The following is a 72,089-nucleotide window of genomic DNA, read 5'->3' as shown; positions in this document are numbered from 1 at the left end:
ACAAGATGTGATGACCACCATTTTTAATGCTATAGACAAATTCATGAAGGATAAGGCTGTCAATGGCTACTAGCCATGTTGCTTGTATATTACCTCCAGGATCAGAGGTGGCATGTCTCAGAATACATGTTGCTGGGGGGAGGGCTCTTACCTTCATGTCCTACTTATGCAGAAGTTCCCAGGCATCTCCAAGGAGGTCTGGGGAAAAGAAGCCTGCCTGAAACACTGGAGAGCTGCTGCTAGTCACTGTAGACAATGCTGTGCTAGATGGACCAATAGTCTGTCTCAGTATGGCAGCTTCTTATGTTGTGGGCCTTTTATTAGTTTCTGGCTGATTACTGTGGGATATGGAAGACTGGACTACAAAGCCCTTTAGTCTGATCCAGCATGGCTCTTCTTGTATTCTCATGTCTTCATTTCAAGTCTCATTTCTATCTTAAAATTATTATGGTTTTAATTACTATTAATATGCAAGGAGTACACTGGTTCCTGATGAAGGCTGGTGGCTCCATTATCAGTGAGGCAGTGAATCCTTTCAACAACCCATCCAAGGTGCTTTAAGCTTGAACAGCTCCTTGATAGTTCAGACTAAAACCTGGGGAGGATTCACTGCCCCATTGACATCAGAGCCACCAGCCTCCACTGTTGGTTCCTGTTCAACCTACACTTCATAATTAGACTTATATTTCCAGTATTCTGTCCTCCAAAGGAATCTGATTTTGAAGTGGCAATCCTGAAATTCTTACTGCCTGGATAAGTTGGCACTGGTGGTGGTGTGTGGGTTAATCAGAAGCATCACTATGCATCCTTTGACCTCTTGTTAAAGTGATTCTTCCCAAATCTGCCTACCCAAGATGACACTAGCAAGCTTTAGCATCATGATAGGACATGATCTCATACAACAGGGGTGGCTAAGCTGTGACTTTCCAGATGTTGTTGGATGCCAGCTCCCAACAGAACCATCCAGCATGGCCAATGGTCAGGACAGAAGGATGAGAGTTGTCATCCAGCAACAAACAGAGGGTCACACATTCCCCAAACATACCACAGAACTAGCACCGATGTACAAATGTTCCTTGGGTGACTGAGCCTAGGGCTTGTTACCTGATAAAGAGTTAGCAAAGTCCTATATGTGCAGGTTTTAGAATAACACATGAAAGCAAGCTCACATGTACAAATGTACATCTAGGCTGTGACTGAAAGCTCTACATGTTTTAAATGTTCACTCACATTCTGCTTGAGATCTGCTGGAGAGGCTCTGCTGGTAGTTCCAGGTTTAAGTGAAATCCAAGGGTCAGTTACCTGGGCGAGGGTCTTGTTAGCAATAGCACTCCATCTGGAAGTTAGGCTGGTGGCAACATTGTATAGCTTTAGGCACCAGGAGAAGGTGTGCCTCTTCATTTCAGGCCTTTAACAATTGCAATCTTGGCCTGTAGTCTGGGACACTGACAGATTACTGATGTGATCTGATATGTTAATATTTTGTTTTATGTACATACTTGCTGTAACCTCGCCTGAGGTCCTGCAATGAAGGGTAGGCTATACTTTTTTTAAAAAAATCTCATCAGTGTCAGGGTCCCTGGATACACTCTGGAACCACTGGACAAGGAAAATGATGATTTGAATAAATTTATATGCAAGTGGAGAGCTGCAAAAATTTGCTGTTTGTGTGTGTATGTATTCTGTGTCAATTCCCTGCTCACATCTTACATTGATTCAAATTCACCCCCTCATTCAAACTACTACAGTGAAGTAATCATCCAACTGCTGCTTTATTTATTTATTTAGTCATCCATCCATCCATCCATCCATCCATCCATCCATCCATCCATCCATCCATCCATCCATCCATCCATCCATCCATCCATCCATCCATCCATCCATCTCATTTATGTATTGCTTCCCATGAGAGATCCAAAAATGATTTACAATATAATAAAACATATATAAAACAGTTACATATGCAAAGACAGTTAAAATATATATATATATACAGAGAGAGAGAGAGAGAGAGAGAGAGAGAGATTTAAACCATAATAGGACGTACATAAAATCAACTCAGATCCAATACAGGTATAGTTTGGCACCTGTATGCACAACACCAGGGGTAGGGAAACTTTTTGGCTCTGTGGGCACACTCTGACAGGTGGACGGGGCAACCCACCAGTCAATCACATGGCTCCATTATGACATCACACAATTTACAGGTAAATCTCTTGCCCTTTGGGAGTCTCCCTGTGTTTTTTCTTTCTATTCCCAATGTCAGCGGTGGAAAGGAGCTGCACAGGGCAACTTCAAAGAGCAGCGCTGGGAGGGAAAAGCAGTCTTCATTGAATGGAAGGCATGCTCCTGCTGCCCATCAGCTGATGGGTGTTTGGGAGTGCACCTTGGTCCAGCAAAGGAACGATCAGGTACCCACTTTAAGCTTCCTATTGTTCCTTTGAAGCTCTGCCCTTACCTGCCTCAGACCTGGTGCTATGTATGACATCAGAGGTAGAATGGGTGGGTGGGGCTTCCCCAAAACGGCCTCGTGGGACAAATGGGGAGACCTGGTGGGCCAAGCCTGGCCTATGGGCCAGAGCTTCCCATCCCTGTCCTACTTAATACACTAAGAATATGAGACACCGTCCACTTGTACCTTGTGATCCTCAGGGCAGCTCTCCGCCTGTTAGCTTCCTTCCTGCTCTTTCCCCGCGCCTTCCATGGCTGCGCGGGCTTCATGCTCTTCCCCCGCGCGCCGCACCGCCGCCTTCCACGTGTTGTTAACGCAGGCAGGGCAGCTCTCCGCCATAGATTTATATCCCGCCCTTCCTCCCAGTAGGAGCCCATGTACATAATACTACATAGTAAATGTGTGTGAGAGAGAATAGAATAGAAATGTGGTATATTTTAACTGATGGATCTGTTAACTGTAGCTAATGTATTTTTACCTAGTTTAATATTTTATTGTGTTTTTAGGTACTGTGCATGATTGCCTTGTGAGCCGCCCTGAGCGCCTGCCCCATTGTGGGGTAAAAAGGCAGGATAGAAATATTTTACATAAATAAACAAGCTTTTGCACGATGAAGAATGAAGCAAAAGCAACTATGATTTGGATCCAACCCTTCCATTAACCCGTTGCATTATTTAATTTTTCTGCTTTGTTTTTTATGGAATGTATTTGTATTTTATTGTACGTCGCCCAGATTGGCAGGATAACCCCTGCCAGATGGGCATCTAACAAATTTAATAAAATAAATAAATAAATAAATTTAATAAATTTCTCGTGGTGTCACCCAGTGTGGCCCGCACCTGCCGCACCGCCCAAGTGATGCCCCTTCCCCCACCCCTGCAGAGGTTCTGAGTCCCAGTAAGTCTAAACCCCACCAGGTAGTGATCTGTCCATGACAACGGAACTACCGAGAGTTCCTCCACACCAGAATCACCATCATCCCATCCAGCACAGAAAACAAGGTCCAGAGTGTGGTCAGCAGCATGGGTAGGACCAGATAATACTTGGGACAGACCCATGGTTGTCATGGAGGCCATGAAATCCTGAGCCACTCCCAACAGAGTGGTCTCAGCATGGATGTCAAAGTCCCCTAGCACCACCAGCCGAGGGAACTCCAGCACCAACCCCGAGACCACCCCGGCTAGCTCAGGAAGGGAGACTGTTGAGCAGCGGGGTGGGTGGTACACCAACAGTATCCGTATTCTGTCCCAGCCACCCAACTTCAGATACACACACTTGAACCCTAAAGACTGCGGAACAGGGCACCTGGTCAGAGGGATAGCATCACGATAGACTACTACAACTCCACCTCCCCATCCCCCAGGTCTCGCCTGCTGGTGCACAGAGAAACCTGGTGGGCAGAGCTGCAAGAGATTAACCCCCCCAGCTTCATCCAACCAGGTCTCTGTAATGCAACCAGGTCGGTGTGTTCATCAAGTCCTGGATTGCTGTTGCTCTCTTTTCCTCTGATTGATAGTCTGTGCCTTTAACACAGGGTGGCCATTATGGTGAGCTCCAGATGCCATGGGCTCCATATTCTTGACCATTGACCATGCTGGCTGTGGCTGATGGGGGTTGGAGTCCAGGAGATTTGGAGCGCACCATGTCGACTACCTCTGCTTTAAGAGCTGCACCTGGAAATTTAATAAAATGCACCTTCTCCTATTACTGCATCTCCATGCCAGAGAAAGCAGCACCTCTGAATTTCTGCCTGTCGTGCAGCTATTCAAAGCACCAAACCTCTGTCAAGGAAAAGTTGGCCCCCAGACCCCCAGTTTCCATTCTCCATGTTTCAGGGAGTTTCTATAGGAAAAAGAAAAGGGCATCTCTCTCCCCCCCCCTTCCTTATACATTAAGAGGCGAGGTAAACAGTTTTGCCTCACCAAGCCTGGGTACCTTTGCTGCTCCGGGTTACATTTATGAGTTAAGACATGGCATGCTTCAAAGGGAACCATTCATTCAAGCAACAAGCTAAAGTGAAACCGCAGGCCAAGGGGGGAAGAGAGACGCTCTCCTCTTCTCCCACCACTCGTCTCCCCTACTTTTTACAGAAGTTAAAATCAGAAATCTTTCAGGAATACCCAGGACTCTTAGTGGGTTTCACCAACCTGCAGCAAATAACACATTTTCCTTGGCACAGAGGGGGCTTCAAACCTCTCTGTGCCTCTGTTCTTGTTTTTATATGGAAGTTGGAAAGATGCAGAAATTGGGGTTTTAAAAACCTCTGTGTGTGTAGTTATTTATTCTTTGCTTACTACATGAATGTCTCAAAGTGACTTACAATTATAAAAACACACAAGATTTAAAATACACCAAAAAGATAAAAGAACATTACTAAAAGTCCTCATCTTGCAATAACAAAAAGAACAAATCCCATTCCATTCCACCCTATTAAAATATGAACACCAATACAGGCTTGGGTATCCCCAATTAAGTGCAAATGCCTGGGTAAACATCTCTTGGCGGAGAGCATTCCACAGTCAGGGAGCCACCACTGAAAGGGCTTGTTCCCATGTTGCCACCCTCTGCATCTCCCTCCAAGGTGGCATACAAAGGTCTCAAATGAGGAATGTAGACGAACTTAGAGGCACCTTGTTATTTAATTCTATGTAAGCCACTTTTTAGCAGTTGGCTCCAGCTGGCAAGCTCTATGAAAAAAGCACAGGAGAGAATGCAAGCTTGAGATCAGGGCTACATTCACAGACATTTATTCCACTATTATTCCACTTTAAACAGTCATGGCTTCCCCCAAAGAATCCTGGGAAGTGTACTTTGTGAAGGGTGCTTTGTGTTGTGAGAAGACTCCTTTCCCCTCACAGAGCTACAATTCCCACAGTTCTCTGGGAAGGGGAAATGATGGTTAAACCACTACCGCAAATTGTAGCTCTGTAAGGAGAAGAGGTCTCCTAACAACTCTCAGCACACATTCACCCCTGCGCTAGCCGCGGAAGATCGAAGGGGCATAGGAGGTGAAAGGCACTCGCGAGAAAGAATCCCTCCTTTTTTTCAGGAGACGGCTGTAGACGATCAAAGCCCAGGGAAGTTGTTCAGAGACACACTGTTAACCACACAGAAATTTAATGACCAGAGTGGTTTCACAGTCATTCACTCTTCTTGGACTTTTCAGTCAGTGAGAGGAATAGCGTTTTTATAAACTTTTTCCTCATTCTTTTGGTGGACAATTGTATTTTTTGAAAGTAAACTTGTTTTAATTTTCAATTTTTTTTTTAAATGAGCATCCCTGTATTTCTTGTGTATGCTGCTTCTTTATACTGCAATAAGAACAGGAACGCATGTGTGATTAGGACTAATAATAAAAAAAACCACTTAGAAAAAACAACTTTTTATTTGTTAAGTTAAAATTCTGAAACTATGATCCTACTATTAAGTGAATTGATTCAAGTTTAGTTCTGGCCATGTTTCCCCACAGTTCAACTCCATATAGGATTTTGGGGAGTATTTTTGCTTTAAAAATTTTAATCAACGGGGGAATAAGTTGGCCTCCCCGTGTGAAAAAAAACTTTTTAGCTGAGCCTAGAGCTCGGGACCCGACTAGCGCCGCTGCCTTGATTTGTAAAGTCCATGATAATCTGTTGGATAAGTGTACACCCAGATATTTAAAGGTGGGAACTTGTTCAAGAGTGGCTCCATTTAAAGGCCATCTATTTTTAACTTTCATAAATTTCCCACAGATCATAACTTTTGATTTAGACTGGTTGATAGTAAGATTTTGGGCATCACAATACTCTTTCAATTTGCAAATCATGCGTGTCGTCCGCATACAGGAGGACATTGATCTTTTTGTCACCAATAGAAGGGGGGGGAAAGAAAAGGAGCCAGTAGACAGCCTTGTTTAACCCCCCTTAGGACTGGGACTTTTGTTGACAAGGAGCCCGTGATATTTTGGCGTACCTGGGCTACGTTGGCTTGGTGGAGAGCCCTAATCAGCCAGTGCAATCTTTTATCTATATTTGAATTGGCCAGTTTTTTCCATAGGAGCCCCCTATCCACCGAGTCAAAGGCCGCGCTGAAGTCAACAAAGGCTAGATATAAAGAAGGGTTTGCTTTAGATCGTGTTTTCTTCATGAGGTGGTATAGTGTGAAAACCTGATCGATTGTGTTTTTATTTGGTCTAAAGCCTGCCTGTTCTTCATGTATTATATGGTTGGACTGGTCCCAGTCTTTAAGCTTATTGAGGAGCAGACGACTATACAGCTTCCATGAAATGTCGAGTAAGGATATAGGGCGGTAGTTTGAAGGTATGGTGGGATCTCCTTTTTTAAAAATAGGAACTACAATGCTAGTTCGCCAGCCTTGTGGAATTCTGCCTGTGGTGTTTATATAAGTAAATAGGGCAGCAAGTAGAGGAGCCCACCAAGATGAATCTTGAATTAAGAAATCTGGAGGTATCATATCCTCCCCGGGGGCTTTCCCTGCTTTCAGGGAGGAGATAAGCTCTCTAACTTCGTCAGAAGTGATTGGTGGCCAAGGCGGAAGGCCGGTCAGCTCATTTGTTATCTCCATGGGACTTGGAGGGAGTGGACTACCGAAGATTGAACTAAAATGAGCCACCCAAATCTCTTGGGCAATTGGAGAAGAATATGTGAGAGGCGTTGGGTCAAAATTACCCTGCAAAAGTTTCCAGAATTCCGGCTCATTTTTATCACGGGCCGCTTTTTCTAGGGCTAACCAATTTGCCTGGTAAAAAGCTTGTTTTTTTATTTTTGAGTAGGGTTTTATAAGCCCTTCTCTGTGTTATTAATTGATAAAAAAATACCAGGATTATTATTGGCGTGGAATAATTTGATTAGCTTGATAAGGTGTTTCTTGAAAAACCTGCATTCTTTGTCGAACCAGGTTCTGGGGTGAAAGGAGGCTGGAAGTATCGTTAGGGCTATTATCTGTGGTCTAAGTTCAGTTATGATATCTTCATATATGTTAATGTTGTTCTGGAGATCTGATATTGCCGTCTGACGTAACAAGGGGAGGGGGCTTAATTGGAGGATGCTGTGGGCCCTTATCCCTATGTCTTGTGACCATTTACGGCGTTTAAGACCAATCAAAGGCTCATGACGGGAAATCTTTTTAGGAAGCGATGTACCAGTTTTTGGGACCTTAAGAGATAATTTTAGGGGCAGGTGATCGCTTTCTGGTCTTGGTAACACTTCCAGTTGCTTAACCCTGTTAATCAAAGTATGAGAACCCAGAAAATAGTCTACTAAGCCGGCCCCTGACCTTGCAAGATATGTGAAATTGCCTTTGGAGAGATCTAATGGAGATCCATTAAGGCAAAACAGCTGAAATTTTTGTAATAGTTGGCTAAGGGCTACTCCATATTTATTGACTATGTGGTCCTTTGCTGATCTAAATAGGAGAGGGAAACCCTCCAGTGATTCATTAAGATTTACATGTCCCTTGGGAAAGCTTGAGCCCAGCCTAGCGTTAAAATCGCCCCCAAGGAGAAACTCATAGGTTGGATATCTGAGTTGGAGTGTTTCCAGGAAGGATTCCAGCGCCCTCCAAGGAGAGACTGGCTGAAAAGAGTTGGACGGGGGGGATATAGGTATTGATGCAAATAATAGGCGGAACACCAGGAAGCTTCAACCCCAAGGCAAGAGAACAAGCCGGGGCCTCTATTTTAAGCTCACTCACTTGATCAGTGAGGTGCTTGGCAACCAAAATTGCCAAGCCGCCACAGCCTCGTCCTTTGGGTGCAGATTTAGTGGCGAGTTTTTGCCAAGATTTATACCCCCTAATCCCAGTAGGCTCGTCAGATATAATCCACGTTTCCTGAATAAAGATAATGTCAAAAGTTTGTAGGAACTGTATGAAGGCCGGATCTGCCATCTTTTTTTTGAGACAATTGCTGGGCCTCCCCCAGGGGACCCCGGCAGCCCACCTTAGAGCAGAATTGGGTCTACCTTCAATACAAGCACGCATAGATCTTGCTTTGCTAAGATTTTGGCTCCGTCTTAATGACATGGACGGTGCCTCTCTGGCCAAGCAGTGTTGGCAAGAGCAAATGCAGTCCGTTGGAGCTGCCACAGAGTGGATGTCCATTTTTTCCAAATACGACCTCTCCCCTGTTAAGCTAGTGGAGCTAAGTAACACCACTCTACGTAACTGGATCTTTAACCATGATGCAGCTCAGGATCGAGCATCCATTGAGTCGGCCGCCTTTTCTAGATGGTATCCTATTATTAAACTCAACCATTATATGTCAAATTATTTAGTAGCCATAGATAGACCCCTCATTAGAAGAGCCTTTACGGCTCTCCGTTTTCAAACCATGCCTACGGCCTATCTTGAGGGACGGTTTCGGGGTATTCCAGTAATCCAGCGCCAATGTATATATGGCTGTAAGGACATTGAAGGGATCGTTCACTACTTTCTTTACTGTCCACTTTTCGATGACCCTAGACAGAAATTTCTTTCTCCCATTTTAAATCTCTTAAGTCCTAGTTCTGACAGAGAAATGATATATGCGCTTCTATCCGATGATTCCAACTTTGTAACCATTGCGGCAGCAAATTTTGCAGTTGCAGCTTTCAAACTGAGAGAGTCCTTTGCCGGAATGACAAACGCCCAGCCAAGCTCCATATGATTCTTTAAGTCACGCTCTGTAAATTTTATATATCTTTTTACCTTGTATTTTATTCTTGTTTGTATCTTGCACATGGCCTATGGCTAACTCTGCAATAAAGTATCTACCTACCTACCTACTATTAAGTGATGGTTAAGAATTCATGCATAATCATTTGGAAAAGGAAGGCTACTTCTATACTTTCATCACGGTTCAGTTCCAAATTAAATTAGCAGTAAACAACACAACACTTCTTCAGCACATGCCGGCATCCCTCCATGGCATACATTTGGTTTCCGTGCAACTATTCCCATATAGCAACATTGCAAGCAACGCAATGTGATTTCTTCTGCAGTTTACCATGGAGAAAACAAACCCTAGGGGCTCTACTGTTGTGACTTTTGAACACATCTTGCACTGCTTGAAAAGTGTGGAGTGTCAGTAAGTGGCAGTATTAAGGGAGTGCTTAACTCAGAATCACATAATTCTGAACTTTGCAGTGGATTTAATTCAGCTATGGGACTTGGTGGTTCCCAAATGTGTAAAACTACGGAAAAAAACTTGTATATTACTGTGTCATCATCAGAGTCACTGGTGCCAGTGATGAAGGCCTGTGAAGAAGTGTACAAATCATAACGGTTCCATTTGGGAGTCTGCCTTTTTTTCCTGTCCTATGGCAAATTAAGGTCTGTTTGTTTTCCTACTTTGTTTGGTATTATAGCTGGATGACGGTTGTGAAAGCTGCTGTAGTGGCACACTTCTGCTGTTTTTTCTTTTCTTCCCCACCCTTCCACTTACACTGGCAATGCTTGCAGCGCTACTGTTTTGCTCCAGAAAAGAGGGAGTTAATGATTCAAGGTTGGACACAATGCAATTAACAGCAGGGACTATGCCAGTCATTGTTTCTAGGTACATGGTTCTCTCATGTTTTTTTCTGCACGTGCACTCATTGTGGCTAGGCTCTCATGAAACAGTTCATTATTTACTGTCATTAGTGACAGGAATGCCTCTTTCTCAGCTGCTGCCTCTCGCTCTTTCCTACAAGAGTACTCTGTTACCTTTTCCAATATTGACATTTGGAGTGTCTCTGAATGTGCTCCTTTTGGCTTCTTTCATCTCAGTTCTGCCAGACGAGCTGCTGGTGACAGGGTAGCTGTGGGGTTGTGCACTGCCGGGTCTGCCGAGTGTGCAAGATTATATGTTAGAGGAGTCATGTGAAATGATGGCATGCCTTGATCCATGGCATAAATCTGAGCATGCATAAATTGTCTTGCATTGCACAAGTCACTATCATGCCCAGTTCATACCATCCCCCCCAAAAAAAGACAACTTGCCGAAAGTTCCCCTTGGATCTTCAGCAGCCACATGTTCAGGAGCAGTCACATCCAGCTGCAAACCTTTTGGGGACATAGCAAGAAAAGAATGGATGTTATGAGACAACAAGGGATATTATGAAGATAAAATAGGGGCAACCCACACCTACGTGTGAATCACAAACGTCCCTCGAGGAAGGAAGAGTGGATACAAAATTGAACCATGTCAACGTACCATCTTGAACACACCCTGCCATTTCTCATGATAGTCATGCTCATTTTGAATTGTTTATGAACAGATCGAAGGACAAGTGTGCAACTTTTCTAACATATAGCTAACAGAAAAAACAGAACACCTGAATGTCTATTAAAAACATTGTAGCTATGCTTCCACACATTACTGCTCTAATACACCACTGACGGGGGAAATTGAAAGAAGGGTACAAGTCAGGGGGCTGACATCAGCTATCAAATCACTAGGCATCTGCCAAGATCCCAGTCCCAGTAAGGTTCCCACTGCTTCAACTCCTCTGCCTTGAAGTTGTGCCTTGTTAAACTGCGTTCTCCAAGCTTGCAAACATTGACAAGGGAAGGAGGAGCTTTGTCCCACCGTAACTTAGTCTGATGCTTGCCAGCCTTCTACTTCCCTGCCTTTTGATAAGGACCCTGTTTTGTCAGATGAGCCCCTGGAAATTCGCCCCCCCCCTCACCTCGCTCTCCACGGCGGAAAAAGCGAACAGGTCAGAGGGCGGGAGTACGAAGGAATGAGAGATTGTGCTCCAAGACTTCCCCTATATAAGTCTGCTGAGTTTGGAGGGGGGTGATGCGTCAACTCTCTTTTACGTTGCAGAGCAAGTGTAGTTAGGGAATTTCTAGTGAGTTATTGTAGGAATTCTATGAAGTGCACTGCTTTTAATTTTAATGTATCCATTACTCTAATAAAACAAGATTTACTTGCACCAACGTCTCAGCCTCTTGGATCCGACTCTGAACAGGACATTATGCTGGTGTGCGTGTGCATGTACACATGTGCCAGTCAAACCTTACCTACCAGCTGTCTTGCTCTCTCAACCTCCCCCCCCCATCTTGCGTGTTTAGTGCCATCTATTCAAATGAATTCTACTAATGGAGTTGCTGGTTGCGTACTGTGCATTTCAATTAAAAGGGATGCGTAATACTTTATAAAGCAACTTGCAGTTCGGCGGGGGGGGGAGACTACCTTCTGTGGGGAAAAATTGAGGAGGGGGGAAGAGAAGTCAAAATGTGTTGTTTTTTAACTGCAGCAAAAGGGGGGAAGAGACCTATCGCCTTTTAAAAAATTATAATGCAAAAGTATGCAAGCAGCTTTAGGAAAGATGCAATTAAAGAAAAAAAATAACAGGGGCTTATTTTCAATGCTTAGGTACCCTAAAAACGTCAGCAATGGGAAATGAAGGATTAGAGAGGAGAGGAAAAGAGCTATGGACGTTCTCATATTCCTAAGGAATATGAGAAGTCTTTTTAAATAGACAAGATTTAATGCATGAGCCAGAGCAAAATATTTAAGAATGCCTTTTTTCAGAACAACACAACAGTTCTGCTCTGCAACACACACACACAATTGTAGTTCCAACAGTCCCCATATTTGGGGTGGGATTAGCCTTCTTACCTGGCTGCAGTCCTGCACGCATTTACCTGGGAGTAAGTCCCACTGAACTCAATGGGACTTACTTCTGAGTAGACGTGCACTGAGATACACTGTCAGTTGTACTTCAAAGAAAACAAGTAAACTTGGAAATCCACTTGACAACATTTCCTTCCTTCCTAACCCTAGGCACTCTACCCATTAGTCATTTCTCCCAGGTTTAAAGAAAGCAAGCCCTGGTGAAAGCCGCCCCACTACCCTTCAATGACTTTGAGGCATGCGGGGTGGAGCTCTTACCCACCACTGGTCAGATTTTGCCCACGGAGGGGAGAAAAAGGAGGCGCCCTCACTCAGGAAATTGCCTAAGCCCCCCCCCCGCATGTGGGTCCTCGGGTGCGGGGAGGCGAATGGAAGCCCCACCTGGACTACCGCAGCTGAGCAACAGGGAATGGCGTGCTCCATAGACCCCCTTCGTCAAAAGGCGCTCCTCGGCGGCGGCGGCTTCTGCAAGGGGGCCGGGGCCTCTTCCTCCGTCCCTGCAAGCGAGGCTGCCCATGAGGGGGCCAGGCGAAGAAGAGGCAGTGCTTCGGCAAAGCTCTCGCTTGCACCTGCCCGCAGCCGCAGCCTCCTGCTGCAGAGCAAAACGGGAGATGCCTTGGGAAGAGAGACCGCAAACCCCGCGCGCAGGGGCGGCTCTTCTTGCCGGCCTCCGCGGCGTCCGCCTGCCTCGCTTCTTCCTGGTGCCTAGGGGCGGGGTGGCTCTGGGTGTCACCCCCCTCCATGGTGTCACCCGGGTGCGACCCGCACCCCCCGCACCCTGCTGGTGATGCCCCTGCAGGGAGGAGTGCAGCTAAATGCCTCCTCTTTTTGTTTGCAGTTGGGTTTTTTTAATCCCCTTTTTCTACTTGATGAGCTTTTTCCTTGACAGCATGTTTCTTCTTCCATGGCGCTGAAACCCCCATAAGTCGCAGAGGGTCCCCCAAGCATGCCCAGGTGACCAGCAGGGAGGAGTGTGTTAAATGCCCCCTCTTTTCGTTTGCATTTGGGTTTTTTTTATCCCGTTTCTACTTGATGAGCTTTTTCCCTGACAGCATGTTTCTTCTTCCATGGCGCTGAAACTCCCAGCCCCCCAAAAGTCACAGAGGGACCCCCAAGCATGCCCAGGCGACCACAGGGAGGGGTGCAGCTAAAGGCCCCCTCTTTTTGTTTGCGCTTGGTTTTTTTTAATCCCCTTTTTCTACTTGATGAGCTTTTTCCCTGACAGCATGTTTCTTCTTCCATGGCGCTGAAACTCCCAATCCCCGTAAGTCACAGAGGGACCCCCAAGCATGGCCAGGTGACCAGCAGGGAGGGGTGCAGCTAAAGGCCCCCTCTTTTTGTTTGCGGTTGGTTTTTTTTGCTGTTTGCTGTTTGGTTTTTTCAAAGTAGGACACCCAAGCAGCCATGGAATGAGGGTGGAGGGAGAAGCCTGCAATGGTGCAATGGTTTTTTTGCCTGGATGACACTAAACTAAGAGCAGAAAAGAGGAGAATAGCACCCCACAGTGTCTGCAGACTTTACCTGCAGGAGACAGGGAAACACCGCCCCTTCAATTAACATTTTAAATAGGGGGGCACGGCAAGAAAAAAACCAAATGCAGTTAATGCGAGCGCATGTGAACACCAAAAAAAAGAAAAAATCTGCAGCGAGGACAGACGTATATGAACCGTCCAAATCAATCCCGCTGCAAAAAGAAGCATTTAAAATGTGGATCCAGGGCCCCATGTAAACAGGGCTATAAGGTTTGTACGAGCATGATAGAATTTTTGCATAAGACCTCTGCATTGTATTTTTTTTTAAAGCTCAATATATGTACTCCAGTTACAGTCTCTGAGGTAATCCCTCACATGTACCAGGTGGAGAGAGTTCCTCCGTACCAAGTTGTTTAAAATTTGTATGTGCCACCCCCAAAATGTCACCACTGCCCACCAAAAGGCAAAAACGGCTAACCAGGTTTGGAACCAGCCACAACTGTGAATATATAACAGGTTATTTTTACTTATCAAATTTTCCACATTAAGGGAAAATCTGGATTAAATGGAAAGAAAAAGTACAGGCTGGCATTTTGATGCTGATGATGTGTGGATGCTGTGAAAAATCTGTGTGTGAGCAACACCAATTCTACAATAAATTCCCATCTGGAAGCACCCAAAATGGGAAAGAGAGAGAGAGATCATGGGCTGGCGTTTTGATGCCACTGCTGTCGTGTGCACACAGTGAAAACCATGTCATGCCGAAGCAAAACAAAAACCTATAAAAGCGCATACATATTCTAGAGAAATTGGTTCTTCTTTGTACTAAGATATGTAGGCATATCACTGTTGCCTGTGTAACAGCTGAATAACCATGCTCCTAATGCATTCTCTCTGCTAAAAGCAAGCAGAATAGCTATCCCTGTGGCTTGTTCACATGATTAAAAATATTTGGAAGCAGCACAGTATTAAAATCCCTGGAGCTATAATGGAAACCACATGCTCAATAAATATGTCCAGGGGCCCCAGTCTGCTTGGATCACTTTTCTTTCAAGAGAGAGAACCCTTTCTGAGGCAGGCTACTGACAGGATGGGATCTCATGTATGCATCTCCTGCTCATTTCCTAACCTATAAGACTGTGCCAGAAGACTCTTCCTTAGCCCCAGGCTACCCTGACATTGTGTTTGGGTTTTGCATATTTTCTAACTTTAAAAATCACATTTTGCATCAGTGGAAGAAAAGGAACTCACCCTGGCTGGTTTCTGACCGGATAAAGGACAAGATGCAGCCTCTCTTTGCAGCATAAAAGTGCAATTCCTAAAAGCAGGATCCAAATGCTTCACAATCAGGACATTTATTATTGGTATTTTAATTTGTCTGAAGACCAAATATTCATTCAGATTCAAAGGTCAAAATGTGATGCTTCATCATAACAAAACTTCAGCAACATAGACTGTACTGTTAAACACACTTACCAGGGAGTAAGCCCCGTGGAATACAGTGAGTATTCAATGCATAAATGTGCCTAGGATTGCACTGGTAATATATGAGCTAGCACCTTATTGAATACAGCCAAGAATAATATGTAGTCCATTTTGGAGCTTCCTTAATCCAAGGTTAACTTTAGCCTGGATCAAGGCTAATCTCAGGGTTTTGGGTAGATGAGAATGGCATATTTTGCCCCCAAATTTGCTCTTTAAATAATGCCCAAAATTAGCTCCCTGGGGCAAAGACTTCAGTTTCACTCATGATGAAGCCAGTCTTCCTCATCTTGGCTACAGAAATTGCTGCAGCTGTGAGCTATCAGCTCAAAGGTTAAATAGCTCATGTAAGCAGACAATTTGTGTGAATGGAGGGGAAAGAAAAATACATGACCAAATGTAACATGTGAAACTGAATCTGAGGCTGTTGAAAGATGATTACTCTGATGCTTTCCCGCTCTGCCTCACTGAATCAGCTCCCTCTTTTTCATGGGGGGTCAGAAGTGGATGAAGTGGGATGTGAAGGAATCCAAATGCTAGCAACGCTCAATGTGCACCAAAGCCAACTTGTTGCAACACACATCATTTTTAAAGGCTGGGAGCCATTTAAAAAAGATTCCTGCCCTCCTGGGAACATAGGAAACTGCCTTATACCAAGTTAGACCATGGGTCAATCTTGTTTAGTATTGTTAACACTGACAGGCAGCAGCTCTCCAGGGTTTCAGGCAGGGGCATTTCCCAGCCCTATGTGGGCATGCTGGGGATAGAACCTGGGATCTTTGTCATGTGCTCCACCACTGAGCTCTGGTCCTTCCCCTTCTTTCATCACATCTACCAAAGGCTGGCTTTTAGAACAGGTTGGGGAGGTAAACTGTCTCGTGATTCAAGTTATTTTTTGCTCTAACACAGAGATGCATCTAGCCCTCTGTGATATGTCTGTTACCGAGATTGCAAACATTACTCGTGGTGTGGCTGGATTGTAGTATGCCAGTTTAAAAACTGAGACTGAATTCTATTTCTAGATGTTCAGTCTTGTCTTCTTTATTTGAACCGTTTCAGTCAGTATCATCACCTAATATCTGGGTATCCAAGGATATCCTCAGAGCGGTCTTATATTTAAGCCAAGGGTGGGGACCATGGGCTGCAGTTTCCACCAGTAGTAGATTGGCAGTGTAGTGCTGCTTACCTGGCCTCCCATCACCGCTGCTGCTGTGGTGTGCCAGGAAGGTGAAGGGCAAGGCAGTAGCAAGGCTAGCGTGGTGCAAGTGCACAGTTTGCAAGGCACTTTGAGGGTACAGTTGCTCACCTCTCTAGCAATCTTGATGCCCCATCCATGTCTATTGTTGTCCTCAGTGAGATGTCCAGTGTAACGTCTGCCACAACTTCTTAGGATCAGTTTCAGTTGATGCGGCCTGATGACATGGACAAGGGGCTTGTGACGATGCAGCCAGCAACATGTTCTCTCCATCCTTGCCCTTCTTAGCTTATTAAAGCTTGCCAAGGGGGTATGACTGAGTGGATCCAGGGTATGGTCAATGCGCCTTTGCAGGAGGGAGTGGTCCCAGACACCCTGAGAGGCGGTGATCCAACCGCTCCTAAAAAAGCCCACCCTGGACCCATTGGTTTGTGATAACTACCGCCCAATCGTAAATAGCCCCTTTTTAGGGAAGGTGGTTGACAGGGTTGATGTGCAGCAATTGCAAGTACTCTTGGATGAAACAGATTACCTTGACCCATTCCAATCTGGGTTCAGGCCCGGTTATGGAACTGGATCGGCTTTGGTCGCCCTGATGAATAACCTTTATTGGGAGAAAGAGAAGGGGAGTGCGACCCTATTATTCTTACTTCATTTCTGAGCGGCTTTTGATACCATTGACCATGGCATCATTTTGAGCTGACTTGGTGAGATGGGTATTGGAGGCACTGTTTTACAGTGGTTATGATCCTATCTTCAGGGTTGGTTTCAGAAAATAGCATTTAGTGATTGTTTTTTGGCCCCCTGGCATTTCTGCTGTGGGATGCTACAGGGTACCACCTTGTCCCTAATGCTGTTTAATATTATATGAAGCCCTTGGAAGCAGTCATCAGGAGATTTTGGGCAAGGTGTCAGCAGAATGCTGATGATACCCAGCTCTATTTCTCTGTAACATCTGGATTGGGAGAGGCCATGCAAGCCCTGGACCAGTGTCTGGACTCAGTGGTGGGCTGGATGAGGGCCAGTAAACTGAGTCTGAATCCTAGTAAGATGGAAGTACTGTGGATAGATGATTCCAGAGTCCAGATATTTGGTCAATTGCCTGCTTTGGATGGGGTCATACTCCCACTGAAAAAGCTGGTGCATAGTCTGGGGGTGCTCCAGGATCCATCTTTTTCACTAGAAGCCCAGGTGACTTCAGTGGCTAGGAGTGCCTTTTATCAGTTTTGGCTGGTAAGACAGCAGAAGCTGTTTCTGGACCAGGGTAGCTGGACCACTGTGGTCTATTCACTGGTAACCTCCAGATTGGATTACTGTAATGCACTCTATGTGGGACTGCCCTTGAGGTTAGTCTGGAAGCTGCAGCTGGTGCAAAATGCAGTGGCACAACTGCTCACTGGGCCAGGATATCACTAGCTGGCCTTCTGCAGATGCCATCCTATCAGGAGGTCTGTTCCACACAACATAGGAAGCAGACCTTTAGTGTCGTGGCATCTACCATTTGGAATTCCCTTCCCTCATACTCATTAGGCAGGGGCTGTCTGTTGTTGGTTTTTTTTGGCACCTACTGACACCTACCTCTTTCAACAAGCCTTTTAGCTTGATATCGCAGTCTGCAATTGTACTGTAATTAGTTTTAAGATATTTTTAAAGACGTTTTGTTTTTAAGATGTTTTAAGGATGGTTTTAGAGTTCTGTCCCTTGTTTGCCACCCTGGGCTCCTTCTGGGAGGAAAGGCGGGATAGAAATTTAATAAATCAATAATAATAATCCAATGCTGAAGCTGATGTGTTTTCACTGTGTCAACCTTGCTACTGCCTTGCCTCTCACCAGGACACTACCAGCAATAGCGGTGACAGTTAAGCAGCACTGCCCCACCTGGCCAACCACTACTGTGACTTCCATCATCCCTGACCATTGGCCATGCTGGATGCGGGTCGATGGGAGTTAGAGTCTAACAGCAGCTGGAGAGCCACAGGCTCCCCACATCATCCTATTTAAGCACTCCCCTGTTAGAACAAGCCGCAAGGAATTCAGGTGAGTGAGAAGAATGGCAGAGGAGGCTTGGAAGACTGCAGGGCAGGCCCAAGACATTCAACTGCCCAAGGCAAAGAGCAGAATGGTCCATCTTACCCAACGCCATGTTCAGAAGCTGACTGGACTTACAGTTGAAACTACTCACCTACTAGTTAGAAAGCAACTACTGTGGACAACATTAAATCCAAGAAAGTGGGTATTGTGTATAAGGCACAAAGTGTCTAATCAGTCTTCAAAACAAACTTTATCTGCACATCATCAGAAAATAAGAGTGCTTGAGTTCTTAGAGCACTTGAAGTGGAATACTTGAAGTGAAAGAAAGAGAATGTGTGTGCATGTGTTAGAGTGTACATGCTTGTGTGTTGGGGAAAGATTCAGCTTCTTATTAAAGAAGATTGCTGGTAACAGTGCAGATGAACTTTTTTGGGCTTTTTGGATTCACTAATCAAATCAGAAACTGCTTCTCCTTTGATGCACACTCAAGTCAAATGCACACCCAAAGATAATTCTGGTTTATAATAATGAATACTTAAGCAACACTGTGTTTGCTAAATTTGCCCTGGCACTTTGATATCTTCTCATTAGTCTCTAGTGCTTTAGTTAAGCCAAGAGCCTAACAAACTGTGAACTGAAATACAGGATCAGAGAGAACACAAGAGTACACAATAGAGGGCTCCCATTCGCAAAAATAATTAGGGCTCTGGGGTAAGGGGCAAAATCCAACCCCATCTATTTTCCTAGTGTCACTCATTGCATGGGGCCTTACCCTGAGTATATGACATGAAACCCTGCGGATGTTTGCTCATGAGTAAGTACAATGGAACTCACTTCCACCTAAATAAGTACACTGTGCGAGAAGGGACTGCTGGATAGAAAGTAAATTTGGCAAAAGAAATCTCCCTTGCATGCTACATGTAAAAGATGCAGATAGTGAGCCAAACCAGGTTTCATTTTCTGAAGTTAATAAGCTATCTAAAAGGAATATATAGAAATTAAATTTTAAACTGGGCACCAATAGAAAGAACAGTAGACAGGGAACTGGGTTCAGATCCTAGCATGGACTCCTTGGGAAACTTTGGCTATCCAAATATCAACCCTGGGTCTGCAACCCCTACCCCCACACACACACAATGAAAGAAGCCTACTTTACAAAATTGTTGTGAAGATGAATAATGTGAATAATGTGATACTGTCAGTAAAGTGGTTTATACTGGTTCAGATACTATTAAAAAGAAGAAAGAATTTCTGAAAGCTCTATCCTCTGAACTTGATGGCTTTTAAACAGCATCTTTCAGTTCAACCATCAAATCAAATTCAGAGGATTCAAGAGGATCCGTGTTTTTGTGCCACAGCAGTGGTAGATCCGTGATTTTTCACAGTGTGGCCCATAGAGATGAACATAAACTGGAATTTGGTGGTTCTTTTGGAGGAGGGGGAGAATCTTCATGAGAATCTGTGCAGATTGTGACTTTTACCTTTCCCTCTTGTTTTGCTATAAGTGTCACTTGTGTACCTAACCTTACAGATGGGAAGATGAATAAGCAGGGAATACACATCTGTGCTACGTTCCTCAAAGACATCATCAGCCAATCTTCAGGGATGTTTGCATTGCGGCTTAGAGGAGCAGCCCGGTGTGGTCAAAAGGCAACAGGCGGAGGATCCCGAAAAACTGTGGCTCCCTTGCTTTCAGGCAGGTGAGCTAAATCAATCTTGAAAAATCTGTTAAGTGAAGTCATTTACGGTATTACACGGGGGAGAGGAAAAGCCCTTCTCTTCCATCATATGAAGCTCTGAGTCACAGAATATATATACTCCTGCCCACTGCTTCGGTCTTTGAACGACAGCTGTCAAAGATATGACTGATAGGAAGTATTTATTGCTTCGACTGCCTGCGGGACTTTTCAATAAAGCCTTTCGACGTGGCTTTATTCGAGCAGCCACTCCCTCGCGGAGGAAGCTTGACTCACCCTAAATAGGCCCTGCGTGCTCGTTGTGTTCTCTGCAGGGGGATAAAGATAGAGGCACTGCCCCTTTAAATAGTAAAGGGTGTTCTCTCTCAGGCCACCATGACATATCTGGGCGTCGGAACAGGGACTGAATAAACTGGACAAGCACGAGACCTGCGGTGGCAGTAAAACGTTTGGAATCAGCGAGGGCTCACCCCACCCGCAGCCACAGGAGGAGTTTGGAGACAGTTTTGCTTCTGATTGGGAGTGGGACCCAGCAACTGGAGTTTAATCCGCTTGGCTCTCGGTTTCTAGGGAATACCACTAAAGGAAAGCGCAAGCTCTTTGGCCTTGGTAAGTCCACCTTAAGGATAACAAATAGTAATAAATAATTAATGGCCAGATCTAGCAGGGATCAGGATTTGGGCAGCCTTACCTCTTATGAGGATCAGGGTGCCCAAGCTTCATGAAGAGCACCCCTTCAAGCAACGCTGCGGCTGTTTACTTAATTTGGATGGTCACTGACGCAAGACCCTACTGATGCTACATTTCCACCGCTTCGTTTACCGCGGGGGGAGGAGATGTGGGGTGGCGGGAGCGATAGAAGGGAGAGGTCTGCCGGGCAATCTTAAATGTGCAGGCCTGGGAATAACATGAATGTAAAGGGACTGGGATCCTTTCTTTCGGTCGGATTCCTGCGGGAGGGGCAAGTATAGATAAAGGAAATCGAAAGAGGAACGATTTCGTGTGATCGGCTGTGGGAAGCAGAAGTCGTTTTTTGGGGGTGCGTGGGGATAGCTGGATTGGTCCAGTTGGAGGCCACTGTATCTTGCACCAATCAACTGAGGGGGACAGCTGATTTTAAAAGACACCGGGTATCGCACGGACCATCCAAGAAATAGGATCAAGAGTACGTTAGAGGTCTCTTCTTTGAGTGACCAACGGAACACCGGGTGTGTGTCACGCATCGTATCCCACCCCACCCCAATAAGAGCACTGGAAATGGGCGCTTAGAGAAGAAGGCAGTAAATTTACTTTGAGGAAGCATGGATCACGTCGAATCGTTCGCGTCTAGTATCTACATTCCCTTGACTTCTTTCTCGGGAACACCAGAGCCACAGTATCCCTGCTTGTTTGTTGTCATGCGGGAGGCTGATTCTTCCCGAGCCCATTCACTGACATCAAGAGTTTTGCGTCTGCAGCCACTCGAGGACGACTGTGGGTGGAGATCGGAGGCACCATCGGGACATCCGCCTCGTCGCGACTCTCCCTTGCATTTCAGCAACAAGCATCACCTTTCCGTGACTGGAGGGGAGGGGAGGTCCCCCCCGGAGGAGCGGTGCTTGCACTGCCGGGCTACGATGTCTGCTAAGCTCCTCGCTTTTCCATGAAGCTGGGGGTGGGCGAGGAGGGGGGAGCCTATCCCGGGTGGAGTTTTTCGCGGCGCAAGATCCGAGGAGGCAGATGCTCCGTTAGCGCCGCGATCATCCCACCTCATCTGACTCTCCTCCCCTCCCTCTCGTCCGGAAAAGTATTTATAGACGGGGCACAGCCCGCCTGCCTTTTTTCCTTGCCCGCCTGTCTACGCCGGCATGCTAGATACGCCCCGCTTGGCACGCTGCCACAATTGGGGCGTTGTTCCTGCTTAAAGCCGAAACTTTTCGGGTCCCGCCCCCTATCGGGCTCACTCAGTCTTCGGACGGGGAGACACGCGGGCACCCTCTTTCGGCTCGCGTTATTATTTGGGGAGAACAAGGAGCGAGGTAGCGAGGGAGAGATCGCGCTTGTTGCAGAGCCGTGAGTAGCCCGCAGATCTTCTTGGTGCATGGGGGGGGGGGAGATTGCCATCCAAACGCCCTCTAAGGCATCTCTTCGAAGTGGGCTCCCCTGCCCCTACGGTCACCACATATTCTCTTTTTGGATACAACATCAGCGACAGTTTCTTACTCAGCTCTCACTCGCTGCCCCCCTCCGCAGGTCCGGAGCCAGCTGGGGAGTCGCTGCGTGTGACAGGGGACCGACCTAGGTTCAACTGAGCCCCAATTTGTAGGACTCTGTTGCATTAGCGGGGAGGGGGGGAATCGGCCGTCAGGCCTTCAGGCCGCGGAGGAAAGTCGGCTACTCCAAGCTGGGGCTGATATAATTAGAAACGGGTTGAAACATTTTAGCACGTAGATCTTTCCCCCTCCCCTTACTTTCCCCCGCCCGGGAAGAATTCCACTCCTCATAACAGTCGCTTGGCAGATTTCGAAGTGTGTGTGAAGGGGAGGGGGGAAGCGTGCATGGCAGTGTTATCTTTTTAAATAAAACTTTTCTCCCTGGATCTCTTCCACCTGGTTATAAAGATCCTTCTTGTTGTTTTCCCGCTGAATTTAAAATATCCGTGCCTCTAGCGACTCGGGATCTGCGGTACTTGATTGTGAGCCTGCCCTCCAAATTCCATCTATCTCATGGCTGACAGCCTAGGAATTTCTCCCTCCACCTCCCCCCAAAACCCCTTTTTGTGAATTCCATCCAGTGTCTGTATTTCTGTCCAGACGGTTTTGTCATTCTGTTTAGAAGTGGTGTTGAGAGCTGGTTATGCGAGCCTGTGGGGCTGGTGGTTTAATGGGCTCCAAATGTTGATTATTCAAGAGAGAATGGTGGCTTTGTGGCATAACGGTTTCCATTCCCCGCCTCCTAAACCCCCTGAGCCAGTGAAGGGCTGCTCCAAGCGGGTGACTGTTTTCCTACTTTATTTTAGACCTTTCTTTTTTTAAGTTGAAGTTATTTCTTAAGCACCTCTACAGAAAACATATTTAATGGTGGGTGGTTTTGTTTTGTTTTGTGTTTTGTCTGCTGGCTGTTTCCTCCCCCCAATGGAAATTCTGAGGAATGTGGTGGCATTTGAGTTTCTTCCATATGCCAGTAGTCACCTTAAGCTTTCCAAAAAGGGGTGTGTGTGGAATCCAACCCTGAGACAGGGAAACAATCCAAAAGGTATAATATTTTAGGGAGAGGTGGAAGGGTAATTTTGGATAATTTATTACAACTTCTTCAGCTCTATTTGAGTTCTGCTGAGCACATTCACTGCACCAGTCTCTCTGGGTCTGGTTTATTTCAAATCTCACCTTTAACTTTCCAAACTTGCCAAATTGGTTGGATTTCTTCAGACCTGCAAGACTAATTTCTTTTCTCTCCCCTCCCCCCCCACTGGCCAGTGCTTTTCATCTTTTAGATCTCCCAATTAAGAAGCTTGAAAACTTTCTCTCTGCCTTGAAATCACATTCTTTGCTGCCATCTCCTATAATGGAGGGTGTTTTTTTTTAATGGATTTATTTAGCCTTCCTAAACTGATCCTGTTTTCTGTCTCGAAGGCACCCTCTGCTGGTCACATTTAAAAATGAGGCTTGCCTCATCATCCCCTATGCACAAGGCTGGTCTCCCTTTACTTAAAAGTTTTTTTTTAATTTTTTTCCCTTCTAGGTCTATCCAACACTTTTGCCAAAATGCTCCTTTTGTTGTTGGGAATCATTGTGCTGCATGTTTCAGTGCTTGTCATTCTCTTCGTTTCTACAATCGTCAGTGTAAGTACAAACACCTCTCCCTGTTTTTTTAAATATATATTCCTCCCAAGCTGCTAAAGTGCAGAGTGAGCCTGGGTCTGGCAGTTTTTGATCTGTGATGCTGATAATCTCTGCCTGGATTCCAGTGGAATCTGTAGAACCTTACTTCCAAGTAAGTAAACTCCAGACTGCAGCCGTATGCACGCTTACACCATTGAACTAAATGAAGCGTGTTCCGTTTGGGCTGTTTTTGTTTACAAAGGCAATGCTCTTTTATGGAATGGATCAGCATGCTTCTCGTGAAAAAGGAAGTGGTAGATGCAGTCCAAATACCTTCATTGTTAGCACTGGAAGATGCTGGATACCTGGCTACTTGTGTTTCAGTGAGCAGGATTTTTTTGGAGTGCATTAATATTGTGAAGTGTGTGATACCTTTTTAGATGTCTTTACTCATTGCTTAAACGAAAGGCAAAACTAGGAGAGAAACAAGAACTGGTTTGGAATGCTAGGGAAGAGAGTGTGCCTGAAAATGTGCGGAGTACATTTCCCTCTCAACTAAGTAACCATATAATCAGCTGCTACATATTCAGTAGTGGGGTGGGGAGGAAAGTTTCTATGCTACTGGATGCAGCCTTCAGCCACATATCCATATCTATAAAATAGCTAGTCTATTGCCTTAGGCAGAGATTTGGCAATGCCCAAATGTAATCAGTTGTGTGAGAAGCTAGTTCACTGTAGATATGCTTCATTTGTATGTTGTTTGAGAAGGTATTATAAAAAATCCCACTAGCAGATACCTTAGGAGTGCATGAAGATCTGTTCTCATAGTGACGATCTGCCATTTCCCTTTCCCTGTGAGATTTGGCAAAGGCTTAAAAAGAGAGATATTTGTCTTTTTCTTTTGAACTCTCTCTCTCTTTTTGTAATGGAGTACAAAAAATGAAAGAAAGCAAAAGCGTTCTCCCCCCCCCCGCCCATTCAATTTATTTGTGTATTTTTTTGAAAGAAGCCTTCGTTACACAAAGATTTTTTTTTTTAAGAAAACTCTAAGTGCTTCTTGGCTGTTAATTGATTCATTCCAGTCCTTAAAGAATTCAGTGCTAAGCAAGATTGAACATGCCTATACACCTGCATCAGGTCATGGGTCGATATTAGGGCACTGTTTCCCTTGGTACTAAGTTTCAATGTGGCCCTGCCCCCTTCTGGGCTTTCTGTCATCTCACTGTTCTGTCCTTCTCTTTCAGCAATGGCTCGTTGGGAATGGGCACACGGCAGACCTTTGGCAGAATTGCACCCTCCTAGGGTTCTCGAATTCATTTCATTGCTTAACGTCGTCCACAAATGGTGAGGATTCTTGTTGCCATTGCCTTGTTACCTTTCAAAACAATGCTTTTCACAATCTTCCTTTCCTCCACTTTGCCTCCCATGATACTTTTTTCGAAACAGATTTGATAATAAACTAGCCCTCCCCGGAGGTTTGCTTTAAAGGCAGTTTAGCTGAAATCCCACAACCTTGTCCCGTGTGTGTGTGTGTGTGTACACGCATGCCTTGTAGTGTTCTGCTCCCTGTTTAACACATATTGCTCAAGGACCCACATTTCCCAACTGCTTGCCAAACCTTTCAGCAAGCTTAGCAGCCTGGTCTGTAGAATGTGGGCCTGGCTATTTCTGAATGACAACATTAATTTACATGCTTCACATTTTTTTAAAAAAAGGCTGGCTGTCCTCTAAGATCATGGGAATGTATAGGAACAGAGGAAGCTGTCTTATACTGAGTCAGTATATTGGTCCATCTAGCTCAGTATTGTCTACAATGATTGGCAGCATGGCTCTAGGTTTTCATGGGTTCTGCTCTTTTCAGAGATGCCGGGGGTTGAACCTGGAACCTTTTGAATGCAAAACACATAGTTAGCCACTGAGCTGTAGCTTTTCCATTTCTGGCTTGCTGATAGAACAAAATATTATGATGCATGAATGGTTAATCTGGAGATGGCTGCTTGATCTATCATCTGGTATATGGTGTACTCTGGCTGCCCCCTTACCTACCTGCATACTCACTCATTACTGGACATAAGCCTATGTTGCCTTTTAAAAACTTTGGAATGGCCTAGGCTCACTCACGGTGTTTTTGAGTCTTGATCGCAAAAGGAGCAATGCAATAAAACCTCCATTCCTAATGGTGTAATGGGCAGGGCTTTGGATAGGCATATTCTGCAGGCTGGATCATGGTTGTGTTTTGAAAATAAATGAATAAGAACTGCACTGTATTTGGCACATTAAGGCTGTAGTCCCATACATACTTACATGGGAGGAAGCCCTACCGTGTACAGTGGGGTTTGGAAAAATGGAAATGGACTGCCTTCAAGTCAATTCCGACTTATGGTGACCCTATGAATAGGGTTTTCATGGTAAACGGTATTCAGAGGTGATTTCACCATTGCCTTCCTCTGAGACTGAGAGGCAGTGACTGGCCCAAGGTCACCTAGTGAGCTTCTTGGCTGTGTGGGAATTCAAACTCTGGTCTCCCAGCCTTAACCACTATACCACACTGACACTAACCTCTGAGAAAACATACATTGGACTAGCTGTAGAAATTGTTAATAGTTGGTAAAACGGGGGCCTGTGTTAGCGATAATCATGATGGAAATATGAGCCCAGGGGCATTCCTAACTTGCCACAAAGTTCTTTTTTGTTCCATCTCTAAGCATCCAACATTCCTGCTCTCTTTTACTAGTAGTTGATCTGTATTTTTAAATATCACTGCATACGGCTTGTTCACACATCTCACTTTGGTTTGTAGCAAAATATTTCCGTGGCTTAATGGCTAGAGGCATGCCAGTGAATTCTACTTGGTGATCGTAACTCTTCTACACTCAAGGCAATTTAAACCACTGACATTATTCAATATTTATATGTGAAAGCTGTGAAGAAACACAGTGCTTTTCTTGAGGCAATCATGATTGTTTTGCTGCATTTTCTTCTTCTTGAGGAAAGAACATTTGGCAGTTATGAGATATGAGGCCAGTAACTAGTTAAGACAGGAAGCTAAAAAATGAAGAAATAGCTAGTTGTCTCAGCAGACAGAAGTGTAGAGCAAGTGCACTCAGATCTCTGTTGAGCTCAGTGCTATCTCCTTTGATTTAGAAATGGTCTGGAACTTGAACTGAATAATGAGGTAGCTGGGTTTGCAGATTGCATAAACTGTTTACGATAGAAACATACAATGCAGGTGGTGAATCCCAAGTCTTTTGAGTCCAGTTGACGAGACAGAAGGATGACAGCCTAGTTTCAGTGTATGTTTGGATCACTCTGTTGTCATCATTCCATCTCAAAAATATTATAGAGCTAGAGAGTGTCCAGAAAAAGCACAACTAAAATTACGAAATGATGGCTCATATGAAGACAGACTTAAGAATTTGAGTGTTGGGCGTGGCTTCAACAAAATGTCATGATGGTTACCAACTTCCATGGGTTTTAAAAGGGGCTTAGACAAATTCATGGAGGGTAAAGTTAATAATGGCAGCTGTCTGTTGTCTCCAGTATGACAGGCAGTATGTCTAAATACCAGTTGCTGGGAATCGTGAGCAGGAGGTTTTTGTTGTGCTCATGTCCTGCCTCTGGGCTTCCCATAGGTGTCTCGAGGACCAACTTGAGAACAGAATGCTGGACTAGGTTATCCTTTAGTCTGATCCAACAGGGTTCTTCCTATGTTCTTGTGGTTGGATTAGGGAGAAAAACCTACAGATAGAACACGAAAAAGGTTTCTAAATTATGGAAGGTGCAGAGTGAGTATAATTTTCTTTCTGTTTAATGGATTCACTGAATTTATTGAACTTGGATTTCTCTTTTGGCATGCATTGCCTTAGTGCAGATGGCTGGATTAGATAAATTTATGGAGGGAAGGTTTATTGATGGCTATTAGTCATTATGTGGGGCCTGCAACAAAGTGCTGCAGTGTATCCCCACCCATTAAGAAGAGTGCGCCTATTCAGGAGTCTAGCCAGCCTGGAACAGCAGCCCTGTACTGCTGTTCAGGCCTTGGGGGGGGGAAGTAGGGAAAGAGGACAGCTCCCCCCCAAAAAAATTCCAAGGCCTTCCCCTGCAGTGCCAGATAATGCTAGGGTTCTTGGGTTTCACACAGTCCACCTGCACTGAACCTGAGTATTTTTACAGCTATATGATGGGGGTAGCTTCTGGAGAGAGAGAGAAAAAGGTATCCTTTTGAAACATCCTTATATCATAGCACACATTACCCCAAACCTAATCCTCCCTCTAGTTATAGGCTATTAGGGGCTTTAGCAGGCTAATTTCCCTATCCACTTCTTCCTCACTCACTCCCCCCAGTGTTCTGTTTTCCTGTAATCTCATGGGTCCTGTCAGGCTATTTTATTAGAGTTTGGGGTCCCTCCCTCCCAAAGGAGCCCAGAGTGGGAAACATCAAAGTCTTCAAACAATACAATTTACAGTAAAATATATTTCTGACAATTAAAACCAGCTAAGACCAGTCCCATGTGTTATTAATTTCAAGGTTGCTGTGGCTAATAACTGTCAGCCATCAAATGCCTTGCAGTTTTAAAATGTTTTTGTTTTATCTTACAAACTTACGAATATCTGAAGAATCCTTGAGTAACTGCGTTATTTTTGGGAAGTCCTGTTTTGCTCCCTAGTTGATAGGCACACAACCACCTGAGTTTGCTCTTGTATTTGCCGTGGTAGTGAACAATGGAACCTCTGAGTTCACAGGAGGATTGTTAGGTGCTTGGAACAAACAACGGGAGATAGCCGTCCTTATCACGACCTGCTTATACATTTTCTAAAAGCATCTGATTGCTGACTATGGGACTAGATGGAAATTTGATTTGATTCAGCAAAACTGTTCTTATGTACTTATAGATTTGCAGCTGTGCAGGGCACGGAGAAAGCAAAACATTCCCCTCATTCTCCAGAGTTGGCACCCTAAATTTAGGCAATGTAGGCAAAAACATAGTTTTGCTCATGAAAGAAGGCAGAGAGGTAGAAACAGGGTTGGAGTTATGACCCAAGCTAAAGAATCACTCACTTGAGATGTTCTTCTATCCACACTCATATGCTCCACCCAGGGCATGCTTCACCCAGCTCAAGTTTTTGTATTTCTCGGCAGCAATGAGATGACAACTGCTTTAGGCTGCAGTATACACACTTATGAGGGAGAGAGGACCATTAAACTCAGTGGTCTCCTCTGAGTAGGCATGCATAGGATTGGGCTGTTGGAACTTGCCTATGTTGCTGATGGATAAAATGTGTCAGAATTCCAAGGACCTCTCTAATTTGTTCTTGGGTCCAACAAAGTCCATGTTAAGGTATTGAGCAGCAGCTAAGCATTCAACAGCAACTATCTGACACTTTTCTACTTGTGGTTTGCTGCTGCTCTGAGGACGTCCTTAAGGAAATGATACCAAGCGCCAAATCCATGTCATAGATGTTATTACCTTTCGCAACTTGGGTCTGTTAAGGTCATGTGGCTTTGACAGCAGTTAATCATTACAGATGTTCTTTATTCCATCATAGCTATATAAAACCTGAGCTCCTCCAGTCATAACTGGACTAGTTTGAGTAACTCCACATTGAGTCGCTATGAGATTGAACTCTCAAAGCTCAACTGGAAGGGTCTTCCACAAAACTGAATCCACAATATTGAAAATTGGCAAAGACTACTTCTTTTCAGTAGGCATTTTAAGTGAGTTTTCCTGTTTTTCTTTTAAATGATTTTTATGCAGTATCCCTATTGTTTCCCTCTTGTATGCTGTTTTGAAACTACAGCATTCCATTTCTAAATGATTAAAAATTAAAAACATAAAACAAAATAAAAAAAAACAGTTGGTGTTTCCATCTAACACACATGGGGACCTGTGGGCCTTCAGATGTTGTTGTGGACTCCAGTCCCCATCATCCCTGACCACTAGCCATGCTGGCTGGGGTTGGTGGGAGCTGGAGTCCAACAACATCTGATCACTGGATCCCCCACCCCTGCCATACTAGATGAGTCAGAGACCTGAGGTGTGGGATAGCAACGCTTGATTCTCACCTTGCATAATTTGGGGCAGTGACTGGTTGCTTTTTTAAAAAATCTATACCTTGATTCATTTCTCTCTCTCTCTCTCACTCACACACACACGGTATATCCATGTAAACCAGGAGTGGGGAGCCTTTGGCCCTCCAGATACTGTTGGATTCCAATTCCCATCAGCCCCGGTGAGCATGAGTAAGGATGATGCGAGTTGTAATCCATCTGGAGGGCCACAAGTATTCCATCTCTGATGTAAACCTACTTCTGGGAGCATTTTCTCAACTGCAGCATGTGTCTCTCTAGAATCCCTGGCTTCATAGCCAGTGGATTTAAGCATGTATGGGGCAAACAGTGAGCTACTTTTGCTGTGTTACACTTTTTTCCCTTTGCATGGGCCCTGTGGTAAGTGTATGAAGGAGTTGGGGTAACCTTGCAAATCTGAATAGCTGCAATGTATTTCATGGTAGAAGTCTGTAATGCTATTGGTTTAAAAGACCCCTAATAGGTCATTTGTGTGGTAGCTGTTGTGGGTGCACGATGTCAAAGTTTCTGTTGTAATGTTAATTTGAAGAATATACTGACAACTGTGAGGCCCATGGCGTCTCTTTCCCAGAAGAGAAAACTTTGCAAAATGGGTGTGTGTGCATGATGCTGTCTTGTGCTTCTCTGCTGGCTTCTAGTGGTGTCAACTCAATATACAAGTGCCTGGATATTCTGTGTAACAATGTGGCAGATTTATGTGGCTACAGTGATATCCCTAATCAGCATTTGGTGGCATTAGTTTCAGCATAGCTATATGTGCAGGATAGGCAAGCCATTTCAGAGTCACTCATGCATGGCAGAATTTGCCTGTGTTTGTGTTTCCAATAAAAGATGTCCTCCTTAATTGCATCCTGCAAATTGGGGAGTCTGTTGGCACAGCTGAGAAAGGCTATGTAATTAGCTATGGAAATTTTTAGTCAAGCAAGTTCTAGATCTCACATGCTTACAGAAAAGAAGTACATTTCTTAAACCAAAGGATAAGCACCATTAAATACTTGGTTTATGTTTGGGATAAGTACATTCTTTGCAGCCAAGGAAGGATTGAAACAGAAGGGAACTCTATGCTGAGCTGTACTCTGAGACCCCCACCCATCCACTTCTCTGGCCTATCAGTCACGCTTTGTCTTCTGCCAGATCTTTTACCCCTGGGGCCTTCCAGGGCCCATCAGCTCTAGCTGGCATAGCCAGTGGTAAGGGATGATGGGAATTGCAGTCCAACAGCATCTGGATAGCTCTAAGTTAATCACTCATTTCCTACATGAGGCAGGCCCATACACGAGGCAGTCCCTTTCCCTTTCCCTGATATCATTTAATTTATGGTACAAACAGTGTTCTTCTCCTCATATTAGCCAGCATGCCAGTATTCCTAGTTGAGCATGTCTGTTTGCTTCCTTCTTTTTGATGATGAGAGTACATCACCTATGTTTTGACCTGTGGAGGCCTTGTGTGAACTTGGGTTCTCTGATTAGATTTCTGGGTTCTCTCAGCAGTAGAGGTTAGATAGATGGCTCCTGAAGAGGAGGCACTTTCTGTGGTTGAGTTGTTTGCCCCAATTATGGAGCTCCCACCCAGGGGAGATCTGCCTGGTGCCTTCATTATTAGCCTTTAGACTCTGGGCAAAAAATCTGACTTCTTCACTTCGGCTTTTGGTGGCTCCATCTATTTGCTGGGGGGAGGGCTTTTGTTTCAGGTCAGCTTCTCTGTGCCTTTCAGATTTTTGAGTTGCATTCAGTTAAGTCCTATTCAGAGTGGACTTGGTGAAATGAATGAACCAAATTTAATCATGTCTATTAAGTCAGTGCATCTACATTGAATAGTCTGACTAGGACTAGCATTAAATACCACCCTTTATCCACTGTATTTAAAAATATTACAATTGTATGTTATAGCCATGAGAGTGGCTCTATACTATAGTCAGCATGGATTTTTTGCATTCCACAATTAAACTGAAAATACCCCATGCTATTCTGATGCTTCCCATAAGCTCATTTTAAAACAAAACCTTACAAAACTTATAGTCCTGAACTCAGAAAAACTTGCTTAACAACCCTTTAAATTTTCATGGTGATACACAAAACAGTCAGAGAATTGAGAGTTCAAAGTGTAAAACAAGAGAAAAAATTCCAGACCCCTGTTGGGCATTTTTCTGTCATTGGTCTCATAATTTGTTGAAATTCATTAAAAATCAGCAATGTTCACAGAGTACCTGTAATCCTATACAGACCTGTCTGCATACTCTGAGTTTCATCTTCTGCAGTTTAAAAGTTTAAAAAATGCCTGGCTGATTTTTAATTAATTTAAGAAATTTAGCATTGAACTCAATGATAAGGCCAGGCATGCTCAGTAAGAACCAACTGTCAGTGTTCTAAAAGCCAGACTCACAGCTGCTGGGCTTGCCTAATCAAGGGGCCACACCCACACCAAACCTTTATTTCACTTTAGACAGTTATATCTTCCCCCAAAGAATCATGGGAAGTGTAGTTTGTGAAGGGTGCTGATAGGAGACTCCTATTCCACTGACAGAGCTCTAGTGGTCAGACTGGTTTAACAGTCAGCCACTCTGATTGAAGGTTTGTGAAGGGACCAGGGCTTCTCCTAGCAACTCTCAGCACCCTTCACTAACTACACTTCCCAGGATTCTTTGGGGAAAGCCGTGACTGTCCAAAGTGAAATAATGGTCTGGTGTGGATTTGGCCAGGGACAGCTCTGGTTAAAATTTGGGTGGGAGACTACATGTGCCTGCTATAGAATAAAAAGGTGGGGGAAACACTGAAAAAGAATGATACTGTTCACAATGTTATTCTTTTGGAAAAGGGCTTCCCCTCTGCCCAGTGCCCACCCATTCAGTCTCCTCCCCTCCCCTCCCCCAGGTCAGTTTCACCTCTCCTAATCATGATTACACAGGAGTAAATCTCACTGAACTCAAAAAGCATGCAAATGATCAAACCTGCCCTCCCCCCCTCCCTCCTATCCCCTCCCTCTTGCCCTTCCCCTCCCCATCCCCTTTGAATCCCCTCCTTCCCTTCCCCTCCACCATCCCCCTCCCTATGATCACTTTTACCTATCCTAAGCATGATTGCACTGGAGTAAATCCCATTGAACTCAATAAGCATGCAAATTATCAAACTTGCTCTCCCCTCCTCCTCCCTCCCATCACCTCCCTTTTGCCCCTTCCCTCCCCCTTTCTTCATCCCTTCCCCCTCCCCTTCCTTCTGCTTCCCCCTTCCCTCTACTCTCCCTTCCCCCTCCTCCCCCCCATGGTCAGTTTTAATTATCCTAGCCATGATTGCATGGGAGTAAATCCCACTGAACTCAATAAACATGGAAATGATCAGACCTGCCTTTCCACCTCCTTCCCCTCCTCTCCCTTCCTCCTCCCTCATCCTTCCCTTCCCTCTGGTCAGTTTTACCTATTCTAAGCATGATTGCATGGGAGTAAATCCCACTGAACTCAATAAACATGGAAATGATCAGACCTGCCTTTCCACCTCCTTCCCCTCCTCTCCCTTCCTCCTCCCTCATCCTTCCCTTCCCTCTGGTCAGTTTTACCTATTCTAAGCATGATTGCAAGGGAGTAAATCCCACTGAATTCAAAAAGCATGCAAATGATCAATCCATTCTGAGCAAACTTGCACAGGATCCCATTTCTTACCTCCCGGATTAAAAAGCAGAGGAATTCACTAATAGGCAAAAAACCTTGTGGTTTAAGGATGTACTTATAGCCAACGTATAGGGCAGTACAATATCTCAGAGAGGAGGTCAGGTGTCCTGCTCCCCTGGTGCATTCACTATAGCTGCCTAATTTCTCTGCTTTTTAAAGTTTGATAGAAATATCTGTTGGCTCTAGGTATGTTCTTAAACTGCAAGGCTTTTCGTCTATTCGTGAATTGATGTATTTATGAGATCTTGTTATGCCACTGTCAGTGCCAACTATGGTAGAAAGGAGGGATGTTCATTTTTAACATAAAATGTCTACTTGGAAATAAGTTGAGTCCAACGAAATTTGCACCCTAGTAAGAGTTATATGATTGCAGCCTAAAAGACCCAATGGAAGGAGCAGGAGGGGCACACTCTCTCTGTACCATAAGACTTGAGTCATACTTCAGATTCTAATTTTGGTTCAGCATTGCTCTGGATCTTAGCTAATATGATGACTCTATCTAGCCTTGTTTGTAAATAGATATTTTGTGGCATCCTTGGTGTTTTCTCTAGAAGGGGTAGGCAGTTTGTTCAGCCATGAAGATTTAATAAACATATGTTTTCAGCTGAAGGGTTGAGACTAATGGTGCCCATCCTATGCATGTGTACGTTCCATAGTGTTGAATGGGGCTTACCCTCTGATAAGTGGCTGGGTTTGCACATAGTAAGCCATAGTGTGCATGAGCAGCATGCTTTACTCTTCCCTTCACCCAAGTGGGAAAACCCAGAAAGGGGATAGCTTCACATTACAGCTGAACCTGGTTGGTTCATGATTTGTTTCTCCTTAACAAGCTATACTTGTTAGCCTTAAGACAAAGTTTATTGTTGGCTTATGAATCCTGATTTGTTAGGGAGAAACAAATTGTGATCTTCTAGGTTCAGTGTAATGCTAAACCAGCCTTCCCCAACCTGGTGTCCTCCAGATGTCATTGGACTACAACTTCTACCAAACCCTGCCAGCAGGGCCAGTGATCAGGGATGACAGGCGCTGTAGTCCAACAGCAACTGGAGAGCACCATGTTGGGGAAGGCTGTTACTGTCTCTTTGCTGCTTCCTATATGAGAGTAAGTAATTGGGTTGTATACACACAGCATGCACAATATGGCTTGTCAAGCCAAAGCTCTTTGCTTGTTATGATCAAGTGCTGCCAGTGTGCAGGGGGCATCATAAGTCGCATAATTTTATAGGAGATAATTCTGCTCGTTGTAGTCTTTTGCTATAACGTGGCAGGCACCCAGTCCTATTTAGTACATGGGTGGCACTTAATCTGCAGCAGCTCTTTTCCAAATTGTTACCCCCAAGTGTGATGAAACGACTTGAGTTGCAGCCATATATGGAATTTTAAATCATGACTGAAAGAAGACCCTTAACGAAACTTGGCTTCTTTTTAACTGCCTCCTTGTTACTTTATCATCTTTACTTTGACGTTGTTACACTTTTCACTGCAACAGTGAAGCTTATGATCTTGAGTTGATATTGAAGCTATGATTCTAACAAAAGCCACGATACCACAAGTCTCCTGAAGTGCTGCATTTTTTTTGTTCTGCCCTATAATAAAGGAACATCCGCACACTGAGAGTTGGGTGTTGAGACATATTACAACCCTTGCCTCCCTCCCTTTGCATGCTGGTCTCACATTGGGGGCACTGCAATTCATCCACAGAGAGAGAGAAAGTTCACCCATACTTAATGAGGATCGGTGACCAGCCAATGCTCAGGTCTTTTGGTGTGGCACCGTGCCTACTAAGTGTAACCTTTCTGAGGTACAGCGAGGCCTGAAGATGGCAGGCCACAATATGTTTATAGGTGAAGAGCAGAAAGGCCTTGACTTCTGAGGAGTAGCTGGACATGTTTTAGTACCCTCAGTGCATGGCCGGCACCAGAGAAGGGGGTAGGATTGCAAGACATTCTATAAGAAGTACCTGCACCCTTCACCAGCTCATGCTCAGTGTAAGCTAATATAGTTGTGATATTGACACCAACTCCCTAATACAAAGCTGGAGATATTTCTAGGGGCAGTTGATTGCTGTGGCATCCAAATAGGTTCTGGTATGCCACCAAAGTAATAAAGGAGAGTGCTTTTCAAGAAGCTACCATGAATTAGGAACCGTTTCTGATTATCCTCTATGGGGAAGCTGCCTTGGTTTTGCCAGTGAACCACAAAAGTGCCATAAGTAGTTTGTGAGCAGGCATTAATAGCAATATCTCCCCGTCCCAAGTTCTATGGTCATCAGTGACAACAATGTACTTATTCTATAAGAGTGAAAAAATGAGGCAGTTGCCAGTACCCAGTGGGCCTGCTGCAAAATGCAAATATCTTATGTCAAGAAATAGCTACTGGCAATGGTCTTTAGAAAATCTATAGCTGGCTTTACTTGCGTAGCATAACTGATATCCTTACTTTTGATAGGGCTTTGTCAGAAACCTCAATCCTATATGGGGGGGGAGTTGCATAACTAAGCAATAGGCGATGATTCAGTGTACACAGCAGGTATTGTGGATGGAATGTAGCTTTGCTGATTTCTTTCTGCAGTGTGGGGTATACATTGATTCATGGAGGAAGGGCTGAGCTCAGGTGCAGAGCACATAGCTTAGCATGTAGAAGGTTCCAGGTTTAAGCCCCAGTATCTCTGAGTAGGGCTGGGAGAGGCCACTGTCTGAAGCACTGCTGCCAGTTAGTGTAGCCGAAGCTCTCTGGGCGGTTTATAACAATTAAAAACAAATAAACAAATATACAAATTTAAAAACACTTTAAAAAAACAATATAAAAACGCATGCTAAAATGCCTGGGAGAAGAGGAAAGTCTTGACCTGGTGCTGAAAAGGTAAGAGTGTTGGCGCCAGGTGCACCTTGTCAAAGAAAGCATTCCATAATTTGGGGGCCACCACTGAGAAGGCCCTCTCCCTTGTTGCCATCCTCTGAGCTGATATGAGGTAGATTCCTAAGTTCTTAGCAGAGGATAAGTCCACAGGAAGTTGCTTCTAGCGACAAGCTTCTTTGCTTGCTAAGGTTGAGAACATCTGCCAGTGATGATGGCTGAAGAGTAGCATCAGAAAATGGCACAATAATAGCAGAATCCCCCCTCCCTTAGTCTTCATGTCTGGAACACTCTTGCTTGATTCAAGCACATTCTTCCCAATAAGGATCACTCCTCAATTAGCTGATCACTAACATGCAACCGCTGCATGTTCAAATGCTGTACTCATAGTTTAGTTTGTGCTGCCAGACATTCCTTGTGCAGGCTTATCTCAGGAATTCAGGACCGAATCCCACTTGTACAAGAATATCTGTTAACCTCTCTATTGGAGTAATGCCAAAGACCCCAATGGAATTACAGGTTCTTGATCAAGACTAAATCAGAAATGTCATTTGAAAAATGCTAACATATCCCTTTCTTCCCATTCCTCTTCTTAAAAGTGTTACCATGACATGGTTGCTCTTCATTCAATAAAACAGAACACCGGAGTCTTAGGACTGCTAAGTCCTTCATACACTTGACAAGACCCTCGAGCTAGGATTGCCACCTGTTCTCATTGGCCTTGTTCTTGTCCCTTGAGAGGAACTAATACGCTGACATTTTAGCAGGTGTAACTTTTTCCGGAAGGGAAGTTCTATGGCAGAAAAGTATAACTAACACTATAAATATAGTGACACCGTGTTAGAGGTCTGTGTGCAAGGTCAATAAGAGAGGTCGCGACATTACTGCAAGGATCTATGCAACACTTTTGTTAGGGTTACTGGGAGGGCTTTGGTAGGAGGGGGTCTGGGGGCCCTTTTTCCTTTAGCAGCTGTGCACTAGGAAGGGGGGGAAACAGGTGAAACCCTTCCTGACAATTCAGTGATGGATATCTGTGGGTAAGGGTTTTCCCATCACCCCTGCTGCTATTGAAAGCACAGAAGCCCTGCCAGGAGGGAAAAGTGGCAAACCCGCTTTGTCTCTCAATACGTAACTGCGGTGGGTTGATGACCCAAAGAAAAATGTGAACATACAAAGATCAATTGTTGTTCTGCCTGGGCAAGACACTTAAAAGGTTGCTTGTTTCTTAAAATGAAGGATTCAGTACTTGACATTATTGCTAAACATGTCAGTACTCTGAAAGTATGGTTAGACTACCACATCTATTCTAGCTGTCACCTTGCATTCCCTATTATGAATGAAAAGCAATGTAATCTAAAGGTAGTAGGATGGAATTGGAGCTGAGACATTGAGTTTGAACTGAATGAGATTGGTTTGTCATTTTTTTCCATGATAAACATGCTGTGCCTTTACAGATCTGCATTACAGGCAGAAATGCAGAAGGTGCAGTTTCTCACCTCATTACATCTTTATGAATTTCTTCCCGTCAGGCCATTGTTAAAGACCCAGAGCCTTGATTTGTTGTGATGATGATATGCAACCTCAAAATATTAAGGTGCTGTGCATATCGGCAGTTTGTAGTGAAATTACTCTGCACCTGCTTCAGTCTCTACTCTAGATGCAAACTTTGCAGGATTGGACTAGTTTCTACTGGTGTGTAGGATGGTCATATTTTTCCTGACAGAGTTCTTCTGCTTCTCCCAACCCTCACGGGCATCATGTAGTGATGGTGAAACATCTCTTGAATTTCTGCATGTTTTGTAGCTATTGAAGGCAGAGGAGTACTGCCACCAAAGTGGCAACATACTGCTCTGGTAATCTGGCACCTCTACTGCTGTGCAGAGCTGCACATTACAGGAAAGTGGGTGTGGTATAAGGAAGCAGCCACCGGCTTTAGAGTTTAATGTGAACAGACAGAAGGAAATGGCTCTTTATGTGATGCATTATGAATGCATGGAGTTTGCTGCTACAAGATGTGCTGATGACCATTTGCTTAGATGGCTTTAAAAAAGGATTAGACAAATGCATGGAGGAAAAGTCTGTCAACAGCCATTAGTTACGAGGGATATCTTCAACATCTGGGATGGCTTTGCATACCAATTGCTGGTTATTGCCTTCATGTCCTGTTTGTGGTCTCCCCAGAGGCATCTAGTTGGCCACTGTGGTAAGCAGGATGCTTCCGCTTGACCCAGCAGATCCCTTTTTATAAGAATCCTGGTGGGTTCTTGTTCTGTTAGTGCTCTGGAGCTCTTAAAGCAGGTGTGGGGAACCTCTGGCCCACCAGTTGTTGCTGAATTGCAATTCCCATCATCCCTGGCCATTGATCATGCTTGCTGGGGCTGATGGGAGATGTAGTTCAGCAACATCTGGTGAGCCAAATGTTCTCCGCACCTGTGAAATGTGAACACTGCATCTTGCTTAGATGCTATTTCTCCATACTTGTGTCAAAGGAATAGGATTTAGCAGCCCTGCTTTGTTTGAAGAAACTGGCAGTCATGTTTCCAAAAGTGCATAACCTTTGTATTTTATTGCTACATGTTTTACTACGGAGTAATAATAATCCCCACAAATTAACTATGTGATGATTTGTTATAGTTAGTACAACAGAAACAAAAGGAAACAGCACCAAACAAAAGGCAGGATAGAGAGGCAAGCTCTGGTGCTGGAAGAAGTTTATTAAAAGCTCAACGCGTTTCGGAACTGGTCCTTCGTCAGGAGCTGTGAGGAGCTGTTCATCTTTCCTTTGTCAGGCAATGCCCATACATATGCAGTGTGGGCCTGTTTTAGAGAATGTGCATTGCCTGACAAAGGAAAGATAAACAGCTCCTCACAGCTCCTGACGAAGGACCAGTTCCGAAACGCGTTGAGCTTTTAATAAACTTCTTCCAGCACCAGAGCTTGCCTCTGTATCCTGCTCCTAGTTAGTATAACCTCAACATTCTTAATGGTATTTTGCTAGTGTTGTTGTTTCTACTAGCTTTGGCCTTGTGACTTGAACAGCAGCTTGACACAAACAATTTGAGCAAATGAAGCTTTTCCCATCGTGATATCCTCACACCAGGAAAAAGTTTCAGCTGCATGTTGGGAGCCAGTAGAGGAGAGTTGGCAGCACTATAAACTGGTGTGTGCTGGTGTTTGAGGGACGGGGATGCTCAGGTCCTTTTACAAGGGATTCTTGTGCCTCCTCTGAATACTATAAAAAGGACATGGTGGACTGCCTTCAAGTCAGTTCCGACATATGGCGACCCTATGAATAGGGTTTTCATGGTAAGCGGTATTCAGAAGGAGGTTACCACTGCCTTCCTCTGAGGCTGCGAGGCAGTGACTGGCCCAGGGTCACCCAGTGAGCTTCATGGCTGTGTGGGGATTTGAACCCCGGTCTCTCAGGTCGTAGTCCGACACTCTAACCACTATGCCACACTGGCTCTCTTTGAACACCATAAAGTACTCTGTAAATGCCCCGTAACGTTGCAATGGAGCTTAAGAGTCCTTGGAAAAACAGTGGGATAAAAATTAAGATAATAATAATAATAATTAGAATTGCTCAGGAAAAAATGTGAAGCAGGCCAAGCAACTCCTTGGGATGTTCATTTCTCCTTGGAAATGCTTATCTTGCTTCTAGGAGAAGCCACCAGGCAGGGAACACATAAGTGAGCCATACAGACATGCAGATGAAGGCACCTCTCTCCAACAAACCTTTGTAATGTACTAGAAATCTTGTATAGTAGAAATGCAAACAGCCTCTGCATGAAGAGCCTAAGAGAACCAAAGTGCATTCTTGTCATTCTTTTATTAGAAGAATCTCAATTTATAGCTCTTTCCACCCACCCCCATTTCACTAGTAAAGAATTCTTGTCTGTTAATTTTGGTGAGCCTGTTCAATTGAAGGGTGAGAACCTGGTACTGCATGATAACAAATGGAACAAAAAGATACCACACTTATTTTTCTTTTTAAAGATGACATGCTCTTTTTGGCTTGGAACTCATGACCATAATGCAAATCCATCTAGCAAAATAAAGCTCTGTTAAAATTATGGATTGACATGGGCAGCCTCTCACACTTATTCTCTCAGCTTGCTTGGATAGCAAAAGTCTGGTATCACTTTTGGGATATACCTAGATGGGAGTTCAAGCTAGAGGCCAGCCAACTGCTGCTGGTTGGGATTATGGGGACATTTTTGTGAGACTGAGGGCGTACATTGCTACATATGGAAAGAAGCATTGTTTAGGCTGCATAGGATCTCGCCAACATAGTGCTTTAAGTTAAAGCTATCACCTTCAGTCATCCTTAGGTGTGTTTCTTCAACTTACTGATGCTCTTTGTAAGATTTGTGGTGGTCCAGGCCTTCAAAAATGTGATCCCCTACCTGCTATCTAAATGACACAGTCCTGGAAAAACTGCACACCCACTGGTGACTGTCTCTCTCCATGGCAGAAGTCTTTCCAGCTATTATGATTGCAGTCTTCATCTCGCCTCCAGTCACCAACTCTAGCCAGATGCCACCTTGTGCAGGATAAGCTCAGAGGCACCTTTGTGAAATGAATTATTTCACACCATTCATAAGGCCAGGTAATACTAATGAATTGTGCAGAGTGACTCCTGGGTGTGATTTTTGTGACCTCTCATTTTATTTTATTTTCTGAGTGCCCAAGAACTGGTCCTGTCCAGAGGGCTTACAATGTGTAACTCAACAGAGGAGACAACAGAGGGAAAGAGAAGAAAGTGGAGGCAGGGATGGTGAACAGTAGAGGTGTGCACCGAATACAAGATTCAGTTCTGATCCCAGTTTGGTGCTTTGGAAAACAACTTTCCTTGACCTAAAGTGCATCTTTAGTGTAATTGGTCAGAAAATAGCAGACATGAGAGATACGCCTCTAAGTAAGAAAACATGCTAAATTGCAGACAAATCAAATCAGTGGTTTTTGTGCTCCATCTTAAAAATTGATTTGAGGGGTGAGGAAAACTTCAACTCATGATTCACCTGAAGCTGCTGCACACCCCTAGTAAACAGGAAAATAAGTTGTGTTATTTCAGTTAACGTGTACTCAAGCTTATTACACTGGCACATGGAGACTGTGGAACATCATGAATATGGATTGTGTAAAGGGTTTGGGTGTATGATTTATTTGGGAGGGCTTGCAATCTTGAATGTGTCCGTTTCAAGACTGGATTATTGGGGGATAAACCACATATACATGTCATCCATAAAATGCATTTCTGTTGGCATCTGCTTTAATAAGCAAGGCAGGGGCTGCAAGTTTACAGTGAAGAATAAGAAGCTGCTTAATCCTGAGTCAAACCAATGGTCCATCTAGCCTAGTACTGTTGATACTGCCTAGTAGTTGCTCTCTGGGGTTTCAGACCAGAGGTCTCTTTCCAGTCCTACCTGGAGATGCTGGGGTTGAACCTGGGACTTCTTGCATGTAAAACATGCCCTTTGCCACTGAGCTATGGCTTTTCCCTTAATGTTCCATGAAGGGGGTGGAGAGAGATCCGTAGGGGGACTGGCAACCTTAACATCTGGCTAAAACAGTGACAAAGGAGCAGGCCTAGTTGGCCTTTTAAGGCAAAGGCTTGATCTGGTGAAGAAAATGTCATTTTTTATATCATTTTTTATCTCATTCTGAATAGCTCAGCTGCAGGATTCTGTTTTCTTTCCTTCTAGATACTGTTACATTTGTTTTAGTGCTCACCCTCAAAAAAAAAAAAAAAGTTTAGGCTACCTAATGTAGTTTATGCCAGTTCTTCTTATTTATTTTCATTTCTCATGTAACATTCTACCCATTGTTACTAGACCACTGATATCTACATCACCCTAAGCATACTGCATTCCTTCTGCTTACTGTTGCCTCGCTGTACGTCATTTATCTTATCAACATGTCTCTTCTTTATATCTTTTGAGGCCAATTTGTTTGCTCTGACAGTCTTATTGTTCTGTCTCTCAAGATTTGGACAAAGTTTTTCTTTTGCCATCATGTGCTGCGTCAGTTGGCACGCTGGTGTACGTCAACTGAAGCGATTTGCTCTGCAGGTCAAGCTCGTAATTAGCCTGATATTTTTAGTATATTTTGAAATTAGAACTTTGTGTTCATGAAATTAATAAAAAGAATCTGGCTTTAAATGACTAACAGACTCATCCCCCTAATCCTTATACCTTATTACCGGGGTGGGTCTCCAGCCTCTCTTTCATGGCCCTCTGGACTTCCTAGGCCTCACCCCTAATTGACCCTGCTCTACATCCTCCATACATGCATTTGCCTGGATCAAATGTGTCCTTGAACTATGATAACACCTCCTGCTTACTTGGATGCAGGAAGGAGAGAGGTGTGTGTAGAAATCTCTGACTTTTGTGTGGCTGGAATGTAGTGTACTGTAATAAAGGTAAGTGTCAGAGCCAGTGTTTTTTCTGTGATGGTACTCCCTGGTATGGAGTACCGCCACCTTTTTTGTTGTTGCTGCCGCCGCCCATTGCAACCATTTTGTGCTGGCACCGACGGCAGTTTATCAAGATGTGAGCAGTGGAGGCTGGTGGCTCTGATATCAGTAGGACAGTGAATCTATTCTGGGTTTTGGTCTGAACTTTCAAGGAGCTCCAGCACTTTGGACAGCTCTTTTAAAGTTCCGAATGAAACCACCACCCTCCACTGGATATGAGTACCAGCACCTGATTTCTTTTTTCTTTTTAGACAAAGAAGGCTCTAGTTGCACCCATTGCTCGACCTACTTTGGCATGTCACTCCACCTGCCGCTGGCAGGTGGGCCCTGGACAGTCGTCCATGAGGATATGTGACCCTTGGACTAGAAAAAAAGGTTTCCTGTCCCTCTTTCATTATAACTTAGCCAAAGCATGTGTCACTGAAATAATCACATATTCGCCTCACCTTGTAGTGGTGAGTGGGCTTGCGTGTTCCACCGAACCCTATGAGCGATGCTGCCAGGAGTCGTGTACTCCCAGCAGGGTCACTCATGGCGGTAGGTCAAGGGAGAGGAACCAGACAAAGAACGATCCAAGAAAGTCCTCAATGGCAGAACAGGCGGAGGATAACAATGTGTATGTTACAACGGCTGTGAAGGCAGATGAAGGCTGCAGCAGATAAAAGACTTCCAATCGTCGTGGTATCCATGCCATTGGATCAAAGCCTTTTTCTGTCAAGATTGTGTGTTGATCGTCGTGCACCGATCTCCCCACATAAAACAAGTTCACGCACAGGCGCCTTCCAACCAAATTATCTTGGAAGACAATCTTACTCGGCCTCGAGTGATCGCCAACCCTTTCCAGAGTTCCCTTGGACAAGGGATTTATTTTTAAACTACTCTAGGAATTGTAGCTCTCTGAAGGGAATGGGGTCTCCTAGCAACTCTTCGCACCCCTAACAGACTACGGTTCCCAATATTATTTGGGGGAAGCCATGACTGTTTAAAGTGGCATGATACTGCTTTAAATGTATACTGTAGTTGGGGCTTTATACTAAGTCAGACAATTGTCCCACCGAGGTCAGTACTGTTGGTTGAGGCTTTTTGAGATCTGCAGCAAATGTCTTCCCCAGCTCTGCTGTCTCCAGGCCTTACTTTAACCAGATTTACTAGGGAATGAAATCAAGGCCTATAGGTGCTGTTCCATGCCAAGCTTATCAATGGGGGAAATTAGCTATCCCTGTGAGTAAACTACTTGGAGCTGCGGGTGTCATTCTGCACTGTAGTGCTGTTCCTTTGATATCCTACGGCGTTTATTTATTAGTTGCTTGCATTAGTGACACTTGAACAGCTCTTACCTGTCTGGGGCTACGGTGTTAAAAGCTCGTACCATGATAAAGGGCTTGAAGGAACCTGTAGTGTGTCTCATTTTTATCCCACTTTTTTTTATTCTAAAGGTTCTCAGAGATAAGTAGGCATTTAAAACCCTTTGTCTGAGTTTCTCATTAGACCAGACAAGCCATCTCCAAAATGTTATATTCCTCTCCTCTAGTTTTATTCAAAATGTGGTCATTTTGTTTGTCTGTACGCTGAGTCAAGGCTTCCTCCCCTGCTGTCGGATTCAGTTGCAACCCTGTAGGTGGGGCAGATCATGTGGATTTTTTTCATAAAATTGGCTCCCTGCCTAAGGATGTCGACACTGTAGGAAGCCCCATGCAATCTGCCCCACCCACATGGTTGCTTCACTCTTGCACAGCACCCCCCACCCCTGTTGTGTGGCATCACATCATGGATAAATGACTCCCACCCAGCTGTGGGTGAAGCATGTCCCGATCCTTTCTGAAGGCACTGCATCTCAAGGCTTTTTTTTAAAAAAAATCCTTCCAGACCCCCCCCCCCCACACACACACATGCATGTGCTCCAGCATTTGACTATGCAATACCGGTAAAGCAAACATTCCTGTTCCATAAAAAGTGAATCCACTGGAAGGCTTGGATTCCATCAAGGGAAATTGGACACTCTGAATACATGGAAGAAGCAGCACTGTGCCCTATCTGGGTATAGCTACTATCATTTGGTGGAAAGCTCAGCAGTAGAACACATATCTTGCACGCAGAAGGGCCCAGGTACGGTCCCCACAACTCCAGGCAGGACTGGGGGAAAGTCCCTATCTGAAACCCTTGAAAGCCCTTGGCACTCAGTAAGGTCTAGACTGAGCTAGATGGACTGATGCTTTTACTTGGTACGAGACCGTTTTGCATGTTTCTGCCCTCCACAGTGTGGTGAAATAGCTTCACTGCTGTCAGAAGTCTCAGATATGCTATCATATGTGATATTTTCTTAATTGAATGGGGAAATATTCCTCTGCTTTGGACACATTATTGGAAAGTGGGGATTGTTAGAGTGAATTACATTTGTTCTTGGTGGTGTCTGAATTGGGTTCCATTAATTTAGGTTTAAGCTGTTCTCCTGTGATAGACAGTCTGCTCTGATTAATGGTTCTAGATGAAATTCTAAGGGAGAAGGATGTACCTGTGGGAGTTGAGATTTAGTCAGGATACTGGAATGACAGCTGGTCCTTACTTTTGTAAAATTAGGGCAACATTCTAGGCGCACTGGATTGGGAAAAAAACTCACTGAAACCAAATAATGGCACATAAAGCAGAAACCTTTGCGACTCATTTCAGGCTGATCAAGATCAGCGAATGACCAATATTCTCTCCATGGTTTTGATCTGATCCTGTGAATGTACTCTACTAGTCTTCCTTTTCCTACTGCTACATATTTGCAGTACGGCTTTTGAGCAGTTGGTTAACTTCTTTCAGCTTCACGATCCCTAGCCGTAAAATTGAAATATACTTTTCATTGGAATTTGCCTCCAAGTAAATGTCCTTGAGAGTACAGCCTAAACATTACTATGCTTTTTTTTAATACACAAAGCATTTATTGAAAAGAACAGAAGGATATTGGGGATATCCAGGAGTTCTATTTGCAGAAGTTTACATTGAAGTTGGAAGGGCGGGGGAGGGGGGAGAGATGGTCACAGTAAACATTAACAAAATGTGTTAGTTTTAAAGGGGTTTAATAATTTTTTGGCTTAGGAAAGCAATAGCTATTGCCAAAATGTTTCTTGAAAGCTGTGTTTCTGAATAAATTCCAGGGCTATTTGCAAGTTTCTGTGGTTCCTGGACGTAATAGTAGTAAGAGCTGAAGCAACGGAAAGGCTGTCTCTTTGCATGTGCAAGTCAAGTCCTCTTCTTGCATGGCCTGCTAAGTTTCAAGGAGCTATAAATAGGTAGAACTGATCCACTGAGTTCAGCTAACTCTGCTGTCTCACCTTTTACGCCAGCAGGAGTAAACTCTGCTATATAGATTTTTTTAAAAAAGAAGCCCGCAGTGAAGCAGTGCTGTTGTGGTATTTTGAGGGTTCATTGTAGTGTTTGTGTTGCAAGGACACTTGCCCACCCATGAGGCATGCAAATAGCTCAGCTCTGACTCAGACATCAAGGATGGCCTTTTGACTGAGCTCATGTTATAAGTCTCCTGACTTTTGACAGCTGTGGTCCAAGTGCTTTTCCTCAGCTTCCAAATGGGAACAGGACTGTCACTTCACAACATCTGATTATTTCAACTTTTTTGCAGCCCACTTTATTTTCCCCACTGGGGATTGCACAGCTGCCACTCTAAACCCTCTTGCCCAGTGTAATGCAGCAAAGTGCTCCCACTGTGGAAGAAATTGCAATTCTTCAGCACCTCCAGCCAGTGAGAAGGTCAGTTTCTTGGAACTTGATTTGGGTCCAGCAAATGCAACTCTTGCAGACGAAGTGCTGTGATCACAGATTACACTTGTGTCATGGGCATCAAATGAATGGTGCCTATTGCATCACAATTACTAACCTGGGCTCTTTCTGGGAGGAAGGGTGGGATATAAATATAATAAATAAAATAATAACAAATGGACCATGACAAAATAGAAGTGGTGAACCTTGGGGCTGAGGACCAAATGCAGCTCTTCGCGCCTCTCCCTCTGGCCCTTGGAGCTCTTCCCAGGCTGCACCCCTGGGTTGCAACCTTGAGTGTCTCTGTCTGACTGGGGTGTCTCTTTGAACTCTGATAATGCCTCTTGCTTGCCAGATGGAGGGCAGAGAAGGGTGCATGAGTATGTGTTGAAACTAGCCTACTGGACCCAGGCAAAATCTACATTGGTTGTCCCACCTGCCTTTGCCTCTGGGCACACCCACCACTGGCATTTGGCCCTCATAGGGTTGCCTTGAAGGGAATGCGGCCCTTGGGCTAAAAAAGGTTCCCCACCCTGATGTCCTTTCTCAGCCTGCCTACTTCAGTTTGAGTGTCATTTCAAACCGTTGTTTCCTTTATCACTTTTTGCCTTTTTATATTCTTGTTTGAATCCTGCATCCTCCCTCACCTTAGCGCTGGAGTGCAGACGTCTAGCAAAGTCAAAAAGCCTCACTATCCCCCAACAGGAAGGCTAGCTTTTGCCCCCTTTCATGTAGTTTGTACAAGTGTTGTGCTGACCGATAAAGGTGGCTAATTTTGTCTGGAAAGGCCTTTAAATAGATTTTGAAAGGGCCTTGTGTTAAGAGATGTTAGTGGGTTCATCAGTGGGTGGTGCAAGAGACTTGGGTTAAATTACAATTTGATTATAACCTTGTGAGTTTGCCATTTCTCAGCCTCAGTTTTATCATCGCGCTATTTATTGCTATTGTTATATTACTTATTCAGAGGTATCCAGAAACGATGGAGAACCAGCTTTCTCACTCAGCAGGTGCCGACACCCATCATTTTGCACCAGCCCCTTCACCAGTTTTGAATAGTATGATCAGTAGTTCGCTTCTTAAAAAAACCCGAAACTCTTTGCCATCTAATCATATGTGACAGCTTGCCACCATGCCTTCATTAGTGCTAATGCTGCTCTCATTTGCCAAGCCTGAGTACCAATTGCACACCCTCTAATCCCCCTCTCAATGTGCCACTGCTGGGCTTCCAAAATTTCCAGTTGTTCTCATGGGTGAAAACAACCCCCTGCAATTCTGCAAGCCTCAATATTCCTGTTGTCTAAATCTGCTTATTTTCCACCAACCCAAAGCTGGCAAATCACTGATGACAACTCTGCATGCTTCTCAACAGCTTTGTTGCAAATTTAAGCCAACTGGGTAAGAGGCCATTGCTCTGGCATGCATTAGCTATCACGAATCTTGAAGGTGGTTCAGGCGTTTCTGCAAAAGTGTGGTGGAGTGTTGCAGGCCCCAGAACCTTATGTTTGGCAGCTCTATGCCATAAATAGTAAGGATCCCTTGCTGGTAGCCAGCTATACAAAGCTCTTGTGTTGGAGGTTCTCCATGTGGACAACCTTCATTCTCCACAGCAGATGGATACTAGAATCTTTCTAGATAAGTGCTGAGTTGAACGCGCCAGCTGCCTTTTTAGCTCCAGTCTGCAAGTGACATGTTGCTTTATGCTGAGGCCTACTGTGGGGAAGAAAAGGGTGTAGCATCAATTAGTTTTATTTGTCTCAGCCATGAATTGCCAGTATTTCCAAACAGGTTTAATGTGTACAATACTGAGTGACAAGAAAACTCTGGATGTGATAGAAAGGGGGCTATTGATAACTGCTTTATTATTAGGTCCTGGGAGGACTGTGAACCAGTCAGTAAGCAGTGATCTCTCTGTTGTACTTTCTATGCTTATCCTCTGAAAATCAGGTGAGAAGCACTGGAGATTTGGTTGAACAAACTGCCACAAAGTTTGGTCTGCTGCCCCCCCCAAACCCATGGCACTTAGAAAACTGTGAGGAAGCTCTTCCTTGTATGCCTGAGTCTGAATTTAAAAGGGGGTGCCATCATTCTAGGAAGAATTGGTTACTTTATTAAGAAGAAACATGTGTCACTAACAGCTGTATCTGAAAGTGATTACTCCCAATTAATCACCTTGTATGCTTAACTTTTATCAACATAGACTAGGGATAGCTTTCCTGGTGCCCTCCATGGATAACAACTCCAATCAGTCCCAGCCATCGTGATCAATGTTTTTATATATTTATTTATTGCATTTATATCCCACCTTTTCTCCAAGGATCTCAAGGTGGTGTACATGATTCTCTCCCCTCCTCATTTAATCCCAACAACAACCCTTTGAGGTAGGTTAGGCTGAGAGGTAGTGACTGGCCCAAGGTCACCTGGTGAGCTTCATGGCCAAGTGGGGATTTGAATCCTGGTCTCCCAGGTCCTAATCCAGCACTACACCACAGGGAACTGTGGTCCAACCATTTCTGGAGGGCAGCATGTTGGCTGCCCTTGATATAGACATTTATGATGATATGGGCTTGTACTGTAACTGTGTGTCTGCTTTGCTATCCACATGTTCAACAGCCAGAGCAGGCAATTTCCTGCTGTAGCTCCTTGCACAGATACACGTGTAGTACTGCTATCTTTGGCCAACATTGCCCTAATGGTCTCTTTGTGTTTTCCTTTTTCACCCCCAGAATGGCTGCAGTCTGTCCAAGCTCTGATGATCCTTTCCATCGTCTTCAGTGTGTTGTCTTTGTTCCTGTTCTTCTGCCAGCTCTTCACTCTCACTAAGGGCGGACGGTTCTACCTTACTGGCATCTTCCAGATCCTTGCTGGTAAGTAGTGGAATTGAATATCCTGGAATATTGCAAAGGAAAATCTTCCAAGATGGAGTAATGGCTAATAATGGAAAGCAGGGTGACTCTAGAATAGCAAAGAATCTACTACAGGTTAGATGGGGATAGCACAGCTTTTAAAAGAGAGGAGCATTAACCCTAGACACGTCTGTGCATGTCTATTCAGACATGTTGTTCAATGGGCTTACTCTCAAGTAAGATTGGGCCTCAGTCCCTAACTTCTCAGTGCTGGGTGTGGACAACAGGCACCAAACCCGAGACTTTCATTTGAAGCATTGTAATACTGGGCAGAATAGACTAGTGTGTTCCATTTTCAATTTGACAGCTCTTTTCATTTTCTTGATGTCTTGTATTGTGGAAAAAAATACTTTCCCGAGTGCAAACAACCCCACTTTCTTTTATCTTGCCAAATAATTATGATTTATGAGCTTCTAAATCAAAAGTGACTTAAGATGCTGTCCGGGGCGCTATCACAGCCCAAGTTCCTACATGCCCCTGTCTTGTTTCTCTCTTCCACCCCAGTTGCTGCCCAATCTGCTAAACCGCTGCTTTAACCTGCAGCGATTTCAGTAGGCGAACCTTTTTTCACCACTTTCTACTTCCCAGGAGAAGCATAGCCTGCTAAAGTTTTGTGTGTTATGCTCCTGTTAAAAGGCACAGAAACAAGACAGTGTTTAGATTTTTTTTAAGGGCAGCAACCCTAGCTGCATCTGCTCTCCATGAGGAAGTCGGCGAGTTCACCATTTTTATTTAGAGATGACCAACTTTACATAGAACAGTGATGGGGAACCTGTGGGCCTCCAGATATTGTTGGACTCCAATTCCCATCAGCCCCAGCCGTCACAGCCAATGGTTAGGGATGATGGGAGTTGTAGTCCAACAACGGGCCGAAGGCCACAGATTCCCCATCCCTGAGGTAGAATCAACAAACACCACAACTGTGTGGGACAAGAACTATGCTCCAGACTAGAGGGAGGACAGAGGACAACCCCACAGCTGATGCAACACACTTTTACTATGCCAGAGGCTTCCCTTAGAGCTGGGGTAGGGAACCTATGGCCCTCCAGCTGTCGCTGGGCTATAGCTCCATTTCCCATGATTATTAGCCATGGTGGGTGGAGATGATGTGGGAGTCCAACAACATCTGGAGGGCAATGCTTGGCCAATCCTGCTGTAGACCTTGAATTAGGCCTTGGTCTCTAAAGGAATTACATTTTGCAAAGCTACTACTTTGTTGACAATCCATGATTTCATGAGTATGTCGCCCTCAAGGATGCTTGGCTGGCAAGTGTTTATTTTGCCATTAGCCTTGGCTTCTTGCATTGGTAGTGAACAGATGGTAGAGGGCAATCTGTGAGGTACACTGGGCTGTTATGTAGCAAGCCAAAAGCCCCACCTATGAAACACTTGGAAATATCTAATGTACTTAGTAGTAAATATTGGGTGAATCTCTCAAGTGTTAATACATTGAGTGGAGCATTGCACCTATGGCAGCATTTCTGAACAAGAACAGGAGAGCCTGTGGGCTTTGCAGATGTTTTGGACTTGAACTCTCATCATCCCTGAACATTGGTTGTGCTGGCTCTGATTGATGGGGAATTCGAGTCCAACAACATCTGAAGGGAATCAGGCTGTGTAAGGCTGCTCTTGCCTGTCCTCCAGCACTATACTGCTGCTCCCCGCCCCCCGGCTCAGTGGAGTACTCCCAAATAATCAGGACTGCATATGTACGTAGTGGATCCTGGAATGACACCATCTTAAACTCTGGACTTGACTTGTGGCACACTTGCTAACCACTGATCTAATGCTTTTCCAGGACTGAAGTGCCATCCGCCACCATTCACCCGCTCAGTTTGCGGTTCTGCCTGTTGTAACACCAGGCTTGAAAGGGAGCTGCTGTGCGCTTCTCAATACTTCTTGTGTCAGTAGCTCCTTCTCCATTGCATCTCCCTCACCTCACTGCACTTCAGCCGAGCCCTTGGTGAGCATGCCATGTCCCTGCTCCTAAAGAGAGAATCTGTTCAAGAGCCTTCAGAATAGGAGCTGTCTGGGCTTGTGTTCAGATTAATTTGCATTCCTGAAAAAAGGCTTGCTTTTTAAAAATCAAAGTTGCATTTCCTCATAGCATTCCTGAGGCTTTGTGGACATTAATCCATACCTTGTATATCATTGCTAGTAGCTGTAAAGATTCAGGAGCCTCTGTAGCCAACAAAAAGATAGCCCCTGTTCATGGTTTCCTGTGTGAGAAATGGGAATCTCTTTCTGCTGGGTGGAACATTTAAAAACCAGCCCAGAGATGTCCATGAGAAATCATTTTCTAAACCTTCAATCGCTGTTTTGGGAGAAGATCTTGCCACCAAGGCAACCTTTTCTGTGACAGCCTGGCACTGCCCATAAACTGCAGTTTAAATGCTGGTTTTGCTGTGTAAGTTTCTGGCATCTTTAGAAGAAACAGCATGTTGAGCACAGGGAGCTCTCTGGATGATATTAGGTGTGTTTCTGCTCAGTGTGCATGGGAGGGTCTCCCAGCAGGAGGGAATATGCAGTTAAAATTGAATGCAATCTAATAGTCTGAGAGTACATGATGGTTACATAGTAGTAAAACGTAAGTAGGTCTGGTCTGTGCCTGGATAGGGACATTGTCTGGTAATCCAGGGCAAATTGCTCTAGAAGAGTGGGATATAAATGCTTTTTGTAAAAAAAACAAAAAAAAAAACCTGAATTGCGAATATAACTTCTACACAGAGTAATACTCTTTAGGATGGTTGGCTGATGCCATCAGCTTCAAAATACGCCATGTTCTGAGTCAATATCAAATTGGAAAGGTTTTATGGTGGGGATGGGGGGGAAAGCTCTAAGGTCAATTTTTGTGCATGGTAGATACTGACCTTCAAAATAAACGCTAGCATTTCAGTTCCCCAACACTTGCATTTTGGTTCAGATATTCTTGCATCAGATTTCAGTAACAGTTGCACATGTACCATCTGTTTTGGTGCTTCTAGTGGCTAAAGCATATGAGGTTTCTTCCAGTGCTCAAAGTGGGAGGGAAAAAATGAAGTGGGATGGCTTTGATTTTACATTAGGCCAAAATCAATGGACTGGAGTGCCATCTTTTCCCTACATTATTTTTTTCCACTTGCGTTCTGGCAACCTGTGTAGCAGCATGAGCCTTGTTATACCTGAAGAGAGTGGTCTCTTCCAAATTCTGCAACTGATGAGGTGGACATTTGAGACATGTAAATGGTGGGAAAGCCTCCTGGAACTTCTGTCAGATGTCAGCCTCAAATTCATGTCTCAGCCATACGCATGTATTCAAAGATGTTCAACTCTGGGGTCCTTTCTGGTTGTTTGCATAACATGCATGCCCTAAATGCAAGTAGACAATAGAGATGTTGGGAATAGCGGGGGGAGAGCAACTAGGGCAGAATGCCAGAGATGAGGTGACTCCATGAATTCCATGCAAGTTAGGACAAAGAAAAGAATGTGTCCTTTAGGGTGGCGCTTCCATATTTTGCAGTGTCTTCCTCCTGCTGGAGATGCAAATGAGCACTGGGATTTCAATGCCTATTCTGGATTCATTGATGAACCCTGTGGCCTTTGTTCCTCCAGTGGGTGTACTCCCATGGCGATTGTAGCAGATACTGCCTCTGAGAACTTGTTTTGGGTTTCGTTCTGCAAAATGGGAAACAGAAGACATCTGTATTAATCCCCCTGTCCCATCTTGGAGGCCTAGTAAAATATTTGGGTAACTTCAAGCAGAAACAAAATTGCCACTATCTCTCTCCTTTTCTTGGCATTTTGCATACACAATCCATGCTTTCTTGTCTAGTTCCAGTAGGTGATTTGTGGTATGGTTACTGCACTCTTTTTGTTGTCTCTCTCCCCACTCCACCCAAAGCAAGAGACAATTGTTTATGCTCCCAGTGCTTGGGCTGTTGCTGTTGCTGTGGGTGTCCTCTCTATGGCCCAGAGAATGGGAGCTGCATCAGCAGCTTCTGAATTCAACACATTCCCACTCCTGCACTTTTCTGCAAACAAAGCGGGCAGTGTGGAGGGAAAGAACAGCTCAAATATCACTGTGGTTAGGAGTAGGTGGTCCTGAGGCACGTCACAGGGATTTGGAACAGAGACTACTCTGGTGGCACATTATGCAGGTTGTGGAATTGCTGGGATCAACGAAAAGGCCTTGTTCTGGGCAGTGAATAGAAGATTCATTGTGTAATCCTGGCAGGCCCTGGCGCTGGGCTTTTAGGAAGAAAAAAGTCATTCTAGAGCAGGCATTGCTGACCTGGCAATACAAAGAAACTGAACTTAGGGGCATTATTACAGAGGGAGCCTGGTTTGACCTGCTCTTGCTTTGATCACAGGGACTTAGGGCACTGGAGGCAGCAGGATAGAAAAAGAAGGCAGACCTTTGCTTTAACTATTAGCAGCAAGGCAGGATTAATCATTCTGTTCAGTACATTGCAGAAGAGGGTTCCAGCCAAACTGGGGTACTTGCTGAAATGTAACTGTCTGACCAGTCCTAGGTAAGAAGAGAGTGCTTATCCAGTTTCCTCAGTTGGGTATTATAAACTCCCAATTTAAACAAGAGGAAAGGTGGCCATTTCTTCACTTAAGAGGAACTTTTTAAAAATAGCAGTTACCAGCTCAGTTTGTGTAATAGAAAACCTATGTTCACTATACCATAGTAAGTCCACACTGTGGTATTACTGGAACACATGGATAGGTTGACTCAGGAAGAAATTTAATCCTCTCCTTAAAGTTGTTTCTTTTTAAACCAAGAACCTTATGCTGCAAAACAGAAAAATACAAAGCATATTGATGTCATGCATTTTGCAAAATAAGGACCTTCTTCAACCCTGCAGAGAGCCTTTGAAAGTGAGGATCTTGCTGCCTGTCAGCAGTGTAAATTGTTCTTTCAAAATATGTTTTTTTCTTTCCCTTCTGAATTGCTGATGGGTTTTGCCCAAACAAGAAGACACTTTGAAAGCCAGGATTGTGTACATGTGTGCACCCCCCAGGCTGCACTCACCCCACTGGTCTGTGGTCCCTGAGCACCCATTCACCATTGTATTAGGCCCTCAGAGGGAAAGAGGCTACTCACTACTGTTTATAACTGCTATGTTCCTAGAATTTCTTGACATAAGAAGAGCCTTGCTGGATCAGACCAAAGGCCCATCTAGTTCAGCATCCCATTTCCACCAGTGGCCAACCAGATGTCTACGGGAAGCTTGCGAGCAGGACATGAGCAGAGTAGCCCTCTCCCATTCATGATCCCTAGTAACTGGCATTTGGAGGCATACCGTGTCAAATACTGGAGGCAGTGCACAGTTATGGTGGCTAATAGACATTGATAGCTTTATCTTCTGTGGATTTGTCTAAACCCCTTTTAAAGCCATTATTGCATCTTGTGGTAGTGAATTCCAGAAAAAGTGTGATAAAAAGTGGCTGGAGCCACATCCACAACAGGCATTTATTCCGCTATTATTGCACTTTAAACAATAATGGCTTCTCCCAAAGAATCCTGGGAAATGTAGTTTGTCAAGGGTGCTGAGAATTGTTAGACTCCTATTTTTCTGACAGAGCTCCAGTGGCCACAGTGGTTTAACAGTCAGCCCCTCTTTCCTGGGCTCCTACTGGGAGGAAGGATGAAATATAAGTCAAATAAATAAATAAATTCTGAGATTGCAGCTCTGTGAGGGGAATAGGGCATCTCCTAACAACTCTCAACAACCTTCACAAATGACACTTCCCAGGATTCTTTGGGGGAAGCCATGACTGTTTAAAGTAAAATAAATGTCTGGTGTGGATGTGGCCTGGGAGTAGGATGGGGAGGGGGGAGGAGAGGTGTTTATAACTGGCACTTGTTGACTAGATCTTCCACCTTCATCCTGGATTTGCCTGCTTACATTCTCTGTCTCCTCTGTTTCCCAGGCCTATGTGTGATGAGCGGTGCTGCCATCTTCACAGTGAGACATACAGATTGGCATCTCCCCACAGACAACGCCTCCTTCGGCTTCACATACATCCTGGCCTGGGTGGCTTTCCCATTGGCTTTTATTAGTGGGGTGATCTACATCATCCTGAGGAAGCGTGAATGAAAGTGTTGAGGGAGGCTGCAGAGACTGGAGCACTCAGGACAAGGAGGTGTTGATCAGTTAAAAAGGGAGGGGGGGGGAGGAAGTTAACCAAAACAATACCAACAAGGAAAAACGAAAGAAACCAAACTGAAAGAAGGGTTACTGTGTTCACTGAAGATGTATATAGTATCTATGGTTTAAAAAAACCTATTTATAACACTTTTTACATATATGCACATAGTACTGTTTGCTTTTGTTTGTTGACCTGCCGCCATGTTTAAAGCCTAAAGAAAGTGCCTAAGGACTCTTTAACTCCTAACAGTACCATTAGAGTGCCGTTTTTTCCTCCTCCTGCTGTGGAAGCAAATGGATCCCTCCTCCAAAGCTTTCCACTTCCAATCCAAGGCTAAATAACCAATCAAGACCCATCAGTTGGGCCCTCAGATAGGTATGAGATGCCACCCACTGCACTGATGTTGGCTGATGTTGGCTGAGGCCCCTGTATGCCCTTGTTAACCAAATGACAGGTTATAGCTGCCATGTAGAAAGGGGAGGGAAAATGTAGATGATGTGTAAAGTAAGGGTGGGTGACCCCAGCTTTTAAATCCCCTGGCACAGTAGCCAAGGTGTGGTGTTGTATATGAAGGATAATCCCACCGATGCACCCTGAAGCTGTGTAATATCCCCACTTTCCCCCGCCCCATGTATAATCCCCTTGATATGACAGCCGGGGCTGCTTGAAGGAAAAACAGGATAGGCGTGTCATCAGTCAATAATAAATCCCTCTTGGAAAAGGGAATACCTACAGCTAGAGCTCATTTCCAAATGTTAAATGATGTCAGTCTCTTTTGTATTTTAAAATAGCCAAGACTAGCACTGAGACAAAGAAGAAGGAACATCTGAGTGGGGCGAGGAATAAAAATGAAATCCGCCAAGTTGGGCTCAATGGGCCAAGTAGTCCATGAGCCAAGGGGTCGTCCTCCAACCATGCCGGCTGGTGGATGGTAGACAGTGGCCTTCACAGAAAGGATAAGCTAAAGTGGAGAAAAGTTATGAAACCCTCTAAGCTCCAGACCTCCATCCCTTTCCATAACCCCTTTTTATGAAATTGCATACCAAATCTGTGAAATGGTGCTATCTATTTACCATTCCTTATATTGCTAAGCCATTTAACCTTACTCACTGGAAAGTCAGATAACAATTTTGAGATAAACCAAGGAATAGGTATGATAAATAATTCTGTGTAATATATACAGCCTGTAACTGCTTTTGTACTTAGGAAAGTTGCTATTATCATTATTATTATTATTGCTATTTTTTTAATAAAGCATTTATAACCAAGGTATTTCTCCCTACTCCCACCCCCTTCTTCACGGTCAGGAGGGAAGTAAGCAAACCTTCTAGACTCTTGAGGATCTCCCCCTCCCTGCTCCAGCTCCTCTGTAACCCTTTTCTGTGTTCCCAAAAGTGTGTCTGGCAATGAACTGTATTGGCACCCCCATGTAGATGTGTAAGTGGTGCCTTCTGATGCTAAGACTCCAGACATTATTATGCAATTATTTTGCTTTGCTTTTCTGATTTTATACCAACTTGTGTGGACTAAGAAGCAACAAAATAAAAGTCAGAATAACTCACATGCGTCAGCTTTCTATTACGTCTTTTGGTTGCTGTGCTATGCAAGCGTGCAGGTAGAACACTTATAGGGAACCGTAGTGTGTTTGTTTGTTTAGGGCGCAATGGTGCCCTCCAGATACTGGCCTACAAATCCCATCGGCCTCAGCCAGGTTGTCCTCCAGATGTTGCTCGATGCCAACATGTTGGCTGTCCCTGATTTAGGGGTAGTGTATCCATAGCGGCTATCAAGGAATGATTCTGTAGAAAAGTCTCTCACTAGCTCTCTAATGAAGGTTGTGATTCAAAATGCAAGGGTTTAAAGATTTTTCTAGTCTCTTGCTTTTGTGATGTCTGGGCCTGCATGGGAAATGACTTAATATGGCTTGGGTTCTAGGCAGACAGGCCTAAGTATGGCTGCCTCAGCCCTGGCACCTTCACTTGGCCTTTGACCTTTCTGTCATCCTCACAGTGGTTAACTAACAGATTTGATCAGCTGTCTCCAAACCTGGTGCCCTCCAGATATTTAAAGCTACAATTCCCATCAGCCCTTATCATTGGCCATGCTTGCTGGGTCTGATAAGAGTTGGAGTCCAACGCATCTGGAGAGCACTAGGATTGGGAAGGCTGGATTTTGGCCTTCATGCTCATAGGAAGTTGCCTTACATTGAGTCAGACCATTGGTCTATCTAGCTCATTATTGTCCACACCACTGTCCTTCCACTTTGGGTCCCCAGATGTTATTGGACTACAACTCCCATAACCTTTGGCCATTGGCTAAGCTGGTTGGGACTGATGGGAGTTGTAGTCTGACAACACCTGGGGATCCAAGGTTGAACAATGGTCTACACTGACCGGCAGTGACTCTCCAGGATTTCAGACAGGAAATCTTTTCCTGTCCTACCTGGAGATGCCAGGGATTGAACATGGAACCTTCTGCATGCAAGGCTGATGCTCTACCCCTGAGCTACAGCTCAGTATATGAATCAGTAGCCAGAAAGATTACTGGAAAACTTTACCTCTGTTGCTTCTGGGCTTTTGCTTTGGGTGGCAAATGGATTTTTAAGTGGCTTGGTTTAAAGCTGGCCCAATAATGGCCAATAGCAGTACACACAAGGTGTCCAACTCACAGATGGTCACTTACTCCAGCAAAGCAGTGCTTTTTGGTCTTTGGAAGCCTCACAGCTGGCATTGTTAAGGGAATTGCTATTCCTCTTAGCAGGTTCTTGGATCTGTTACTCTAATCAGTGCTTCTACAAGCACATGTGATAGCCTTATGTGGTTTGATAAGGACTGCTTTAGAGGAGTCTGATGCAACTCCTGGTTTTTCTTCACGCACATTGGTCCTTCAAAGCATTATCCTAGTGCAGGGATGGGAAACCTGTGGCCTTCCAGATGTTGCTGAAGTTAAGCTTTCATGATCATTGGGCATGCTGACTGGGCTTATGGGAACTGGACACGCACGCATGCACACACAGAGTGCAAACTTGAGCATGTTTAGGAGCTTGGTTACCTTTAATATATGGATAGCAAAAGATACAGCCCTACAGGTGGATTACCTAGTTCTTGCTTGTATTGTCGCCAAGAATGCTGGACCAAGTAGACCTTGTCTAATCCTGCCAAGCATTTTATGCTCTTGAGCTGAGGTGAGGAACCTCAAGCTCTGCCAGGGGTTCAAACTTGGTCTGCAAGGATATTTTCCCCAAACCACATCCTCCTGCCCAACACATGATGCCATATATGTACAACTGGAAGCCTAGTGTACTCCTGATCGTGTATTGGCAAGAGAAAGCAAGTGGGTGGGCAGTAGAGCCAAAGCCTGCTGGATCAGCTGTGCTAGCGAGTTCCCTGCAGAGAAATGGCTTGTGCAGCAGATGCTTGCAGGAAGCCTCAGGTGCTTTAAAGCACTGCACAAGCCTCTTTGCAAACCCTGCATGGTGCTTTGAAGTCAAGTGATTGGCAGGTGAGTGACCCAATCCACCTGTCAAATTTGGCCTGTGGGGCTAGGACCTGATAAGGATCTGGACCATGAAACCCAAAAGGTTTCCCATACTCGTATGCAAGAATGGGGATTGTCCAACACAGATTAATAATGCCTTAATTCAAAGATTCAAAGATTGTGAATATGCACGTGTGTTTTAAATTTACAAAACAAATGCTGAATTACAGGCATTCTGTTTTTTTAAAAAACTATGCAAGAGTGGTCAACTCAACCCTGCAACATATAAGCACTTTCCACACAACTACCGCAGAGTGAATGCACATAAATGGGAGCAGGATTGCAGTAATAAGGCTCATCCTGGCCTAGTGCATGTTTACTAGGCCATCCATATGTCTGGTCAATGATCTCTAATAGCAGCGACAATGCCTATACATTGCCTATACAGTATGTGTGTGCATAAAGCATACAGGCAGCCTTGTGGATGTACACAGATCATAGGGTGGGGTTTGCTGCAGTAATTCTTCTCTCTCCCCCACCCCCACCCTATGCATACACGTGTTCACTCTTCAGTGTTAGTCCCATTTACTGAGCAGTCATCCTGATTTGTTTGCAAGAAGATTAGATGACAGTGACTACTTAATGAGGATTCACTCTGATTTGTTTGTGGAGAAGTTCTATGCTGTTATGTCAAACCATTGTAATCCCACATTTTCCAGCGCATCTCCATCCCTTATTGCAACAAGTCCACTCTTTTGGGGAAGCGGGTTTGTTGCGCAAGACCTCCCAGTCAACTGTAATTGTGCAACCTGAATTTTCCCTTATGTGATTCAATCCCACCCCCAAATTGGGACAGTCTGGAAGTGCCCTTAGGTCATGTGATAGGTGCTTCGCTCTGTTTTGGGTGTATAACTACCAGAACACAACTTGGGCCATAGTCACACCTTACATTTATTCCTCTGTTATTCCACTTTAAACAGTCATGGCTTCCCCTAAAGAATCCTGGAACCTGTAGTTTGTTAAGGGTGCTGAGAGTGTTAGGAGACCCCTGTTCCCCTCACAGAGCTACAGTTCTCAGAGTTCTCTAGGAAGAGGAACTGACAAACTATTCTGGCAAGTGTAGCTCCACGAGGGGAATAGGGGTCTCCTAACAACTGTCAGTGCCCTTCACAAACTACCTTTCCCAGGACCCTTTTGGCAAAGCCATGACTGTTTAAAGTGGAATAATAGTTGAATAAATGTATAGCATGAATGTGGTCTTGATAAACCTTATTCTGGCTCTCTCTTCTCCATTTCTAAATAGGGAGAAAAGTAGGGTGGGGGGTGGGTGAGAAAATGGGCAGCTCTATGGTCTGACTAGGGATGGGGGAGAAATTTGACTGAGTTAGCATTAAAACCAAGTCTATCAAATTTGCACTTTCCAAAACAATATGAGAATTGAAAAACTGCCATTCTTCAAAATCTATATTTATTTGAATTTTGCAGTGTAGGCCTGCAACCAAAGAATGTTTACAAAAATGCATATAAGGGGAAAGTGTGCATATTTTAGTGAAAATAACATACAAGATGCATTATTGTTATGATAAATTGCTTGCAAAAATGTGTACACTGGTCAAACTTGCTTACAAGAATGTGTTTATTATGAGAATTTCCCATTAAAATGCTGAAAACGTTTCATGAGGATTTATTAAAATAAAAATTTACAAATTGCTGGATAGATGTGGAGAACTGAACTGTAGATGGGAAAAATGAGAAACCGAGAGAACCAGAACTGACAGATCCTTCCATCCCTAGCTCTGAAGCCTTGACAAAGTCAAAAGGTGACGTGAAGCTCCACAGCCAGTTTCACAAGAAGAAAATCCCTTTCTCACCAAGACCAGGCACATGCACCCTTCAGCTTCTTCCCATGTTGGAAATAAATGGTTTCAGAAAAATCAGCTAGTTTACCCACTCACTCCTGGCTTCAAAAGAGAGCATAGTGCTATTATGAGAGCACCTTAGGCTTCAGGGTGCTCTCACAGTGCAAACCAAAGTGAGACAGTCCAGGACACAGTCTGGAAATTCTTGAGGAGGACTCTAACACTCTCTGGTCTCATTTTAGAAGGAGCATGGATTTCTGAAGAATGAAAATGGAAATGGACTGCCTTCAAGTCGATTCTGACTTATGGTAACCCTACAAATAGGGTTTTCATGGTAAGCGGTATTCAGAGGAGGTTTACCATTGCCTTCCTCTGAGGCTGAGAGGCAGTGACTGGCCCAAGGTCACCCAGTGAGCTTCATGGCTGTGTGGGGATTCAAACCCTAGTCTCCCAGGTCGTAGTCCAACACTCTAACCACTACACCACACTGGCTCTCTTCTGAAGAATACCCAGCTTTAACTACTGAGAAGAGTGGATCTGCCCCACTGTTCACAAGAGTATTGCAATTCAGTTCTCCTGACATTTAACCCTTCTATCAGAAACTACATCAAGGACAGAGAACAGATGACCCTCCAAACATTGTTGGACTCCCAAATTCTAGCAGCCTAGCCAGCATGGCAATGTTCAAGGATCATGGGAATTGTAATCCAGCAACTTCTGGGGGTGCCACGGGGATGATGGAAATTGTAGTCCAGCAACATCATATACAGTAGTCATTTATGGATCAAACCCTGGAAGTTCAATGCATTTTTGGCTTAAAATCAGCTGACGCTGGATTGGGCAAAGAATGGTTTTCTCACAGTGCACTCAGATTGCTCTTGAAATCTTGGCTGATCATGGAGTTCCTGAAACTCCATCTTTCTCCCTCATAATCTCTGTCTTATATGTAGATTTGCAAGTCCTGGAAAGTATGCTGTCTCATGCATTTGAGGGAAGTGTATCAAATGCTCTTTTTATATTACTTTTATTTAAAAATGTTTGATCTGTGAATTTACGCAGAGGAAATGCTGGACTGATATACGTTTTGCTGGCACTGGGCTGGATTACAGGAACATTGCTGCACTGAAGAAAAATGTGTTTGGGGTGTCTGAGCAAAGGTATGTTTATGCTTGAGCAAACAAAGAGAGAGTTTATGCTTGCCTGTAACAGTCTATAACTCTTTGAGACAGTGAAGGATGGTGAAAATCTGCCCCCGTATGGTGAAAGCTGGCACTACCAAAATAATCGTTCTTCCTGGTGTTATTTGAAATGGAACAAAAAGTTCTCATTTTTGCTTTTGAGCTTATACAGATTACAATAGTTCAGCTTGAAATACTTATTTACTTAGACTTTCAAAAAGCGTTTGACAAGGTACCTCACCAAAGGCTTCTGAGGAAGCTGAGCAGTCATGGAATAAGAGGAGAGGTCCTCTTGTGGATAAGGAATTGGTTAAGAAGCAGAAAGCAGAGAGTAGGAATAAACGGACAGTTCTCCCAATGGAGGGCTGTAGAAAGTGGAGTTCCTCAAGGATCGGTACTGGGACCTGTACTTTTCAACTTGTTCATTAATGACCTAGAATTAGGAGTGAGCAGTGAAGTGGCCAAGTTTGCTGACGACACTAAATTGTTCAGGGTTGTTAAAACAAAAAGGGATTGCGAAGAGCTCCAAAAAGATCTCTCCAAACTGAGTGAATGGGCGGAAAAATGGCAAATGCAATTCAATATAAACAAGTGTAAAATTATGCATATTGGAGCAAAAAACCTTAATTTCACATATACGCTCATGGGATCTGAACTGGCGGTGACCGACCAGGAGAGAGACCTCGGGGTTGTGGTGGACAGCACGATGAAAATGTCGACCCAGTGTGCGGCAGCTGTGAAAAAGGCAAATTCCATGCTAGCAATAATTAGGAAAGGTATTGAAAATAAAACAGCCGATATCATAATGCCGTTGTATAAATCTATGGTGCGGCCGCATTTGGAATACTGTGTACAGTTCTGGTCGCCTCATCTCAGAAAGGATATTATAGAGTTGGAAAAGGTTCAGAAGAGGGCAACCAGAATGATCAAGGGGATGGAGCGACTCCCTTACGAGGAAAGGTTGCAGCATTTGGGGCTTTTTAGTTTAGAGAAAAGGCGGGTCAGAGGAGACATGATAGAAGTGTATAAAATTATGCATGGCATTGAGAAAGTGGATAGAGAAAAGTTCTTCTCCCTCTCTCATAATACTAGAACTCGTGGACATTCAAAGAAGCTGAATGTTGGAAGATTCAGGACAGACAAAAGGAAGTCCTTCTTTACTCAGCGCATAGTTAAACTATGGAATTTGCTCCCACAAGATGCAGTAATGTCCACCAGCTTGGATGGCTTTAAAAGAAGATTAGACCAATTCATGGAGGACAGGGCTATCAATGGCTACTAGCCATGATGGCTGTGCTCTGCCACCCTAGTCAGAGGCAGCATGCTTCTGAAAACCAGTTGCCGGAAGCCTCAGGAGGGGAGAGTGTTCTTGCACTCGGGTCCTGCTTGCGGGCTTCCCCCAGGCACCTGGTTGGCCACTGTGAGAACAGGATGCTGGACTAGATGGGCCACTGGCCTGATCCAGCAGGCTCTTCTTATGTTCTTATGTTCTTATGGATTCATTTAAATGACTGCAGGTGTAACGAATCAGCTGAATAGTAAAGCCCTGGTCAGCCAGTCCCATCTGAAACTGATCAGGTAACTGATTTTTACAGAAGGACTAGTGCTCTTGCCAAAAACAGATGCTTATATAATAGGACCTTCTCTTGGTTGCAGCTTGCAGACTCATTTATGTGTGGCCCTCTTAAACAATTGGTGATAATTGCCTAGGGCTCTGAAACTGCTCCCCTGAAGCAGTACTTCCTCCGCTAGGGTATGAAATGACAGGAAGGGAGACTTCCATTGATAGCTACAGTCATGGAATGGTCATTTGCTTTTCTTGCCGACAGAACACCTTAAGAGCCCTGCACACCATGACTTTCTACAACAGTGGCCAGAGGCTTGTAGCCCTCCAGATGTTGCTGGACTATAATTCCTATCATTCATGACCACTGGCCATGCTAGCTGAGGCTGAAGGGAGTTGGAGTCCAACAACATCTGGAGGGCCGCAGGTTCCCCACCCGTGACCTACAGGAAGGAAGAGAGATGTTACATGCCAATGCTGTGGGCTGATAGACCAGTCTGACAAAGAAAGCAGGATTAGCACCTGGAGTGGACCTCTTGAACCACCTGCTAAAATCACGCTTGCTGGAATGGATTCAGTGATAACATGGGCACTGGGGAAGACCTCTGTTATTGCACTATGGTGGGAGTGGATCATTTATCTGAGAATGGTACCTAACAGGTGCATGTACATCCTTTCTTCCTTTTTTAAATCTTACTGCAGGCAAAATATTTATTCATTGTATCTGCCTGTCTTGCATGGAACTCAAGCTGGTATACAAAGTTCTCAGTTGGTCTCCTCCCCACTCCGGGCAATGACTCAGACCTGATCAGGCATGGTTCCTGTATCAGGTGCCTTCAGATGCTCTGGGAATGAGCCATCATTTCTATTTAACCAGATGTCCTGGTATACTACAACATGTGGAAGAATCTCAAGGCACTTGGTTCATCAAGGGCCCCAGGTGTCTGGGGAGAGGCTCAAGCTGAAGGTGAAAAGGACCTGGGTTCTTGCGGATGCCAGTGATCTCAGCAGATGGATTTTGTAGGCAACATCAGCCACTGGTGATAGTAAGTAATATATAGAGCAGAAATAGAGTTCCTCAATTTTGAAGTGTAGTACTTATTTCATGTGGCACCCTGTGTGTGCCCAAAAATTCTGATTAGACTAGGTATTGCTTTCTGTTCCAACTCATGTTCATCACATGCAGTACTGCTTCCATTCCACTGCAGTTTGACTTCCAACAAAAAAATTACATTATTCGGCTCACTGTCTGCTGTGGTGGAATTTTACATTATTGCATTATTCCACAGCATTACTTTCAATGCAAAGGAAATACAATGCAAATGAGGGGGGGTAGTCATCAATTATGTATCATTTGCAGGTTGAAAACCACAACAAAAGTGAATACTTGATTGTATTCACTGGTTCTGGACATCACACTTCAAGAAGGGTACAGACAAACTGGAACAGATTCAGAGGAGGGCAACCAGGCTGTTCAGGGGACTGAAAACAAAGCTCTATGAGGAGAGCCGGAAAGACCTTGGCATCTTTAGCCTTGAGAAGAGAAGACCAAGGAGGGATATGACAGGACTTATTCAAGTACTTGAAAGGTTGCCACACAGAGGAGGGCCAGGATCTCTTCCCAATCATCCCAGAGTGCAGGACACGGAAAAATTACAGAAAGCTAGATTTCGGCTGAACATCAGGAAAAACTTCTTGACTGTTACAGTGGTATGACAATGGAACCAATGACTTGGAAAGTGGTGGGGTCTCCAACACTGGAGGCATTCAAGAGGCAGCTGGACAGCCACTTATCGTGTCAGGTATGCTTTAATTTGGATTCCTGCATTGAGCAGGGGGTTGGATTTGATTACCTTAGTGGCCCCTTCCAACTCTACAATTCTATTATTCTAGGGTGGATTTCTGTTCCAGACATAGGCCAAATAAGCTTCCATTTCCATCAGAATTATTCAACATCTCTAGTGGGGACATACCTCATATCGCCTTGCATTTAATCTAATTAATGTCATAGGTCCCCCCTAGGGAGGGTCAGTGGAGTCCCATTTGGACTGGTAGGGCAGAAGGCCAGGAGGCTAACAGTAGGTGGAGCCAGAGCCAGTGAAAGGTAGAGACAACTAATCTTGGTTTGGTCCCCATATTCCTCCTTGCTGAATTCTACCAAGGCAACACTGAGAATAAGGAGGAGGAGACTGTGACACCCCCCAATAAGGAGACAGGCAGGTAGGGGATGGCAGAGGGCAGACTGAGCTTGGTGGGACAGTGCCCCATTCACCCTAAGAGGCTAGTCTCTACTTGGGAGGGTTAGGGAGGCCCCTACTTACAGATTCCTCTTTAGCATTATTATTCTCTTTTCTCAGCACTGAAGTTTCCCCACTTCATGTTCTTTCTGCCTGTGACTTTGGACTGTGCCAGTAGTAGCAAGGATCTGGATAATGGTCCATCTCCAACACCTCTGAAAGGATCCAGGAACTTGCCTGTGGGCTTCACTAGTGGCTAGTATGGAATTCTGCTTTTGGAACATTAGAGAATGCACATTTATTTATTTAAAATATTTCTATCCTGCCCTTCTACTCTATAATAGGGCACTCAGGGCGGCTGAGGAAGGCATTTGGGGAAGGCAGGCAAGATACTTCACTAGGCTCCCTCTGTCACCAAGGCCAATGCTCAGTAGGGCTCCATGCAGCTTTTGGAGGCACTTGGAACAAAATTAATTCATCTCTGCAATACTGCCCAGATGTCTACAAGCATGTCCGTTTGCCAGAGCAAGCTTCTCCACCTTCTCCTCCTTAACCATTGCATTGTCATGGGGTGAAGTACTGCCAGAAAGTTGAGTATCATTTCTGCCAGGGGAATCGGAGACCTTTCATCTAAGATTAACACCCCCTTTGCCGGAAGAATAGCAGAAAGGAAAACGCTCCCTTGCTATAGAACTAAGAGCTACTGTGACAGCCACTAGACCCATCCTCTCATGTAATTGATGAGAAGGGAGGAATCCTGGACTTAATCTTAAGGGGCACCCAGGACCTGATGCAAGATGTAAGTGTTGAACCAAGTGGAAACAGTGACCACATCACAGATTCAATATTGGTCAGTGGGCAATTGCCAAGGAAGGCTGACGTGGTCACGTTTGACTTCAAAAGACAAAACCTCTCCAAAATGAGGAGATTGGTGAAAAAGAAGTTGAAAGGCAAGGAATGAGGGTCAAATCTCTCCAGAATGCTCAGGAACTTAAGAAGAGCCCTGCTGGATCAAAGGCCCATCTAGTCCAGCATCTGGTTCTCATACTGCCTCTGACTTGGAGGAAGAACACAGCCATTGTGGCTAATAGCCATTTACAGTTTTACCCTCCATGAATTGGTCTGAATCCCTTTTGAAGCCGTCCAAGTTGGTGGAAATCACTACACTGTGTAACAGCGAATTTCATAGTTTACCTATGCACTATGTGAAGAAGTACTTTCTTTTGTCTGCCCTGAATCTTCCAACATTTAACTTTATTGGATAGCCCCAAGCTGTAGTATTATGAGGCAGGGAGAAAAACGTCTCTCTTTTTGTTACAGGAATGTTGGGATAATCTAGATGTCATCTGTGGGACCCATCCAAGCTTGTGGTTTTATATCTAAAAGATGGAATTTTGCAATAGACGGAACTGCTAAAGAGGTCAAACCAGTGTCTTTGTTAATGGCCCTAGTTGGAATGGGGGAGAAATTTGATTTTGTTTGCATTTTAATGAGAATCGGCCTAATTTGCACTTCTCAAACCAATATGCAAACTGAAACATAATTATCCTTAAAAATTCGCACTTCTCTGAATTTTGTGATGCAGCTCTCCAACCAAACAATGCATAAAAATGCATATATGCATGAAAATAACACACACAAATTCATTATATTAGAGGGAATTGCTTTCAAAACTGTATATTGTCTAAAATATAGAGTTTGCTCGTGCTCAACGCAAGACAGGTGCTTTGCTTTCACTCGCCTCCCAAGAAGACCTTGATAAGGTTACTTCATCACTTACTGTGAACTATCATGTCTCTGGCGCACAGTGCAAGCCTGAGAAATAACCTCATTTTTGTTTTGAAAACTTTAAAAGGAAAGAAAGCTGATGTTGACTGTCATTGTGGCAGCTGTTGGCCAAGGACTATTCGAAGACGGTGGCGTTTGTTTCTCCTCCTGCGAGACAAAAGACGAGAGAGAGAGATGAGGTAGACTGAGTTTTGTGGACTTCCAAGCCACGACTCGTTCTAACATGGAGCAGCTCCTCCAGTCGGCCAGCATGGAGCTCAAGTTCCTCATCATCCAGAATGCAGCTGCCTTCCAAGGAATTCCCTCTGCCAGCAACAAGCCTTAGTATGCTCACCTGCTAGGAAAACTGTGGCGTCTCCAGCCTGGGCAACGTCTCTGGTGACGGGAGCTGGGAGTTCACCTCGGCCTTTATCTTCGCTGTCAGCATCCTCGCCACCATGGCTTGTGTTGCCCTTTGTCGCTGCTCGATACCACCCGCTTCAGCACCAGCATGGCCATCTTCAGCCTCCTCCTCAAGCCTTTGTCCTCCTTCTTCGCCTATCGGATGTGCTGGGGGTGCAGAGGAGAGTGTGTCTTGAGCCTAGACTGGGAAGGTTCGCCGGAGAGACACATTTCCCAGGACGGTGTTGACTCTGCTGCTGTTTCCCTCGTCCACCATTGCTGGGCTGGCTGCTTTTCTCTGTTCCTTCTAGAGGGGCTTTTCTTGCTCTATGTGTGTCTCTGCCGGTTTGGAGATAGGAGTTTGCCTCCAATCTTTTCTCCTGGGCCCTTTTTAGAAGGCCAAGAAGAGAGAGTTTTTGCTTTGTGATTTGTTAATGTATTTTATTGGATGTTGTAACTGCTGCTTTTTGTAAATTGTATTGTTTTTATTGATATACTTTTATATTTGTGTTTATTTTTTGTAAACCGCCTTGCGGGCCTTTTGGCCAAACGGCGGGGTAAAAATAAACAACAACAACAATAATAAAACCACTTACAAAAGTATGTATATGAGGAAAAATTTGCACTAATAGACTGATGAATTTTAATGAGTATTTTTTTTAAGTTGCAGATTGCTGTGGAAATGTGCAGAATTGAATTTAAGACTGGAAAAATGAGAAAGTAAGAGAAACTGAAATGGGCAGATGGGTCTGTCCTTGGGTCCTAGCCAAGTCTGTTACCTGACAAAAGAGTTGGCTAAGTGCAACTGAGTTGCCATAGAAACAACAACCTGGTAATGCTTCAAGAAGGTGGACAATATACCTGGCACCAGTTTGGTCTGGTCTCTTCTAAAGGTGGGGGCTGAGAAGACACAGAGAGAGTTGATTTGCTCTCCACACTGAAACCAACCAAAGTTATGGTTTTGGGGGGCCTCCCTGGAAACTTAAATCTTCAGCAAGAACTTAAATCTTCAGCACTCTACATATCATAAAAACACAGCAGTTTCTGGTGACTTTCATTCCAAGGAAACCAAATCCAAGGTATGTGATTGTACTCCTCAAATCTCCCACTGCTCAGAGATTGGGGTATGAGTAACACTAGGCACTTTCTCTACAACATGCATAATTTTATACTCCTCTGTCATGTCCCTTGTACTTGCCTTTTTTCTAAACAAAAAAAGCCCCATTAGGGCAGGTTCACACCCACCCACTTAAGCATACCCAATCTTTATGGTTACATTTCCATACACATTTCCATACTTTTATAAAAATGTGCTGCCCTGTTGTTGGCTGCAAAAAAATTGATTGCTACTGAATGTGAGATTGGTTAAAATGTGAAACATTTTAGAAATGTGGCTACAGAGTATGTTCAGTTATGGGATGAGAGGAAAACCCGGTACCTTTATTATGACAATTGGGTATTATTTGTAGACATGTAGAAATACATATGGATTAGGTATCCATTGCTGTAATTAATTCAAACGAATTTAAAATACCATTGAATTATTATTATCATTAATTGTATTTATAAAGGCCTACATTGCACTTTCTTATATTTATGTTTTCATTGCAGTGTACGATTGTATTTGGTGTTATTGATGAGTACTTAATCCTAGAATTAATTTGAATAAGGAAATATGAAGATAATATTAATAATAATAAATTTTATTTGTTAGTCGCCTATCTGTCCGACTATTCGGACACTCTAGGAGACTTACAACAACGGTTAAAATACAATATACAATATACAATACAAAAACAATTTACAATATACAATATATCTGATATAAAACATCAATTAATACAACAGAAAGCTAATCCACCCCAAAATTATAGGCCTGCCTGAAGAGCCAGGTCTTTAAAGCTCGGCGGAAGCCCATCAGGGAGGAAGCATGTCGGAGGTCATAAGGGAGAGAATTCCAGAGGGTGGGGGCCACCACCGAGAACACCCTCTTCCTGGTCCGCACCAGTCTGGCTGCTTTGACTGGTGGGACCGAGAGGAGGTCCTGTGTGGCTGATCTAGTGAGGCGGCCTAATTGATGATACTGGAGGCGGTCCTTCAGATAAACTGGGCCGAAACCGTTTAGGGTTTTAAAGGTCAGCACCAGCACCTTGAATTGAGCCCGGTAAACAACTGGTAACCAGTGTAGATCTACTAACACTGGAGTAATGTGATCTCGGCGACGGCTATGCTTAATCAAGCGTGCCGCCGCATTCTGTACCAGTTGCAGTTTCCGGACTGTTTTCAAGGGTAACCCCACATAGAGCGCATTACAGTAGTCCAAGCGAGAGGAGACCAGGACATGTATCACCTGTGGGAGCAGATGTACAAGAAGGTAGGGTCGTAGCCTCCGTATCAGATGTAATTGATACCAAGCTGCCCGGCTCACTGCTGTCACCTGAGCCTCCATGGACAGCTGGGAGTCAAGAATGACCCCTAGGCTGTGGACCTGGTCCTTCAGGGGCAATCTTACCCCATTTAGGACCAGGTCGATGTTTCCCAACCTTCTCCTGTCACCCACAAGCAACACCTCGGTCTTATCGGGGTTAAGCCTCAGTCTGTTCTTGCCCATCCATCCACTTACGGACTCCAGGCACTTGGTCATGGTTTCCACAGCCAACTCTGGTGAGGCCTTAAAGGAGAGATAGAGCTGAGTGTCATCGGCATATTGATGACATCGCAGCCCAAAACTCCTGATGATAGCTCCCAGCGGCTTCACATAGATGTTGAATAGCATGGGGGAGAGGATAGAACCCTGTGGCACTCCACAGTTAAGAGGCCAAGGGTCTGAAACCTCATCCCCCACTGCCACCCGTTGGTACCTACCTGAGAGATAGGAATGGAACCACTGTAAGACAGTGCCCCCTATTCCCAATCCCTCTAGGTGATTTAACAGGATACTGTGGTCAACGGTATCAAAAGCCGCTGAGAGATCTAGGAGGACGAGGAAGGTATATTCTCCCCTATCCAACGCCCTCCTCATATCATCCACCAGAGCGACCAAGGCTGTTTCAGTTCCATGACCAGTCCTGAAGCCCGATTGGAATGGATCCAAATAATCCGCTTCATCCAAGTGTGTCTGTAGCTGTTTGGCCACCACTCGCTCTATCACCTTGCCCAAGAATGGTAAATTAGAAACTGGACGAAAGTTATTCAACTTTGGGGATCCAAGGAGGACTTTTTTAAGATGGGCTTTATCACTGCCTCCTTGAAGGCTGATGGCATTGCACCCTCTTTCAAGGATGCATTTACCACTGCCTTGATCCCTTCACCCAGTTTCTCTTTACAGCTCATGATGAGCCATGAGGGGCAAGGATCAAGCAAACAGGTGGTTGACTTCACAGTAGAGAGCACCTTGTCCACTTCCTCAGCGAGGAGAGGCTGAAACCGATCCCATCAGACCGGAATGCAACTGGCTGACTCTGGCACACTTCCTGTATCCACGGCGTATGGAATCATGCACTTCAGGTGTTTAATTTTATCGGCAAAATGTTTAATAAATAAGTCACAGGAAGCTTTAGAGTGCTCCATAGGTTCCTGAGCAACTGGACCGACCAGGCTTCGGACCACTTGGAACAGCCTCCTGGGACAACATTCTGCCGATGCAATAGAGGCAGCAAAGAATTCCCTCTTTGTTGCCTTTATTGCCACCTGGTAGGCCGCTATTGCTGCTCTAACCAGTGTCCGGTCATCTTCGGTGCGAGATTTCCTCCACCGGTGCTCTAGTCGTCTCACCTCCTGTCTCAGACCCCGCAACCGTGGTGTATACCAGGGTGGTGTCTGAGTTCTGTTCAGGGGGAGAGGACGTTTTGGAGCCACCCGGTCTATTGCCCTGGAGATCTTCCTATTCCACTCCAACACCAGGGTCTCGACCGGATGACCTTCAGTCAGCTCCAAATCCCCCAGCGCATTCAAGAATCCATTAGATTCCATCAGGCGCCTGGGGCGGACCATGCTAA

General features: G+C 44.5%; 1 protein-coding gene across 2 annotated transcripts; it reads left to right on the top strand.

Moving 5' to 3' along the window:
- The first annotated feature begins 20,339 nt into the window (after positions 1–20,339).
- PMP22 (peripheral myelin protein 22) lies at positions 20,340–57,168 on the top strand. 2 transcript variants are annotated; one of them, XM_061616477.1, is made up of 5 exons: positions 20,340–20,536; positions 23,648–23,748; positions 24,972–25,071; positions 49,290–49,430; positions 55,389–57,168. In XM_061616477.1, exons 2-5 carry the CDS (start codon positions 23,671–23,673, stop codon positions 55,553–55,555), a joined length of 486 nt encoding a protein of 161 aa, XP_061472461.1. In that variant the 5' UTR covers positions 20,340–20,536; positions 23,648–23,670; the 3' UTR covers positions 55,556–57,168. The 2 variants fall into 2 exon arrangements, with proteins under 2 accessions (XP_061472461.1, XP_061472460.1); XM_061616476.1 differs by lacking the exon at positions 20,340–20,536 and adding an exon at positions 21,670–21,979.
- Positions 57,169–72,089: the final 14,921 nt, after the last annotated feature.

Source organism: Rhineura floridana, chromosome 3 (assembly GCF_030035675.1).
Source record: "Rhineura floridana isolate rRhiFlo1 chromosome 3, rRhiFlo1.hap2, whole genome shotgun sequence".
In the NCBI taxonomy this organism is placed as follows: Eukaryota; Metazoa; Chordata; class Lepidosauria; order Squamata; family Rhineuridae; genus Rhineura; species Rhineura floridana.
Note: the sequence above shows the minus strand (reverse complement) of the source record. Positions and strands in the feature narration are given on the sequence as shown.

Coding starts and splice junctions, on each gene's coding strand:
- PMP22 (XM_061616477.1), top strand. CDS start 23,671: ATGCTCCTTTTGTTGTTGGGAATCATTGTGCTGCATGTTTCAGTGCTT. Junction 25,072..49,289: donor CTTAACGTCGTCCACAAATG/GTGAGGATTCTT, acceptor TTTCACCCCCAG/AATGGCTGCAGTCTGTCCAA. Junction 49,431..55,388: donor CATCTTCCAGATCCTTGCTG/GTAAGTAGTGGA, acceptor TCTGTTTCCCAG/GCCTATGTGTGATGAGCGGT.